The sequence below is a fragment of the Pinus tabuliformis genome, chromosome 7, assembly GCF_031772625.1.
Source record: "Pinus tabuliformis cultivar Carrire ecotype Pingquan chromosome 7, CPIR1, whole genome shotgun sequence".
Taxonomy (NCBI): domain Eukaryota; kingdom Viridiplantae; phylum Streptophyta; class Pinopsida; order Pinales; family Pinaceae; genus Pinus; species Pinus tabuliformis.
Genome location: NC_142293.1, coordinates 898233867 through 898305955, shown reverse-complemented (window position 1 = coordinate 898305955; position 72089 = coordinate 898233867).

Below are 72089 nucleotides of genomic sequence, written 5' to 3'. Positions count from 1 at the left end.
TTATCACTTATTATCCATCAAAGAAATCTAAGCCATGTTTGAATGAATCATTTGGCATATAAACGACATGATGGGCATTTAAAACTTCTTTTATCATGATTGACAGGTTAAACGACTAATCAATGAAGCAGTTAAGGGTAGATATTTTCTTTAGATTTTACCCGCAACAATCCTACTCTAGTCCATTATCACCTGCTCATCGACGTAACTCTTTCATTATCATATTGGTCTGTAGCAGCATGTCTTTGTATCACTTCTTTTCCAATGGCTTATGTAGAATTCCGCGGAAATTAGGAATTTGAAACAAATGGGAAAGAGATCAAAGAAATCCACAGCAGCGGCTCCTACAGCACCAGTGTAGCCAGCCAAGGATCCTGGACCAAGCAAAAAAGGGTTAATCTCAGACACTACGTGCCTCGGTCTTGGAAATACAAGCTGGGAGAGCATCTACAATCTAATAGAAGAAGAGGAGCCTGAGGAGATATCAGAAGAAGCCATAGCTGACTCAAGTAACAAATCAGAAGCGTCCCTCAAAGATTTAGCTTGTTCATATTTGTACAAAATAGCGGCATGAGAAAAAATCCTCCCATACACTAACGTAGTGAGATGGGTAGTAGAGGAAATTCCAGTCTCGAATAGAACATTTTGCACAGTTGATGGGAGGATATTTGGCTTGTTTCAACCTGATGATCTAACAAAAATGTATCACTTGTCTGAACCTGAAAAGCGGTACAAAAAATCCTTCCTTGAGAAATTTTCAAATGAGAACGAGACAGAATCAGCCCTGATTAGGCAGTGGAACATTTTCCCAAGAAGCACAAGCATGAATCATCAGGTAAGTACTTTGTGGACTCATTAACTTCTCCTTACTATTATGCCGGAGCAATGATGTGTAGAATGTGGGAAATACATGACTCTGCCGAGTTTACTATTGAAATGGTCCCTCTGATGGAGGCAACCATCAACAATTATGTGATGGATTGGGCAAACATTTTATCTGATAAATTAGCCACAAAAATTCTCGAATTCAGGTCAAATTCACGATAAACCACCAGGACCATTCCCCTTTTAATTACAGTGCTTATATTATGGATACTCTTTGCTTTAATTCCAAATATCAAATAATCAGATGGAGATGGACTCCTAAAGACCCTACGCCAATCCATATCTATCATCAAATATTATGGAAGGCTCACTACAAAGATCATTTGTACAAAATTTGCAATGGTTTTATGTTGCCTGTCTACTATGCTATTTTTGGTAAGCTTGCCCCCAAGATTTCTGAGGAAGCAGGAATCGACTTGACTACAATAGGTAATTGGTTTAGAGAAGACAAATTCACTTATATAAGGCTTTTTGGTAGACTTAAAAAACCCCATGTCCTTCCCCTGTATGTGCCCGACAAGCTGTTAGCTTGGAAATTGGCCTACCAGATAACAACGGAAGGAACATCCAAAACCCTTACAAATTCCAAGAAATAGGTATGGCCTACATCTCCTTTAAGATGTGGTGTTTACACTCTCCATGATTACAAACATGCAGAAAAGGATACAGAAAAAATAAAAATGCTCAATCTTGCAACAATTCCCAATAGACAATATGATCCAAGAAAAGTTGTCTATAATGTTCTTGAACAAGCCAAACTTGCAAAGTTTGATCATGAGAAGGATGACATTGATGACTGACCTATTTTCCTCAGTAGAATCATTATTTCAAGTAAAAACATTGGCCAAGATCAGGTATCAAGATGAAGGGCTGGAAGTGTTTAATAGGCTTAGAGAGCAAAGGTTGCAAACTTTGCCTCTAGACTTATTAGCCACCACCCTGGCAATTCAGTCAAGCGAGCTTAAACAACAAACCGTTGACAAATCTCCTGTTGTGGAAAATATTCCTGAGAAAGGAAAAGCGCCAGCTCAGGAGAAAGAACAGGGAAGAGACAGTGAACACATGGATATAGATACTCAAATTAATCCCAAGCTCCTTAAAGAATGGCAATAGTTCGATTCCATTATAAGCAATCCTGAGAGATCATAGGGTTTCAACACGCCTAAAGTGACAATGGGTCACAAGACAACAACAAAAATGGTTCCAACTGAAGGAACTAGCGGACTACCTATGAGTAAAGATATAGAGATAATTCCTAAGGATCCATTGGATGAAATTGTTTTGCATATAGAAGAAAAACCACCTTTAGATGTCTTCTATAGCCCTAAGCATAGGGCTGTAGTAAAAAGACAAAGGAAAAAGAGAAGACTTGATCAATCTTCCCTTTTACCTACACAAACAAAGATGGCTAATGTGGTTTGGAAAGAAGAATTCAATCCTTCCGAAGAACTCACAAAACTCTCTCAATATGCCATGGCTTACTCAGCAGCCACTATGGATAAAGCATCAGAAGTGAGCAATTTACTCAAGGAAAAAGATCAGAAAATTGTTTCATTAGAGGCATAGGTATCTGAAAAACAGGAGAGAATAGAGCAATTAGAGAAGCAGTTAGCAGCATAGCAGCAAGTAAATAACTAGCTGAATGAGCAATTACTCAAGGAAAAGCAGAGAATAGATCAGAATGGAGTGCAGAAACTGAAGGAATTATCATTAGCATTGACCAAGCTAAAGACAATAAATGAACAAATGAGTAAAACAAAATATGAGAAAATCGCTCAACTATCACAATAGATAGAAAGGTTCAAAAGTTTTCCTCAACTAGCAGAGTTCAAGTCCAAAGCTCTCTAGATCAATAAGGCGTTGATTAAACAGTTAAATTTAATATGTCATAATATTTCCCTTTCCGAGCCCCTCTATGGAATTGCTTCATCAATGATTGATAAATCAGGTAATACAAGGCAAAATTTGGAACAGGCTGATGAGACATTAACAAACTTTCTTGCCTTGCAAGAAACCAGTGAAGGGCAAGCTGCAAATCTGCCTAAAATTCTAGAATCGCACAAGGAAATTCTTTTCCTAGAATGGTAATCACAATTGATTAAAGTAGAAAGGGAAACTTCAAGATGTAGATCAGCAACCGGTAATTAAATGAGTTAATTAATGATACTCTTTATCTATCTAATTTGATTTCACAGTGCACTCCAGGTAAATTTCCATCAGCCAAGGCATTGGAACAAACATGCAATCAAGAATTGGAAAAGAAGGAGAGATTAATCGCTGGCATCCAAAATTTAATTTGGGACACCTTTTGGTTCTTCCTAGTTAAACCATACAGTCAAAGGGTAGCACTCAAATGTTTAACCGATGCAATCGGTTATATGATTCCTGAAATTCATGATGCTACGTATAAATCCCAATTGCATTCTCGTCTGAGTGACCCTCCAGAATTGCAACCAATGCTTGCTATCTCCGAGCTCAAACCAAAGGATGATCAGCGGAAACAATGAATCATTCTACTCACTGCAAATAGGCCTATTTCAAGGAGATTATCATTATTTGGTTATACCACCTAATAGATTTTTTATTTCATAATCAGTAAAGCTTAAATAGTATTTATAGACCCTTTCATATGCTTAGAAAGGGTCCTCAATTTTTGTATAAAACTTGAATCGAAAGTCACACTATTGTGCTTCTGATATATATATTTTTATGAAGACTGGGCCTATATTCTGAACTTTAATGAAGAATACTTTGATGAGATATGCACTACTATTTTTTTGGTAAAAGTATTTCTAAGTTAGAAGACAGAATCTGAATGCGACTAATATCGGGAGTGATCCAAATAACATATGGTACTATTATCTATGCTTTTGCTCCATTCTATTATATGAATCAACATTTTTTTAATCTTGCTATCATTGGATATATATGTGTGTTTTAACAATAGTCCTTATACTTATCACTATTGAATGTTTAAGGAATGTTATTCTTTCAATCATATTTATGTCAATGATATATGAAGAATATTGTAATAATGTTTTAATAATTACTTTGTTCAACTATTTGAACAAAGCAATTATAATATGAATGAATGCCTTTGTTTATCAATGGAGTCATGTATATGCCTATTTGTAAATAAAGATCATCAAAAGTTACACTAAAGCGGAAGTTTCTCAGGATAGATTAAGTTGTTCTTTAATTTTGCAATTTAGAATAAATCATCCATCATTATCATTAGATAATAGAAATTCAACCACTTATCCATCCTATTTACAAATCATTGGGAAACTGGTCCCATTATATCTAGTCGAAGCCACCACACCAAACAGAAAAGGAGTTTCCTTTAAGGTCCAGACCGGGTGGTTTTCCCCGATGTTGATGCAGTGATTTTCGAGGCATCAACACACCCTTTGGATGATAGATATTTTTTTTGGGTCCACCTGCAATCCTTGCTGAGATATTGAATGACCTAGCACGGTCCCTTCAGTCATTAAGAATTCACATTTTTCAGGACTGAGAGACAGGTTCATTTCAATGCATTTTTGAAGTACTTTGTGTAGGTTAGATAGGGCTTCTTGAAAATCATAGCCATAAGGTGTAAAATCATCCATATAAATCTCCACCGCATCGTGGACTAATTTGGTGAAAATACCCAAAACTGCTCTCTGGAAAGTGGCAGGAGCATTGCATGGGCCAAAAGGAAGGACCCTATAGGAAAAATTACCCCAAGGACAAGTGAATGTGGTCTTATCCTAGTCTTCTAGGCAGATCTCGATTTGGTTGTACCCACTGAATCCATCTAGGAAAGAGAAAAAGCGTTTCCCTCCCATGCCATCTAGCACTTTCTCAATGAAGGGTACAGGAAAATGATCCTTCTTTGTGGCTTTGTTCAACTCCCTGTAATCGACACAAATTCTCCACTTACCATTTTTCTTGGGAACTAACACCAAAGGAGAGACCCACTCATGTCGGAGATAGGGTAAATGAATCCTGCATCTAGCAGTTTTTATAGTTCTTCTTTGACTATATCTTTAAGAACTGGATTCATCATCCTTTGTGGTTGTCGGACTAGCTTGCAACATTCTTTGATGCATATGTTGTGAGTACACACTAAGGGGTGCACTCCCTTGATTTCTTTGTAACTCTAAGCGAAGGCTTCTAGATTTTCCTTTAACATGTTGCATAACTTCTCCTTTTGGAGAGAAAAAAGAGATGGATTGATCTTCAAGGTTCTCTTTGGGCCGAATTCTATGGTTTTGACATAGAGTGGGTTGGAATCAGCCAAGCATAAGTCAATTGGAAGATTTTTTTGGGTTTCCTTTACTGCTTCTTCTAAGGGTAATGAACTAGGAGTTGGACTTTGGAGTAGGTTTTCAATCAAGTCATCCTCATCTTGCTGTCCTCCTCCCATGGTTGCTTCTAAAGCATAATGTTGGGTAGAATAAATTTCATCTCGTTCCTCCTCCTTCAACCATAAAGGTAAGTCATGCTCTAGAGAAGGTTGAGCAGGAGGGTATAGGACTAATTGCTTGGACATATGCTCATTCTTGATGGTCATATTCCCAGCTCTATAGCTAACATAAGCATTGGCAGTGGCCAGCCATGGCTTCCCAAGGATGAGAGCGTAACCAGTAAGCTTAGCCTTAGGTTGGAAAACTAGGAGATTTGTAGGGTACTTCCAAGAGTCAATGGAGACCATCACATCCTCCACAATTCCCTCAGGGGTTATTGTGGAATGGTCTACAAGTTGCATAACTGTTGTGGCCTTCCTTAATGAACCTTGGAGGTTGAGCTTGAGCATGGTGTCCTTGGTCATCACATTAATGGAAACCCCAAGATCGATCAGAGTGTGTGGTACAATGGTGTCATTGATGTGCACATCTACTACAAGGCTTCCAGGGTCCAAATATTTTGGATAGATTACCTGCCCCAACATTAAGTTAGACAACTGCCCAATGACAGTAATGGTAGGGGCATCCCTTTTTCACCTCCCTAGATGCTTGCAACACTTCTCCTTAATCAACTTATTGTAAATGGGAACATCTTTTATTACCTGGAGAAGTGGGATCTTTACACATAGCTTTTTCAATTCTCCCAAAAGTTCAGTCTCTTCTAGGGTAGGCTGGAGTGGTTGGGCTAATCTCTTAGGAAAGGGTGGATTTACTTTAAGGTTTCTTTCCTTTCTTTCTTCCTCAACCTCCCTAGGTGGAGGTGGAGGTTGGTTATCTAGGATAACTCTCCCAGATCTCAGATTAATCTCGTAGATTTCCATAGCATAAGTTGGGTATGATGTCTCTCCATTGTATACTTGTTGAGCCTGCCTATTGTTCAGGTTCAGAATTGGCTGGGCAGGCATCTGGGGTTGCTTGGGTGGCGCAGAATGTAGGAGCTGTGGTTGGGTAGGTGGTGGAGGAAATAGAGCTGGAGGATTGTTGTATTGGGGCCTCCACCCCTGGAGTGGTGTATTCCACTGAGGTTGTAGCAGAGCATAAGGTTGAAATGACTGTTTGGTTGGTTGGGAATGACACTGAGATTCATGGGACCAAGGAGGGGGTGTAGACCAGGAAGGATGAGTAGGGGGTCCCTAAGAAGTTATGGTTGTGGTTTGGTTTGGGTTGTAATATACATGGGATGACCCTTGCATGCCTTGCTAGTATGGTCTAGGCCCATGAGGTCTCCTTTGGTTAATGTAGCAAAGATGCTGAGTGACCCCTTCAGCTCCTTGATATATAACTTTGAGTCTGGGTAAATAAGGGCACTTGTATTTGGAGTAGTTTTCTTCAAAAATTGAGCAAATTTCAATAGATTTCAGTGGACATTCATTCCTGGGATGCCTCCTAGTGCATCTAGAATAAAAAAATGGCCAAGGCTCTCTCTGCTTCCTTCTGCTTCCTCTTAATGTTCATGGTTTCCATTTGCAAGGCAAGGGATTGTAACATCTCTCTTTTGAAATCTTCCAACATGTTCCCAATTTGACCCTTGATGGATGAGTTGGAAGATGATGAACTAGCCATAGGTTGACTACCCCTACCCTTTTTCCTGGCTTCCCTAGCATGGTTTCTAAAGACAGACTTGATATCCTCATAGGGTAATTGGTAGATATCTCCTCCTGCTAACAATTGTAAGGTATCCAGAAGATCTTCTCTTACTCCCCTAAGCAGGAACAACTTTAGTGACTCAAGGTCAAGTGTGCACTTGGCCCTTTTGTAACTAAGCTAAAATCTTTCTTCGTAATCCTCTAAGGATTCATCATTTCCTATGGTCATCCTGAAAATTTCTTCTTTAGTATCATTTGACCAAAAATAGTCTCGATATTTTTCGTTAAAGGCTTGTTGCATCTAAGCCCAGGTTGTGATGCTATCTCCAGGTAAACCCATGAACCAGCACAATGTTGCATCCTTGAGGATAGATGGAAATAGTTTTAACGTTTTCTCATCATCTGTATAGTCATAGGTTCAGCATATAATAGCAAACTCAAACAGGAAAGTGTTGGGGTCCTCTGTCACCAGGCCATGGAAATGAGGTAGGGTAGAGGGGCTTATATTTTTCATCTTAGTGTCCGCATTGGTTTCCCTAATGGAGAAAGCGCCCTCAACTCTCTCTCTATTACCTCTACCATTTCGATTTTCAATCATTGGTTCAGTAGGAATGGGTTCCTCTTCTTCTTCTTCTTCCCCTGTGGGTTCTTCAAATATGTTAGGTTGCTCACCTAAGGGATCCTCCAGTTCAAAACCCCTGAAGAAGAGAGAAGATTGGCTATTGGATGCAATGGCTATATTTGGAAAAAATTTCTCGAAGTTGTCCCTATTCCTACATGGCATGAAAGGAAATATTTTTGGTTTCATTTTGTATTTTTTAAAGCGTGGAAAGTACTTGCAGAATTGAAATTGTTGATTGAATGAAGATTACTAATAGAATGAAAAATCTATTTGTGGATTTGAAATCTTACTTGCAAAAATGGAAATAAAAGTAGAGAATGAAAAATGAAAGAAAGGAAACAACTAGATTACTTTTGCATAAATAAACTAGTAACATAATATTGAAGACAAGAAATATAAGAAAAGAAAGAAGTAATCACATTCTACTCAAATACCTCCCCAGCAACGGTGCGAAAAAGTGATGAGTGCCAGTATTGCAGCAAGGATGTTGCAACTCCTGGACTACCAGCTTTGCTTATCAACCTGGGGTTCATAAAAACTTGGAGGTGACAGTGTTGTATGAACAAGTAAAAGTGATGGTTTTTCCTGATGTCATTGTTCAGCTGGCGAGAGACCACTAGGGTTCCAAGCGAGACTTCTATGGAGTCAAAAGAAGTTGTATTCTTTGATGGAAGAAAGGCAAATCTCTCTAAGAGAGTTACTCTACTGCAGTAATGGAGAGGACCAACATGTAATGCTAAACCACACCATACACTAATTAACCATTTAAGAAGCTATGCTAAGTAGAAATGCTAAATCAACATAAAACAAATGCTACTATCTAAGTTGTAGAAGTAAGAAGCATCAAACAATGCTAATGTGCAAGTAAAGAAACTAAACTAAATTTGTTTTCACTTTTTTGGTCCTTTTATGCAAAATCAAGTATGCAAACTAATTTTTCTTGTGGATGTGACAGGGGGATTAAGGGTGTTTGAGGATGGCTAGAAGGTTTATGAAGTGGTTGGATGTTTCCGAGGGTCCCTAAGAGAATTTGGGTGACTTCTTAGAGGATTTTCATCAATTCGGCCTCAAAAGAGGCCGTTTCAGGAAAACCTACAGGATGTACTAGAAACTTACACGATGATCCTGTAGGAATTACAGGAAACTTATAGGATATAACCAAGAGCTAAATGTGAGGTGTTGGAGGTGATAGGAGGCTTAGGAAAGGTGTGTGATGGGTGGAATGGAGTGTTAGAAGGTCTAGGATAATTCGGGAGTCAATATCCAAGATGATAGATGGCTAGATTCTGTCAATGTGTTTGGGAGAATTTCAATGAAAAATGATGAAAAACTAGTGAGGGCAATGGTGAAAACAAGGGATGGCTAAGGTGGATGAAGTGGAAGGTGGATGTTGGCTATGAAGTCCTAGTCTCCTCTTGAATCATCTACTCTACATAAAACCTGTGCGTCTTCCAAAAAGCTATGCAACAAGATACATTTTCATAAACTAGAAAAGCAGAATCAATGAGTCAACTGCCTATACTATGCATGAAGAAAGTTGCTTGAAACAAATGAAAGCATGAGTGAGATCTACTGCAGAAATGGATATGAAAAAGATGACAATGAAATATACCTTGCAACATTCACCAAATACTAAATTAAAGACAACAAATTCCAAAGCTCATAAAAGAACTATAAATATGTGTTTTTGGGGCTGCTTAAGGGTCCCTTCCTCAAGTCATGGTCGCAGAGGGAGGAAGTGAGGACGAGACACCTGCTAATAACCTTATGGTGATCCTTTTCCTCCTTGCTAACCTGCTACTTGAAATAAGGCACAAATGGAAGCAAACTATCACACAACCAATCTAATCTACACTACTTGTAAAGGAAATTCATCTAATTAGAAAATTAACAATCAAGCTATGAATCTACACTAAACATACATGTACAATAAAAAGGAGCCTTAGATGCTAGGCTTGGGACCTAATGCAAGAGCTTTATCCACTTTGAGTTAACTAAGTGCTGGCTCAAAACAAAACTCATTCTTATTCCCAAAACAACGAATTACATCAAAAGAACTGTCACAAGTTTTGCAACTCGAAAATAGAGTAGAGTTTTTCAATAAAAAATCTGAATCCTACTGAGGTCCTAGGCCTATCTACTTATACATTTGAATTCTTCAATGACTTCCTTAAAATTAGGGAGGCTCGGCTGCCAAATTTGAGATAAACTGGTGCTTTGTCTCTCACTTGCTCGGCTGCCTTCTAGTCCTCATGATTTGGTTGTTTGCACTCAGAGCTAATGTGATGAATGGAGAAATATTCAAATGGAGGAGTAGTAAATGAGGAGGATTTACCTCCTATAATCCCTCTCCCTTGTCCCATTTGAATCTTGACCTTGGTATTTCCCAAAATTCCTTGATTGTCTCCTTTAATCATGCATTCAATGCATATTAGACCACAAAGCATTATATCCAACTCTAACTCACCTCATAAACAAAATATAATAAAAAACATGTAATAAGTTATGAGAAAGGTTGGTTTGACTAAGCTAGGAGGTGAATTAAGGCCCATATAATGACCTAATGATGAGGCTCATCAACGAGACCCATTCCCATCTACTTCCAAGATTAACACGATCTGTTATGTGACATTTGAATCCCTTGGACACCTTGCTTCTTAGGCAGTGTTTCTAAAAGATGAATCTCATGTGGACACAATTCCAGCTTTGTGTACATACTCACCACTTAAGTATTATCCCCACAACCTAAGGAGAATGGCCAGAAACTCCATCCTAATATGGAATATGATTGAGATCCTCTACCCAAATATATTGTTAGTCCATTACTTTCACATGAATCCCTTGATATTGAGATACCTTCTAATAAGGTCATCTTGGAGTTCATGGCTTCACAAGATAATCTAAGGACGAATATGCCTCATCATTCCTCTTGTAGAATTTCGTGTAGATTCACAAGCTCATGCAATTTACTAAATCACAAGACAAGAATCTACTTCCACTTTTAACCAGCAGAAGTCAATCGATGAAAACAATATGAACAAGAAGAGGACAAATCAATGGCACATAACACAGTAAGTTTTCCAAGGGAAAGACACTTCTAAAAACCCCACCTATTTGTATTTCATTAAATCAGAAAATATGAGTGAAGATACAAAGCTTGTTCTCACAAGAAAAATTGCACACAAGTATGCTCAACTCTCTAACTCACATGCCTGTTATTAGCCAACACTTATCCAATTTCCATTGCCTGTCAAGCCCCTATTTCATTGCACAATTCTTAGGATTTTAAAGGGAATTCATGCTTGCAAAACTGCACAATCCAAACATATGTCATTCTCTGATTGCATGCATGATATTTACAATGCAGTAAATCATACATCTAATAAATTATACATCGTGCCTGCACTCTAGTGTTAAATGGGTCTTTCTCTAAACTTACATGCATTAGTTTCTCATGAGGGAATCTTTAGTTAACTGGAGTAATACTTGTGGATGCACCAGTGCACCAACTGACTATTAGTCCTCTATTAGTTCCACAAATATTTAGAACTAGTTTAATTGACCATAACTCAGTAAACTGAGTTAATTTAATTACAACTCAAATCAACTCATCCTGGACCCCTAAAATTTAGGGAGAACATATACATGGCTACAGAAAGACTTCCAACACAAAATTCCTAAGATAATTAAGTTAATTAAAATTAATTAACTATTAATAAGTTTCTATGGGAATATAATTTGATTTTAATTCACAGTTTAATTCAAGGACAAATCAAACTGGAATTTCTTGCTACCATTTCTCAACACTCCCTCTCAACAAGAAAGGGATTTTTTTCTACCAAAATCCTATCTTTGTGAAACTCAAATTTGCATCTTAACAATGCCTTTGTCAAAATGTCTGCATCCTACTCCTCTGTGGGAATGTACTCTAACAACATGATCTGCCTCAGTACACAATCTCTGAGATGATGATATTGGATATCAATGTGCTTGGACCAATCATGAAAAGAAAGGTTTTCAGACAGTTTGATACAACTCTGATTATCATAGTAAATCACTTTTGGATCCATCTACTGACCAAACAGACTAACCAGGATCTTCCTCATCTAGATGGCCTCACATGTTGTCTAACTTCAAACCATGTACTCTACCTCTGCCAAACTAAATGCAACCGATCTCTGTTTCTTGTTGTACCAAGAAATTGCCATTAACCTAATAATAAAGATCCCTCCTGATGTGTTGTTCCTGTAAGATGGAATCCCTGCCCAATCTACATCAGTGAAGCCTTTAAGCTTCACTCCCTCTATCTGTCTGTACCATAATCCATACATAGTAGTGCTCCTGAGGTATCTCAATACATGCTTTGCCACCTTCCAGTACAACTTGGTAGGCCTAACCATTGCTTGCATTAGCTGGTTCACTACATAGCATAAATCTAGTCGTGCGTTCACTAAGTACATGAGTGAACCCATAAACTGCATGTAAACAATAGCTTCTACTACCTCTCCTGAAGTAGCATCCTCCTTCCTCTAGTTACCATCTAGAGGAGTCTCCATAGGTTTTCATCTCTCCATGTGGAACCTCCTGAGTATCTCGTTGCCATACTTGCCTTTAGACACAAACATCTCCCCATCACCTTGCCATACTTCCATGCCTATAAAGTAATGCATGAGCCCCAAGTCCTTCATCTAAAACTCTCCTACAATATCCTCCTTGCAAAATTTGATAAGCTGATCATCACTTGTCAGGATGAGATCATCAACATAAAGTAAAATGATCAAAATTTACCTTCCATCACTATGTCATACAGGTTCACATTCGCTTCACTCTTCATGAAGTCCAACCCGGTGAAGTAGTTGTCTATCCTAGTGTACCAAGCATGAAGTGCATGCTTCAGCCCATAGAACGCTCTCCTGAGCTGGCACACATGCGACTCACAATCGAAGGTTTCAAAACCTTTGGGTTGCTCTATGTACACCTCTTCCTCAATTGTGCCATTAAGGAAGGTTTTCTTTACATCCATCTGATGTATCTTCCACCTGATCTACCCTGATAGTGCTAATATAGATCTAATCGACGAGTACCTTGCAACAGGAGAAAATGTCTCATCATACTCAATCCCATCTACTTATGAAAATCCACGAGCCACAAATCTAGCCTTATTCTTCTCCACACTACCATCTACAACTTTCTTTACCTTGTAAAGCCAACATGAGATCAACATAGACTTATCCTCCAGTCTTGGGACCACACCCCAAATATTGTTATGAACTATGGAGTCATGCTCATCCACCATGGCATCAACCCAAATCAGATGCTACACGGCTTCCTCAAAGGAAGTTGGCTCTATCACAGCACATTCGCTCATAAGAGCCATGTATCCAATGTACCTGTCAGGTGACCTCCTCTGCCTACATTGTGATGTGGGTGTTCCCACATTCTCTCTAGTATCCAACAAAAATCTATCTACCTCTTTGGTATGCTTTCTCCCATCTCTGGAAGACTCTACTTGAGTTGATGTCTCCACTCCCATATCCTCTGCATGTGGCTACTCCAAATCAATCTAAGGCTCCTCAACCTTAGGAGCTAAAAGCTCCTTGACCACATATAGTTGAAGCTCCATCTCAATGGAAACTCGCATGGCCTTCTCATCATCGAATCTGACATCCCTGCAAGCCATTTTCATCCTGCTAGTTGGCAAGTACACCCGATAGTTGTGACGTGCATCAGTGTACCCCACAAATATCCCAAACTCTATTGTCAGATCAATCTTCTTCCGTACATCTTTGATCAGATGGAAATATACCAATGACCCAAAAATCCTAAAGTGACCAACATCTAGCCTCTTACTGGAATAAGCCTCCTCTGGTGCCTTCATCCCAGGTATCCTATGTAGGCTATGGTTTTGAACATAAACTGATGTGTTGCTTGCCTCCACCTACAAGTGTATTGGTAGTCCCTGATCATAAAACATCACCCTCGTTGCCCCTACTGTGATTCTATTCTTCCTCTTGGGCACCCCATTCTGCTTAGGGTTATGGGGTGTTGTCAACTCCCGTTTAATCCCTTCCACTACACAGAAGTTCTTAAAATCATTTGAGACATACTCACCATTATTATCTCTCTGTAGATATTTAAACCTCTTTCCCAAATTTTTCTCAACCAATGCTTTAAATGCACAAAACTTTGTGAAAGTTTGATCCTTCTTCTGCATGAAAAATATCCAGCATTTTTGAAAAATATCATCACCAAATATAACATAATACTTGTGTTTGGTCGTGGATGCTGTTGATAATGGTTAACGCACATGTGAATGGCCTCACTCTAGAATAGCCTCTACTTGACTATCTCTATCTTGAAGGGAAGCCTTGGTGTATTTTCCCAAAGTACACCCCTTGCATGTATCAACTTGCTCTAGCATACCTTTGGTCAAACTGGTGGAGATCTACTGCATGATCTTCAAAGCCCCATGATTCAAGTGGCCCAATCACCTATGCCACAACCTGCCAACTTTGACTCTGTACCGTCTCTACTTTCATGCTTAAAGCAGCACAATCCTCTACCTTTAGCTTATAGAGATTATTCACCCAAATCCCTATCTTCTTTACTTGACCCATGGCTATGTGTCGAAGGAGCGCCTTTCCTTACGAGAAGATCACATCATAGCCACTATCATCAGGCATGGCAACGGATACCAAGTTCTTCTTCATCCCAAGCACATACATAACATTCTTCAAGTTGAGTGGAGCCCCATGCTCCCTCTGAAAAGTAACAATGCCTAATTTAGTAGCACGATACATCCCATCATTACCCATATCGATATGCATCTGGAGATATTTCTCCTCCAGGTCACTGAATAACTCCTTGTCACCAACCATGTTGAATGAAGCTCCACTATCTGAGTACCATACACTTCCCATCATTAATGACACCATGCATGCAATGAGGGAAAAGTCCAATTAAAACTGAGAGGCCAAAGCCTCACCCACTGCTCCTCATAAGGACTTCTTCTTGGAATTCTTGAGTGGACAATTTGTAGCAAAATGACCCATCTCATGACAAAGAAAGCATTTCACTTTTGCCATATATTTCTTCTTACCTCCATGAAAATAATATGATTTAGAATGGGAAGCTTTCCCTTTCCCCTTCTTCACCTTAATCACTAAGGAACATTTCTCTTCGTTATTAGTCTTTGATGAAGAGCCATCCTTGGTGTTCCTCCTGATCTCCTCCTACATAAAATATAACCATAGTCACTCCCAATCTCGAAGCTTCTCCTGACCATAGACAGAGTCCTGATAGCTATGCCAACTCTTTGGGAGTGCCAGAAGAGAAAGAAACATCATATCATACTTAGCAACCATGATTCCAGAACATCCAAGTTCATCATGACATTAAGTGAACTTGGTCAAGTATTTTGGAATAGTAATGCCTTTCTCCATTTTTATTTTTCAAAGTTTGTCCTTCAGTCTCAATTTCATTTGGTCACTTTTGTTCCGATACAAGTTTGTCAATGCTTCCCACATTGCATATAGAGTTTCCTTGCCATGGAGACTCAAGACAATGTGGTCTCAAGCTCCCTCAAGGACTATCTACCTCACCTTCGCCACATACGTCTTCCATCTAGATAGATTATCTTCATCTGATGCTCCTGGATTAGGAATGTCTTGATCAATGAATTCCTTCAAGCCATTATACTCCATCAAAACCTCCATTCATTCACTCTAGGATATATAATTTAAGCTGCCTTACAAGGCATACTCTAGCTGCAAACTGTAGAACACCATCTGAAGTATGTATTGAGAATTCGAATTTCACTTGTAACCCAAAACTCAAAACTTCAAAATCTCCTCTAGTATATTGAATTTAGCTCTGATACCATGTTCAATTTCCCATAGCTTCACAAGCTTATGTAATTTACTAAAGCACATGACAAGAATCTACTTCTACTTTCAACCAGCTGAAGCCAATAAATCAATGAAAACAATATGAACAAGAAGAAGACAAATGAATGGCACATAACACAATAAGTTTTCCTCGGGAAATCCACTGCTCAAAACCCTGCCTATCTATATTACGTTAAATCATAAAATATGATTGAAGATACAGAGGTTGTTCTCACAATAATAATTCCACACAAGTATGCTAAACTCTCTACCTCACAAGCCCACAATTATCCAACACTTAGCCAATTTCCATTACCTGTCAAACCCCTATTTCCTTCCACAATTCCTAAGATGAATAGCTTGCATTTAATGGGAATTCATGCTTCCAAAATTGTGCAATCCAAACACAGGTCCTTCTCTGATTTCATGCATGATATTTACAACTCAGTAAATCATACAAGTGATAGTACATTATCCCCACACTCTAGTCTCAACTGGGTCTTTCTCTGAACTGACATGCATGAGTTTCTCATGAGGTAATCTTCAGTTAACTGGAGTAACACTTGTGGATGCACCAGTTCACCAAATCACTGTTAGCCCTCTAATATTTCCACAAACAGTTAGAGCTAATTTAATTTACCATAACTTAGTAAACTGAGTTAATCTTAGTACAACTCAAATAAACACATCTTGGACCCCTAAAATTTAGGGAGAACATATACATGACTACAGAAAGACTTCCAACTCCAAATTCATAAGCTAATTAAGTTAATTAAACTTAAATAACTATTTACAAGTTGCCATGAGAATTGAATTCAATTTTAACTCATAGTTTAATTCAAGGACAAACTAAACTGGAATTTCTTGTTGCCATATCTCAACACCTCTACTCTTTCACATATGGAAATGATGGAGATTGAAACTCAAAATATTGAATCAATCTAGGGACCATTTATAGATTCATCTAATGAAGTACCACCCTTGGACCATGTCAATTCCACGATTTCTATCATTGAAATTTCCATTGGATTATCCCATCTCAATTCCCTTATTGATGAGTGTCTCATACCCTGTTCATGTCTTGACCATTGCTATCAAGGAGTTGTCTTAGCTCGTGAGATCGTTCACCCTATATGTCCACAGGTTGTTCATGAAAATGCTATGGTTCTAGGCTCTTCTTGGAATCATCAACCTTTGGGAACATGGAAGTTCAATGGGATGTGGCATGGAACCATGATGGTTTGCCTTATGTTTCCAAAAAGTGCAAATGAGTTCATACATTTGAATCCTTGGCCAATGTTTGATAGTTGGCACTACATTGCATAACCTATCAACCTGTGTCATGATCTATATATATGTATATATTTCTTTTTAAAAAATCATTTACCTCTTTTTTCAGCCCGACTCTTAGGTATATCATTGAAACTGGCATATAGTACTAGGATGTACCAATCATATCAATGCATTATTGTCCTTTTCCATATCTATTTCAACTTTCCTTAGGTCCCACCCCATTAGGTTGTGACAATAAACACTCCTTCTGGGATGTATGTTCTTATTTGACATGGCCTACGATCCATGGGCACCCTAGAGCAACACAAGATTTTCATCTTGGTGTTCATGTTGTAGTTATTCATAGGTTTGTAGATCCCCCTTAGTACTCACCATGACATCGAATTTGAGCCTCATAACTCTCTTTTTCAATCATCTCTTTCCATCATAATATAGGGGGACCCCACACTTTTTATCATGTTGCTTTATTATCTCATATGCTCATGGTCCTCAATGGGTTTCTAGATGTTGTCACATTGATGCTTTCCTTTCTATTGCTTGCAAACTTCGAATCCATGCTTGACCTATTGTCATTGCATTAGCATTGCCTCCATCCTATAATATTTCATCACCTTTTAGAGAGACTACTGTGATGAGTTGATTTACCTCGTCTGACACTTTTTCACTGCTTTCCTCTTTTCTTAGGTTGTTTTTTTCATTCGAAACTGATGTATATGATTATACCACTAATCTCTCTAGATTGAGCTTCATTTCAACCTAATTTTCATGCTTGTCAAACAATAGAAATCCCAAGCTCCTTTTGCTATATTTTCATGTTTTTTAAACCTATATGAAAATGTGAAGTCTGTGTTGGTATTCTTTTCATGACTCATTAAACTCATCGAAATCCCAAGCTTATTTTGCTACAACATTTTCATGCTCGTAAAAGGTTTATGAAATGGTTGACTAATTTTTGTCTTTTATTGTGTGTTAGTTGAATTGAAAGTCATTGAGCTATCTCTTTTCTGTTCGAAAGCTTTTTAATCCATGAGAAATTCACGAGCGTATTTTTATAACTTTTTTGGCCTTGGTATAAACATAAAAAAACAGGAACCTATTGACCTTACTTGTTTTCACCTTCATGCTCTAAAAGATATGAAGGAGATACCATATACAAAAGGGGGGGAGTAATCATTTTGATATGGTGTTTATCATGGAATTTGTAACTTTCCCTTGTACATGGCACTTGTTTGAGTAACTTTATTGCATGAGTCAATATCTAACCCAATTATTTACCCTTCCAATCCATGGACTTTGTTGATGCCCCTTGAGTCACCATCGTGTCTATTGGTACTCTTTATTCTATGTTTTTAGTTCAATTTTGTGTCATGCCATTATATGTTGAATCCAAGTCTTATTCATGAGTCAGCCATTTGTATGTCTTGTTAAACCTTTTCTATTGGCCATCAAAGACCTTAACTTGGTGTCCATTTTGTATTGATGATGGGGGATATATTAAGGCTCTCCTTCCACTAAGAAAACTAGAACCCTTGATGATGGATTCATGGAATCTATATCATCTGCAAACATAGGATAACTAACCACTTGCATGGGTCAACTAAACATCTATTCTAGTGCCATGGCTAGTCATCCTGCTACCCAAAAACCATATGTCATTTTTCCCACCTTTGAGGTAAATTATGTTTGATAAATTCAAACAAGGTTCCTCATTGACCCTGAGGGAAAATGAAAAATAATAGATAAAAAAATTCTAATGTGCAACAAGGGCCATCACAAACACAAGACAACAATGGGAAGGGAAACCGTGATAAGAAGAAGTGCAGTCACTTTCCCTGCAATATTTGTCGGGATGATCATCTTGATCATGATCTCCCCTAGATGGATGAGATTCATAGATATTTCTTATAGAAATATGCTTGTCAACCTATTGTCATGATGAATCCCATTCCAATGCTATAAAAAGACATTATTCCGAATCCTGTACCACTTTAGCAAGGGTGGGGGGTGATGTGGGAAACACTTCTAATGCCTCGACTTCAACTCAAGATATATTTATGGTTAAGTGAATCATCAACTGACAAATTATAGCTCATAGTTATGAGAATCCTATGAGTGGTACCTCTACCTTGAATCTCATGAACCAACCACCACCATATGGTCAACTTCATTTTGATAATACATCATTGAACATTCAACACTCCTTCCTAAGGGTTTTCATCAAAAGACTACACACAATCTTGTTGGCATTATGATTCTGGTTTGGCTCTATGATATAGGTGTTGTACTTGATGGCAACTCACTCAAGTGGCAAAACTCTATTCAGGCTCTTAAAATAATGGAAAATAAGAGGTTCGCAGGTGCATCGTTCAAAAGGTGCGGACCCGCAGGTTCGCCGTCCAGGGAGTGCAGACATACCCGCAGGTTCACCGTTCATAAGGTGCGGTCCCCCAATTCACTCACTCCAATGTAGAGAAGCGCACTCACGTGGGGTATCCTATGTTTGGCCCTTGGTTTTTAGCCCGTCTTTTACGATCCTATGGTTTTGGCCCGTGGTATAGGATCTAATTTATTGAACCCCGGTTTGGATCCCTTGTATTGGTTTTTGATGGTTTTGTCCCATGGTGTGGATAAGGGTTTGACTATAAAAAGGGGAAGGATATCACTTGCCTAAATACTTGTGAAATTTGAATATCTTAATATCTGAATGTTTGGGTGATTGGTTTTAAAAGCTAGATCTAAATCAAGGAGAAAATTTAAGGCGAATCTATTGATAAGTCGTGATCTCTCGGGCGCATGATCAGATTTGTGGATCTGACTGACTGTGGCACATTGGAGGAGTGTTAATTTGGCCCTAATCAGAGGTTCGCAGGTGATCCACGGTGTAATTGCGGGGGTACACAGTGCCGGAGAAGACACAGTGCGGGGGTACACAGCACAATAGAAAGCGCAGTGCGAGGTACGCAGCGCAAAAGAAAACAAGGTGCGGAGATACACAAAGGCACAGAAGGAACAGTGCGAAGGTACGCAGTCAGATAGAGAGTACAATGCGTATCTGAGTTGAGGTACGCAATTCAGTAGAAGGAGAAAGTGCGATGGTACGCAGAGCAGCAGAAGGATATGGTGCGGATCTGCGCAGTTCAGGCACAGAAAGGGTGTGGATATCCGCAGGTTTATATTGGTGAAGTTGCGGACCTGTCTTAAAACATTTGTTTACTGTCTTTTGCTGCAGATTTCTCGGTTTAGATTTCTGGTATTACTTTTCTGTTTACAGCATTCTGAGAAGTTGGGTGATTCATTGGTTGATTTTATAAGGAGATTGGGTGATTTTCATGTACTTGATGATTATTTGATCTTCTTGGAACTAGTCTGAAAAATAATGAAACGTGGTCCTTAAAGAAGTAGAAGAGTAAAGGGGGTTGTAGCTCCCTTCCAGGAGAAACTGGAAAATGAGAGAGAGTTGTAGCTCTCTCCAGGTTGCAGCCTGCGTACTGGTAAAGGACTGCACCAGTACAAAATCCTTGTAAAAGAAGTTTCTAATTGAAAGAAGATAGAGACATATTGCAGCAGGTGGTTTTCACCCACATTGGGTTTCCACCTTATATCTGGTGTTCTTTGGTGTGCTTATCTATTTTTCTTGCTCTTGTTCATTATTATATGGCACTGACATACAAATTAATGATCAATATCTAAAGAATAATTAAAGTATAAATTTGGAAGGCATATTGAAAAGAATTTGATAATAGTGATTCACCCCCCCTCTCAGTATTATTTTCAACAATTGGTATCAGAGCAGGTTCTTCAGAAGAAGCTTGATCGCTTGAAGAAAGATCTTGCATCATGAGTAGCTACGAGAGGGAAGCATCAATCAGGCCACCGATTTTTGATGGGACAAACTTCGTTTATTGGAAGGTAAGAGTTACTTCCTATCTTCAATCTCTTGGTACAGAAGTCTGGGATATCATAGATATAGGGTATACTTTTCCATCAGCAACTCCTAGAGATCCGGCTGAGAAGAAGAAATATGAAACAAATGCAAAGGCAGTTAATACTCTATTACGATGTCTATCTCAATCAGAATTTTTCAAGGTAATGCAGTTTAAATCTGCAAAAGAGATATGGGACAAGATTGTTCTGAGCTATGAAGGGGATGATCAGGTAAAACGAGCAAAACTTCAAACCCTTAGGATTCAGTATGAAAATCTCAGGAAGTGTAATGATGAAAGTGTAGCTAACTATTTTCTTCGTGTAGATGAGATCGTTAATTGTATGAAAAATTTGGGTGAAGAAATAAAAGAGGTTGTTTTGGTTGAAAAGGTTCTAAGATCTTTGTCCCCTAGGTTTGAATCTAAAGTTTCTGCTATAGAAGAAAAGGAGAATCTACAAAGCCTTAAAATGTCACAGCTGCACGGAATTCTAACTGCTTATGAAATGAGGAAAGGAGGTCCATCAGATAGGAGAGAAGCTGCCTTCAAGGCTTCAGGCAAAGGTGAGTACTACGAGTCAGGACACGTGTCAAAAGAAGAAGAAGAATCAAATTTTGTCAGAAATCTTCAACAGGGAACTGGACGGTTTCGAGGTAAGTTACCTTTCAAATGTTTTGCTTGTGGAAGAGTCGGTCACTATGCTGCCAAATGTCCTCACAAGGATAAGATTGACAAAGGGAAGGAACCTATTAGATGGAACAAGAAACAGAATGCAACTAAGAAAAGTTACTACACTCATGAAGACAGTGATAGCCTATCAAATAGTGACGAAGATGAACGAGGTAATGATTATAAAATTTTAATGGCTTTTGAAGATGATGATTACATGGATGCTATAGATGTGGATGACTTTTATGAAGAGATTTCTAGACTCAAGACATGTTTAGAAGAAAAGAATGTGATCATTGATACTCTGCAATTTCAACTTGATGAAAAAGAAAAATCTCTTGAGAAGTTAGAATGTGAAATTGTTGGCCTTAGAAAAGAAATTGAGAAAACAAAGGTTCCTAATCTTAAGTTTGTTAAAGGATCTAAAACTTTGGATGAGATTATCAATGTACAGTTCTCCACTAATTAAGACAGGTCTGGGTTATAATGGAGAAACATCTCAAGCATCCACCTCAAAGAGTTACCTTGATGCAGCAAGCAGGAATGTGCAAAAGCCCAATGGAGATCATCAGGTAAAGCAGGGACGAATTACATCAAGAACAAACAGAGACTACCAGGTAAACCAGGGGAAATCCATCTTAAGGGTGAACAAAAGCTACAACCAGCCACAGGTAAAAACTTCTCAATTTTCTTCAAGAATGGATGACAATAGAAATTACAATCATTTGGCTGGTAGATTTGATAATCGCAGAAGTTTCTTCAATGGTCAATGTTTCTCTTGCCATAACTTTGGTCACAAAGCAGCTCAATGTGTTCCCTATAAGACAATCATGACTAGAGAAGCTCAAAAACAAAGAAGTATGACCGGGATTACGAAAAGGACCTATAACAACTTTTCGGCCCTTGAAAATGAAATTGAATGTTCTATTTGTAATAACTTCGGTCATGAAGATTCTGAATGCAGGAGCAGGTTTTGGCAGACAAAGGAACAAGCCTCAAGCATCCGAACATGGAGAATAAAGGAACCGTAATCAGAAAGATGTGGGATAGCCTTTTATGCAGAAGGATAGGAAAATCTATGGTACATCGACAGTGGATGTTCGAAGCATATGACAGGTGATAAAGAAAAACTTGAATCATATACTGCTTTAGAAAAGGGTAAGAAAGTTTCTTTTGGAAATGATACCCCTGCAGCCATAAAAGGAAAAGGCACTGCTCATTTGAAAGAAAAGGTCAAAGCTGGAAATGTTTTGTATGTTGATGGCTTGAAGCATAATCTACTGAGTGTCAGTCAGATGTGCGATCAAGGAACCGAGGTAATATTTCGATCAAATGGATGTAGCATTCATGATCTTGATACAGGAAAAACAGTGATCAAAGGCAGAAGAACTCCAAATAATCTATACATATTTGAAGAAGGAAAACAACAATGCTATTTGAGTAAGGATGATGAACATTGGTTATGGCACTGGAGGTTGGGGCATCTAAGCTTTTCACAAATAAGGAAAGCATGCAAATACCAGGTTGTTCATGGTCTTCCAGATATCAAAATTCCAGACAACACCATATGTAAATCATGTCAATTTGGTAAGCAAACCAGAACTAACTTCCCTGAGAAGGAAGGATCAGCCAGCAGGCCTCTTGAACTAGTCCATACAGATGTATGTGCTCCATTTAGGACAAGGTCACCTCGAGGAGAAGAATACTTTATATTATTCATTGACGACTTCTCCAGGATGGTTTGGTTAGGACTTATGAAGCACAAGGACGAAGCATTCGAAAAATTCAAATCTTTCAAAGCATTGGTTGAAAATGAATCAGATCACAAAATTAAGTGCCTCAGGTCCGATAGAGGTGGGGAGTTTACCTCAAATGAATTTTTTGATTTCTGTGAAGAACATGGAATAAGAAGGGAATTCTCTACAGCTAGGACTCCTCAGCAAAATGGAGTGGTAGAAAGGATGAACAGAACGGTCCAACAAATGGCTCGTGCTATGCTTGATGAGTCTGGGACTCCCGCAACCTTCTAGGGTGAAGCGGCATTTGCTGCGGTTGTTATCCTCAACAAAACAAATGTTCGAGTGAACAACACTCAAACTCCTCATGAGCTCTGGTATGGTGAGACTCCTTCGGTAAAGCATTTCAAAATTTTTGGGAGCAAATGCTATATCAAGAACACTGATGAATAGCTTGGAAAACTTGAACCTAGAGCAGATGAAGGCATTCTCCTTGGTTATTCTCCCCACAGCAAAGCATATAAGTGTTACAATAAAAGACTTGGAAGAATTGTTGACAGCATTGATGTAGTGGTTGATGAAAAAGGATACATCCCTAGGCAAGTAAATCATGAAAATATCGAAGAGGATGAAGACTACTCTCCAAATCAAACAAATGATGAAGAAGAACCTCAAGAGGCACCTGAAGAGTAAATAAGGATAGAAGAGAAGACTCCATCCAGGTACGTTCAAAAGAATCATCTAGAATCTCAGATTTTGGGGCAGAAAGAAGCAGGTGTACAAACAAGAAGAACAATTGCAGAAGCCTCAAGCTATTTGGCATTGCTCTCCTCCACTGAACCACAAAATGTAAGATAGGCATGCAAAGATGAATGCTAGGTCAAGGCGATGGATGAAGAACTTGAGCAGATCGAAAAGAACAACACTTGGGAATTGGTTCCTAGACCAAAAGATAAGAATGTCATAGGGACAAAATGGATCTTCAAAAATAAGTTGAATGAAAATGGAGAAGTAATTAGAAACAAGGCCAGACTTGTGTGTAAAGGGTATGCTCAACAAGAAGGAATAGACTTCGAAGAAACTTTTGCTCCTGTTGCTAGACTTGAGGCCATCTGAATGTTCCTTGCTCTCTCAAGCTTTCAAAAGTTCAAAGTTTTTCAAATGGACATGAAATCAACCTTTCTGAATGGGGACTTAGAAGAAGAAGTGTACATTGAGCAACCAGATGGGTTCATCCTTGGGAATGATCCAAATATTGTATTCAGACTAAAGAAGGCTCTCTATGGTCTTAAACAGGCTCCAAGGGCTTGGTACTACCGTTTGGACAAATATCTTCATCAACAAGGTTTTTCAAAGGGATCAGCAGATAGCAATCTTTACATAAAAATTGAAAATGACAAATTACTAATACTTGTTGTGTATGTAGATGATATTATCTTTGGCAGAAATGAAGAAGCTATGAGTCAAAGCTTTGCCTTGGTGATGCAGAAAGAATTCGAAATGTCTTTGCTTGGAGAACTGACATATTTTCTTGGATTGCAAATCCAACAAAATGAAGACGGGATTTTCTTGTCTCAAACCAAGTATCTCAAGCAGATTTTGAAGAAATATGGCATGGAAGATGCAAAACCAGTATGTACCCCCATGGTCACAGGATGTAGTCTCAGTGCAAATGACGAATCAGCAGCAGTGCACCAACCAACCTATAGATCTATGATTGGAAGTCTACTTTATTTAACAGGTACCCGACCAGACATCATGCATGCAGTGGTATCCTAGAGATACAAATCTCACACTTCATGCTTATACTGATGCAGATTGGGCCGGAAGCGTGGATGGCAGGAAGAGCACAAGTGGTGGTGCATTCTTTATGGGTTCCAGATTAGTATCTTGGTTCAGCAAGAAACAGAGTTCGATTGCTTTATCTACAGCTGAAGCGGAATATGTGGTTGCTGCATCTTGTTGCACTCAAATCATTTGGATGATGTAGACCTTGCAGGATTTTCAAATCACTTGTACTCCACCTATCTCCATCTTATGTGATAATACAAGTGAAATCAGCATTTCAAAGAACCCAATCATGCATTCAAAGACCAAGCACATACCGATCAAGTATCACTTTCTTAGGGAACAAGTGCTTGAACAAAAGGTCAAGTTGGAGTATGTTCCTTCTAAGGAACAAGTTGCTGATATAATCACCAAACCATTGCCCAGAGAGACCTTTGAATACCTCAAGCAAAAGTTGGGGGTTGTTGATGTATCATCTTGTTGTTAATCATTTGTTTCAAAGATTGTTGGTTGTACACGAGGTTCATATGGGGTATATGCGTACATTTGTTGGCTTATGGATTGGTCGAAGATCGAATGGCACAAGTTCAGGGGGAGAACATATAATGCATTGTTGGCATTATGGTAGCACAGAAGGAGATCATGGATGCTGATCTAAATATTGCTGCAATATGTCTCTATCTCTTTCTCTTATGGTGTATGGTGGATTATGGTTTGTAGATCTGGTTTATCGTCAGGGGGAGCATGATTAAAGATTTAAGCATGGTCTCAGGGGGAGCATAACCCTTTTCCCTTGATGTCAAAGGGGGAGAATGACGATGAGGATCTTGAGGTTGCCATCAAGTCCAAAGGGGGAGATTGTTGGCATTATGATTCTAGTTTGGCTCTATGATATAGGTGTTGTACTTGATGGGAACTCACTCAAGTGGCAGAACTCTATTCAGGCTCTTAAAATAATGGAAAATAAGAGGTTCGCAGGTGCATCATTCAAAAGGTGCGGACCCGCAGGTTCGCCATCCAGGGAGTGCGGACATACCCGCAGGTTCACCGTTCATAAGGTGCGGTCCCCCAGTTCACTCACTCCAATGCAGAGAAGCGCACTCACGTGGGGTATCCTATGTTTGGCCCTTGGTTTTTAGCCCATCTTTTATGATCCTATGGTTTTGGCCCGTGGTATAGGATCTAATTTATTGAACCCCGGTTTGGATCCCTTGTATTGGTTTTTGATGGTTTTGTCCCATGGTGTGGATAAGGGTTTGACTATAAAAAGGGGAAGGAGATCACTTGGCTAAACACTTGTGAAATTTGAATATCTTAAGATCTGAATGTTTGGGTGATTGGTTTTAAAAGCTAGATCTAAATCAAGGAGAAAATTTAAGGCGAATCTATTGATAAGTCGTGATCTCTCGGGCGCATGATCAGATCTGTGGATCTGACTGACTGTGGCACATTGGAGGACTGTTAATTTGGCCCTAATCAGAGGTTTGCAGGTGATCCATGGTGTAATTGCGGGGGTACGCAGTGCAGGAGAAGACGCAGTGCGGGGGTACGCAGCGCAATAGAAGGCGCAGTGCGAGGTACGCAGCACAAAAGAAAACAAGGTGCGGAGATACGTAGAGGCACAGAAGGAACAGTGCGGAGGTACGCGGTCAGATAGAGAGTACAGTGCGTATCTGAGTTGAGGTACGCAGTTCAGCAGAAGGAGAAAGTGCGGTGGTACGCAGAGCAGTAGAAGGATATGGTGCAGATCTGTGCATTTCAGGCATAGAAAGGCTGCGGATATCCGCAGGTTTATATCGGTGAAGTTGCGGACCTGTTTTAAAACATTTGTTGGCTGTCTTTTGCTGCAGAGTTCTGGGTTTAGATTTCTGGTATTACTTTTCTGTTTACAACATTCTGAGAAGTTGGGTGATTCATTGGTCGATTGTATAAGGAGATTGGGTGATTTGCATGTACTTGATGATTATTTGATCTTATTGGATCCAGTCTAAAAATTAATGAAACATGGTCGTTAAAGAAGTAGAAGAGCAAAGGGGGTTGTAGCTCCCTTCCAGGAGAAACTAGAAAACGAGAGAGAGTTGTAGCTCTCTGCAGGTTGTAGCCTACGTACTGGTAAAGGACTACACCAATACAAAATCCTTGTAAAAGAAGTTTCTAATTGGAAGAAGATAGAGACATATTGCAGCAGGTGGTTTTCACCCACATTGGGTTTCCACCTTATATCTGGTGTTCTTTGGTGTGCTTATCATTTTTCTTGCTCTTGTTCATTATTATATGGCACTGACATACAAATTAATGATCAATATCTAAAGAATAAATTAAAGTATAAATTTGGAAGGCATATTGAAAAGAATTTGATAATACTGATTCACCCCCCCCCCTTCTCAGTATTATTTTCAACAAATCCCAATGTGAAGACCCCTCATAATTATAGTATCATTGAGGAACTAACCTAAGCTCCATTTGCAATTTTAGAAGTGTTGCAAAGTTTCTTGATGCAATGCAAAGCACTATTGTATGCTATTGGTGGGGCGAATACATTAGACTCAAACATTATGACCTTTGTGTTGGGTCCCTAATTTTTCATTATTATTATCACTTCTTAACATCCATTTCATCCATTTCTACTATTCTTTTATCACATTATTTACCATAATTTATTATATAATTCCATTTCATAATTAATTATGCTCTTGTTGATAAGTAGTATTTTTTCTCCTTTGTTTTTAATAAATTGATGATTATTATGAGTGATATTGCTAATAATGGTTTATAGATAAATGTTTTATAACATGACTCGTGATTTTAGCCTCTAAGTTCTCTTGCACATTGCAAATCTGCTCTTCAACGCATAATCAAATATTCCAACTTAGAATTTCACTGGAATTAAACGTGACAATTTTGCATTGGACATATCGGGAAAATGAAGAAGAGTCCTAAAACTCCAAGACATGGGTTTTGTTTAGAACGGACCAAATTAGTTTCCAAATGAAACATTTTCATAAATTTGTTTTGTATTTAGAGAAAAGCAAGGTTCTTTCAAGGATATATTTGCAGATTTTCTGTTGTGGTCATTTTCCAAATTGCCCCGATTGCAATGACCAAATTTGACTTGTTCTAGCTGAATCATGATGGAAAGATCTCTCAGATCTCATATTTATTTTGTAATAAATATTGTTGTAAATTCCCCTTTTCTTTTTTCATATTTAAAAGACACAAATCAGAGAGAATGGGGGGAGGTAGGGGAGAAGATCAGATATTGAAGGTATTACTTGAGAATGTAACATGAGACTTCTCTATTTTCATTTTTATTAATGCAATATTGATATTCTGATTATCTAGCCTTCGATCCTTTCTACCACTTCCCTAATTAGAGAGCTGGACCCACTCTTCTAATCAGGTGTTGCGTGGTTCCTTCATATATATGTTGTTTTATTTATGGTTTTATTTCCTTATTGTTGTTACATATTTCCATAGATTGCTATGAATGTATTTTTAAGTTCTGCATTTTAATCTCTATTACAGTTACAAATATGCTTTAGTTTCTTAGTCATGAACCATTGATTGACGTAAGATTGTAACCTTGCTCCTGCATATACCTTGCATGTTACCTTGAAAAGTGTACGCACCCAAATTGATGAATTAATGTAGGAAACAGGATTGGATAATGTGTTCATACTTGGACCCCAACACTTTGATCCATCATTATGCAAACCCCGTCTTCCACATCATCTTTCCTTATAGATAACGTCGAAATTTTAGACAACACATTCATAGGAGAGTCTTGTATGAGGGGGCATTGACTTCTATAATGTTGTCGAAGTGTTGGAAATCTCTCATTTCTCCCACTTTGTCCACACTGAGATCAAAGCTAAAGGCTTGTGTTGGGAATACCATTCGGCTCAAAGGATGTTTTCAACTTCGCCTATCGAATTAGGAGGTAAGACAATTTTTGTTAATACCGAGGTGATTGATGCACCCTTATATTATAATCTCCTCGTTGGGTTAAATTGGTTCTCCACAATGATCTCTATTGTGTAATCATCCTTGCATGTTGTGATGTTTCCCCACAAGCGTTAAATAGTCACTATCAACCATCTAATATTTTGTAAGCTTGATTTTTGATTTAATGATAGTTATTTGGTGTCCTTTGTAGGTGATTATTTCACTCTTGTAGAGGGTATTTGGGTAGGAATGTTCAAGGACTCCTCCTTGATTGGAACATTTCTTGTTGCTCCATGGGACCCATGTCCATTTTCTTCCACAATTAACATGATCTCTTTTTTCACTTTTGATTCACTTGGATGCCATTCTCCTCGGGAAGTACCTATGGAAGATGAATTTCATGGGGGCATAATGCCACTTTGTGTGGCTGTATTCACCTCTTCATTAATATGCCCAACACCTCATGACGCTGGTTAGAAACTCCGTCCTAGTATGGAATATGTTTAGGAACCTCTACCCACATGGGTCATCACTCCATCACTTTCACATGAGTTCATCAATATTGAGCTACCTTTTGATAAGGTTATATTGCAAGAGATAGCTTTAGAAGATAAGCTAAGGGGGCTATACCTGATACTACCTCTACTCTGCCACTTATGGAAACATTGGATATTGGTACTCAAGATATTGAATAATCTCCTGAGTCATATACTGATTTACCACCCTTGGACCAAGTCAATTCAAGGATTTCCATCATTGAACTTTCCATTACATTATCCAATCTTAAATCCCCCGTTGATGAGTGTCACATACCATGTTCATATCTTGATCATCACTATGAAGTAATTATGTTATATCGTGAGACTTTTCCACTTTATGTCCTCAGGTTGTTCCTAAAACTACTATGGTTCTAGGCTCTACTTTGAATCAACAACCTTTAGGCACATGGAAGCTCAATAGGATGTGGCATGGCCCCATGATGATGCACCATATATTGCCAACAATCACACATGATTTCATACATTCAAATCCTTGGCCTGTGACTCCCAGTTGGCATTACATTACGTAACATATCAACGTGTGTCATGCTTTATATATATGTATATATTTCACAAAATAAAAAACATTTACATGCTTTTTCCTCTAGCCTCTGAAGTATATATATCAATAAAACTAGCATATATGAAATGGATTCACCAATCATGTCACTGCATTATTGGCCTTTTATGTCTCTATTTTAGCTTACCTTGGGGCCCACTCCATCAAGTTTTGATATTAATGACCCCTTTTTTCATTTCATAACTTTTGTGATAGATCCTACCCTCCATGGGACCCTGTAGTAACAATCGATTGGAGTCTTAGTTTCCATGCTATAGTTATTCATAGATTTAGGGATCCTCCTTAGTACTTTCCATGACCTCAAATTTGAACCTCGTGTCTCTCTTTATCTATTATTTCTGGCCATCATCCTATAAGGAGTCCGAATATTTTTTATCATGTTTCTTTATGGTCGTCTACAGTCATGGTACTCAATATCTTGCTAGATGTTGTCACATTGATGCTTTCCTTCCTTTCACTCAACAACTCTCTAGCCATGCTCAACCTATTTCATTTGAATTAGCCTTGCCACTATCTCGCAACCTTCGATTGTCCTTCACAAAGACCATTGAGTGGATTTCCATTGTTCGACACTTTGTCACTGCTTTCTACCTTACTTAGGTTAGTTTTGTCACTATCCCTTTGAATAATTGCATACCGTTATACCACTCGTCTCTTTGGATCGAGCTTCCTTTTGGGTTTCTTTTGATTGTTGCTAAGCAATGAAAATTATGAGCTCCTTTTCCTATATTTTCATGCTTATTAAATATATATCGAAATGTCAAGTTTGTTTTGCTATTCTTTTCACGACTCATTAAACTCATGAAGATCCTGATATTCTTTTGCTACCACATTTTCATGCTCATAAAACCTATAGAAAATACCAAGTTATTTCTGTCTTTTCTTGCTCATTATTTAAATTAAAATTCGTCGTGGCATCTCTTGTTTGTTCTCAATCGTGTTAATCCATGAGAAAGTCATGAGTGTAATTTTATCACTTTTCTCACCTCGGTATAAACTTCACAAAAAATGAGCCTATTAAGCTTACTTTTCTTTTCAATCGTACTCATTAAATTATGAATGGGATACCATATACAAAAAGGGGGCGGGGGGTATTTTTGCTATCATGTTTATCATGGTGGTCCTATGTCACCCTTAAACATGGAACTTGTTTGAGTGATAATTTCGCTGAAATTTTGAACCACACCTTGAGCTTGCATCGATACACTTTGTTGCATGAGTCAGTATCTCAACCGATTGGTTACCCTTCTAATCCATGGGCATTGGTGATGCCTCCTTTGTTACCATCGTGTCTATTAGTATTCTTTAGTCTATGTTGCTAAGTTCACTTTTATGTCATGCCATTATATGTTCAATGGATGTCTCAGTCATGAGTTATCCATCTACATGTCTCATTATACCTTTTGTGTTAGTCATTCATGCGTCTATTATACATCACTTCTTCATTTTCTATAATCAAAGACGTCATCTTGGTGTTTGTTTCATATCGATGGTGGGGGACATATTAATTCCCTCATTTAGTGGATCTCTTCTCATTGACTTTAGCACACTACTTGGAATGTATATCTAGAAACAGTTTAGTACCTTGGAACTTGTAGCCACCAGTGGAAATTTTCCTCGCAGTTTGCATTGAGGTTTCATCATTGGTCCATGGAAATTGATTCTGTGGAGTGCTCGAATTCGGCTCATTCATTCACACTCTGTGGACTATGCTACGTACCTTGGGAAATGTTTTCATTATTGATAGTCTCCCTCACATACATTAATGAGATACATCAATTCTCAATAAGAATTTGGTCTCCCTACATGCTAGACATCAAGTCATTCATTTGCATGTAGTTGAGTCATACCATTGAGGTGTGTGTCGAAGACCTTGGATCTTTGAGGCCACTTCAATCCTCATCATTTTCTCCCCCAAGCTATGATTGAAGAATTTATTGTGGGTTTTTCACTTACATTTGCATCCATCATTTCCCTCTTGAACTAGCCTTTAAGAGCCATCACTATCTGATGAGTCTCATCATTGGGAAATTATATGGGCATTAACTCACCTCCTAGATTAGTGAAATCAACTCTTCTCACAACTTATTACATGTTTTGATTATATTTTCTTTAATGAGATGAGTTAAAGTGAGATATTATGCTTAGTGGACTAATATGCATTAAATGCAGGTTTGGAAGAGAAAATCAAGGAATTTTGGCAAGACTAAGGTTTGAAACTCGAATGGGACAAGGGAGAGAGATTGTAGGAGGTAAAGAGTCCTCATTTACTCCTCCCACACTCGAATATTCCTCCATTAATCACACCAGACCAAAGTGCAAGCAGCCATGTCATGAAGATCAAAAGGCAGTCGAGCAAGTGATAGCCAAAGAGTTATTTCATATCAAGTTTCAGAGCCGAACCTCCCTATATCTTAGGAAGTCATGGGAGACCTCAGTTGTATAATTAGAGAGGCCTATAGCCTCATTAGGATTTCAATTTTGTTGCAAAAACACTAGTTATTTTTGAGCTCCAGACTTGTGGAAGATATTGATGTAATTTTCTGTTTTGATAATGAAAATGAGCTTTTTCTTGATCGAGCACTGAGCTAACTCAGAGGGCTGGATCTCTTGGGTTAGGGCCCAACCCGAGTAGAAAAGGCTCATCTTCTTGTATCTGTATGCTTAGCTTAGTTTCATAGATTCATGGTTAAATTGTCTCTAGAAGTATTTCATTACAAGTATTGTGGATTTGATTAGTTGTTTATTAGTTTGCTTCCACTTGTTCATTACTTCAATAGCAGGGTATAAGAGATAAAAGGAGTGCCACAAAGCTGTTAGTGGGTGTCTTGGCCTCACCACTTCCCTCATGGATCATGATTTGAGGAAAAGACCCTTAAGCAGCCCTAAAAAAACAGATTTCCATTTCTTCATAAGATTTAGAGTTTATTGTATTAAACTAGAATTTTAACATTTTTGCAAGGGTAGGATTTAGTTTCCATCTCTTCCAAATTCAGCCTCTCAGTAGATCTCATCCATGATTCCATTTTGTTCAACAATTTTCTTCATGCATGAAGTAGACAACTAGTTCATTAAATTCTACTTTTCTAGCTTGTTAGAATTCTTCTTGTTTACATGACTTTGTGGCATTTATAAATGTTTAATGCAGAATAGGTGCTTCAAAAATCTAAAGAGATCTCATATCAGGTAACCACCTCCCAACTTCATCCTTTCATAATCATCCCTTGCTTTCACCAAGATTGATGAACCCCAAAAATGGATAATTATATGGGCTCATTCAGCCTCCTAATTCGACTTAATCCACCATTCTCATTAGTTTATTGCATGTTTTTTATTATACTTATGCTAATAGAGTGAATTGGGTTAGTCATTATGCCAACAAGTCTAATGGGTGCTTTGTGCAGTTTTTTGGTCAATTTTGAGACAAAATCAAAGGTTTTAATGAGCACTTGGCAGCCAAATTCGTGGAAGAACAAGGGAGAGGATTTGTAGGAAGGTGTTCCCTTCATTTATGGGCCCTTACCTTGAATTATCCACCAGCATCTCAGAGTTCAAGGGCCACCACATCAACTATCACAAGGGCAGCCGAGCAAGGGCTAGTAAAGTTGCTGTTAATTACAAGTTTTGGCAACCGAGTTCCTAAAGTTTAGGAGGGTTGTTGGGGTCCTCAATTTGTATAAATAAGAGGGCTTAGGGCCTCATTTGGGTTATCCATTTAGTTAGCTAGTTGGCAGTTCGATTTTAGTCATTTTTTAGTCATTTTTTTGGCAGTAGGTTAGCTCTGCATTTCAGCACATTTTCAAGCTTTTTCTTGTAGACAGTTTTTTATGTAACTATTATTTCTTGAGCAATAAAGATGAATCCAGATTTGCACAAGCTCTAATATTTCTCAGGAGGATGTAGCTCTTGGTGTTGGGCCCAACCCAAGTGCCTAGTACTTCCTTTGTTTACTTTTATGTGTTTTCGCTGCATTCTTAGAATAAAATCTGCTATTTAGATTTAAATCTTGTTTTGTTATTTAGGTTGCTTTTGATGATTAAAAAGGCTTTTCATGTTCATATTTATTTGATAGGTTAATAACAGATAATATATTCATAAAAAGGCTATCAAGCACCTCTAATCTCACCTCTCCCTCAGTGGGACCATGAGCTGGGACCAAGGTGTCCTTGTTGCCACCAAAAACAATGTTTTTGCTTCATCATGCAATTATTAGTGTTAGATTCTCATTTGCAGAAGTTGATACTAGTTGTGATTACATGCTCAGATTCATGATTTCTTAGTTTCCATAGCTACTTCACATGATTTCGTTGCAAATAAACTGTTGTTCATTTTCTTTGTTGTTATTTAGGTCAGATTAGGTTAAAGTAGCTAGGTCCTTGATTTTCCAAGTCTTTGTTTGTTCAGTTTGAGAAATAACTTGCAAAGCACCTGTGATACCTCCTCATATATCCTTACTCCATCAATCCCACCTGCTCCATCCTCTAACTCGGATTCTTGCCTTCATTTGCCTCATTTTCCCACTTTGCCCTAATTTCTACATTCTTATGCATCATTGCTTCCTCCATCCTCGAACAAATCCAATCGCTCCTTAGCCTCATTCACTAGGTCCTAGACCCCTTAACATCCTTATCTAACCTCGATGTCCACTTTCCCACCATTTTTCCTCCATCAACCCTCCAAAATCCTCTTTTCAGAACATCTTGTAGAAATTACAGAACATCCTGTAGAACCCCTGCAGACTTCCTATAGAAGCTCACAAAAGCGGTTTCTTGAGATCCGATCAATTTGAAACTCTCTAGAAGGGTGCTAGGGACCCTTTAAGACATTTTCTAACCTTCCAAACCTCCTACAAGCATATCCTTCCGCCAATCCACCTCTGCACAGTCAAAAGCAGTTAAAGCACATGCACAATAATTCTGCCAACTTACTCAAAAATAAAAAAAGATGTTTCTTTTCAGATTTCACTTTAGAAGTAGCTTAGTCAGATGCATTTTACCTTTCTAAGAGTCAATGGCATTCCTTTCTGTAGCTTTCATCATTTTTCTTGCACCAGTAGGGTTAGTCGGTAAAACTAGGGTTTGCTAGGGTTTGCATTTCCTTTCCGATTTTCGCTTGTTTGTGCAAGTAGATTAGCCTCTGTTGAGTTAGCTTCCATCCATCACAATTAAAAGCTTCTTCTAAGAGCTCATAGAAGTTGGCTTAAGCTCCTAGCGGACTTGTGTCGGCTGATCAAGTGACAACTGTGACAAGAGCTAGTACTTGTGCATATAGCACCGTCGCTTCCAAGTTTGTTACGAACTACCAGGTTGATAAAATTAAAGAAGGGAGTCCCAGGAGTTGTAACATTATTGATGCAATACTCGGGTCCACCATCTTTTTGGCGTCATTGCAGGGGAAGCATCAGAGTATTGGTGATTGTTGCTTTTCTTCTATTTTCTACTTCAACCTTCTGCTAAGTAGTTTATTTCATTTCCATTCTGCAATTTCATTTCCACAAAAATAGATTAGACATTTCCTACTTTCATTTCATTTCAGCAAGCGTAGATTAGATATTTCCCGCTTTCATAGATTAGCATTTCAATTCCGCAATTTCAATTCTGCAAGCGTATATTAGCATTTCAATTCCGCAATTTCAATTTTGCAAGCGTAGATTAGCATTTCAATTGCACAATTTCCATTCTGCAAGCGTAGCTTATCATTTCATTCCTGCAATTTCATTTGACCAAAATAGATTAGTCCTTTCCTGCTTTCATTTCAATTCCGCATTTTCATTTTAGCAAGATAGTTAGTTGTAGTTCAATCTATTTTAGTTTTGAAGGTACAAGCAGAAAAAAAAAAAAAAAAAATCAACCAAAAGGATTTCCTTTCATGCCTTGTGGGAGTAGAGATAAGTCAGAAAAATATTTGCACAACACCCCCACTGCTTCACACAGCCAAGATTCTCTCTTCTTCGATGGTTGTGGTTAAGAAGAACCCTGGGTGGACAGTAAGACATATTTGAAGAACCTCTAGGGGAGAAGAAGAAGAAAACATTCCTCTGGAGCAAATGGCTGCAAACAGAAATGTTGGGAGCAGTACCTTATCGAAAAATGAATTTTCAAATCAGATGGAAGATTTCAAGAGCGAGATGAGGCAGTTTCTTGCCATGCAACTAGATACATTGCGGATCCAAAGGAAGCAAGAGAAATTAGAGAGGGATTTGGCCATCTTTTGTCCCAGGTGCACTAGAAAGCATCCTAGGAACGAATGTCCATTGCACTCCATAGAAGTGTGTTTTGTCTGTGAAAAGGACCATCCTATGAATCAGTGCCCTTCCTTGCCCAGGCTTAAAGCTGCATATCAGAGGGCCAAAGGAGTCCCTAAACCACTCTATTATATGAATCAAAGGAGGCCACATGGACCCATAACTTACCAGCAGGGAGCGTAAGGGATATCCCATACCTATTATAACCCCTATCAAGCCACTTCCATGCCTTCTTGGGGTCTCCCTGCCCATCCTTCCTAGTCCACACCCCTCCTTGGTCGTATCCTCCTCAATATCATGCTCAACTAGCTACTCATCCATTTCACCCCTACGCTCAACCACAGCCTCAGTGGAATGCACCTTATCAGGAGTGGAGGCCCCAGTGCAACACTCCTCCTGCTCCTTTTCCTCCACCACCTGCTCAACCACAACCATCGCCTCCTGCTCCACCAAGGCAACCCCAGATGCCTACCCAACCACAGCCCCATCCACATCCATCTCAAATATACACCCCCACTCAACTACCCGTACCACCATTTCCAAACCCGCACATTGGAGTAGCTCAACCCAATTACAATGTTGAGGCACAACATGTCTAAACAACTCCTTTTGAGCTCAATGATAGTCATCATAGCTCAGGAAGAGTATTGCAAGAAAGAGACTATATCGACAGCATTGAAGGACCACATCCAACAAAAGGAGATTCAAAAGAGGATATCAAAGAACCATGGGCTGCACTTGATGAAGAGAAGACATCAGAATCAGAGATCGAGAGAGCTCCCTCATGGTTACCATAAAATCCTCCATGTATTCAAGAGAAAACTCAACAAAAAGAGGAAGATGTGAAGGTCATGATAGAAGAAGATATGGAGAATGATCCAGATCAGCAAAAGGACCAAGGATATCAAAGCTATATTCAGATATGGTTCGAGATGATCACTAAGTTACAACAGTACTCTCTTCCTCAACTATGTTTGATCCCTTCAAAGTCAAATCATTTGGTCTCTAAAGTCCGGATAGCTGTCAAAGCATGCATTTCCAGCCTCCACATCATTTTGTCTCTAATCTCGATGTGAACATGGCTCCATTGGAAGTATTCTTATACTTGAAAATGAATTTGTTTTTCAAGTAGGGTAGGGTAGAAAAAAGAAAAAAAATAAAGAAAAAATAAAAATAAGAAGAAAATAAAAATATAAGGTGAAAACCTCCTCGGAGGCACCTTAGATTGGCTCATTGATTGAAAACCTCCATGAGGCGGTCAATGGGTTGGAAAGAAGAGAAAATAAAAAGAGAATTAGATAATTGGGTGAAAACCTCCCTTGGAGGTGCCCAGGGCAGACAATTAGGGTGAAAAAATCCATGTGGCGCCCTAGTTGTTTTCAAAAAAAAAAAGAGAGAGAAAAAGAAAAAAAGAAAAATAAACCTAATTTCCATTGAATAATTGCAGGTTGCAGCAGGGAATACATTGCAGGTAAGAAGGGTCACACAGAACGATGATAGGGGTCTGTGCCAGGCTACAAGACATCTCTACAGACACTCCATTCATAACCACTCGCCTTTCCTAGGATTTGATCACATTCAGGTCAAGATTCCACCTTCTACAGGAAGTTCTGGGCTTTCTATAGGAAGTTCTGGGCTTTCTACAGGAAGTTCTGTATTTCTACAGGAAACATCCTGTAGAACCTTCAGGCGAGCCAAATTCGATTTGGGAAGATAATCTGAAGATTGGAATTTGTTTGTTAGGCCTGCAGCCATCCCTGTTTCCACCCATCACCATGTGGCACCCTGTTCCATCTCTTTACACCTCCGTCACCCACCTGGTTATGTGTTCCTGCACATTCATACAAGAAACCCTGTTTGCCTCAGATTGATGGCAAGAATTTTTTAGTGGCAAGTCAAATAACAAAGTCTCGAATACCCTACCTACCCAAGATCATTTTTCTTACCATGCAGAAAAACTGTAGAATGCTTGGAAGCAAAAATACATAGTGCTGAAATTTGTTTCTTCCCTAGCTTGAAAACTGTGCATCCATTTGCAAAATTGTTACATGGGGAGTTGTATAGAGATGATGGCAACATGCCCAAGAAAGTTCAGCCAATTCCGGTGCACGACTTCCAAGAAATCAACCTCCATCGCCTTCAACCATTTTTGCATTTTCTCCATATCTGTGCATCCGTTTCAAAATTTGTTTCATGGGGAGATGCATATGGGTGATAGTAACCTACCCAAGAAGTTTCAGCCAATTCCGATGCACGGTTTTCAAGAAATTGGCCCTTGTAATATTTAGCCATTTTCAGTTTTTCTCGATATTCGTGCATCCTTTGACCGCAATTTTGCTATGAGAGGTGCATAACAATGACAAAAGCATGCTAGGAAAGTTTCAGGTCAATCATATCTATCGTTCGGGAGTAATGGAGAAAACAAGTTGTTGTCCTACAAAAATCCAACATTAGCAGCATGAAGGTGCAAATCTGAAGGATGAAACTGGCTCCTGCAGCTTAGATCCAGCCAGAGGATACCTGCACAAGAAAAGTAGCCATGAATCAACAACCACAGAAACAAATGCATGCAGCAGAAGGAAAGGCCACAGTACCTCACAGCAACCACATTCGACTTCCAGGTACGTGACTAACCTCGTTCCTCTATTGCATGAATGTGATTTGAGAAATGAGTGAAAAATGAGATGGTTGTGATTAAAAGAATCGGTGGCTAGCTAACTGGCCACCCTCATCTAGTTCAAACAGTGATCTGTGGGTGAATACGACATGTGTGCTCAGCCATCTCAGGAAGAAAACTGAAAACAGGTAGTGGTGACTGTTTAAACTCCAGTGTGATTGATGGATGTGATTACAGGCAGAGAACAAGCAGTCTGACGAATGTGATGGATGTGATTAGTGGTGGCTATTTGAACGGTCTGCATGGGGCCAATGTGCAGTTGGCCAGCTCACCCTCCATCAATGGAAATCTCCATAACCAGCCAATCAAACTCTTACCACTATTGTTTCCATTCTATCATCGTCCCTGCAGTTGCAACAAGCTCCATACAACCTCCATAGCAGCGAACCAATCTTTCTCGGCCATTTTTTAAAACCCTGCTGCTTATCAGGCTCTACAAGAAGTGCAGTTTCGTTCTACAGGAAGGCTTCTACAAGAAACGCAGAAAACAACCATGCAAAAAGAAAACCTGGGATTTTCAGCGAATTTCATGCTCAAAACAAGGTAGCATCACGGAAACTTCTTTGTGCATGATTTTTTGGTGCAAAATAGTGAATTGAACACAGCATTAAATTGAAAATTGAGAGTAAAAAGTGTGCCTGTGCATTGAGAACAATGGAAGTTTGCCTGCATGATTTACTTAGTTTACCCATTTTTTTCTTCTACATCCGAAATCTCCTCATTAGTTTTGAAAAAAGAAAATAAAAAAATTCCCTTGCAAGGAAGACATGCAGCAGTAGAGACCAACCTGTGTGTGTCGAAAAACCCGAATTTACATATCTATCAATGTGTTGAAAAAACCAGTGTCCTTGTGCTCTGATTTGTAAAAATTTTCTTTCATAAACAGACAGACCAATTCGAGGTCACAGCAGTTTTAACACAAGGGAATTACTGCCATTTGATGTTGTAAAGAGCACATGAAAATTCCTTTTTGGGTTCAAAAAAGAGACCGAATTCAGCTATCCTCTATTTCGGTGATTGACTGTGTTTTCTTCCCACTTGAGTATTTTCTTTTTTTTGGTTAAAACACAAACTCAAGACCATGCCAACTGAAGAAATTGAGAAGAACATCGATGAGGGAGCACAAGACATTCAAGTAGAGGGCAAAACAGAGGAAGAACAAAAGGAAAAACATGAATTTGACATGACTGCTGAGCATGAGATAGAAAAGGAGACAACAACAAAAATAGAGAGGGTGAAAAAGGAAAAAGGTTGGGAAGAAAAAGGCCAAGAAATCCCAAATGAAATTTGTCACAACCAAGGAAACCACATAGAAATTAAAAGGAAAGACACATCTAGCCAAGCAGACTGAAACAGTTGACACCGGACTTTCTACAGGAAGCATGGAAACAGTTTCTACAGGAAGCATGAAAACAGAACAACAAGAGGAGAAATCACCTGAGATTTTGTCCAAGGAGGTAGCGGCCATGCTTGCCACCATTAGCACACCTCCAAGACCAAAAAGGAAGAGAAAGAGGCAAACCTCCATGTACTTTAAAGCAAGGAGGAGCACACAGATCAAAGTAGACAGACCCCAGCCACAGTCAAAGGAGCAAATTGTCATTAAGGACACAACAGCTAAACAAAAGGAGGAGTCTCTATCAAAGATATCCATCACCTATGAATGAGGAAGCCAAAAACCTTCACTTGGAGAGAGAGAATTCAGATGATGGACTCAAAGATAGCTCTACAGGAAGCTGAGACAGTTCTACAAGAAACTCGGGCTAAGGTAAGAGAGACCGAGAAATTGGAGGAAAAAGCAGCCAAACAATCACAGGAAGAAGGAATGACAAGGAAACATCTGATGAATAGAAAAAAGAGGAAAAGCTGCCGGCTGAGGTTGAGGCACTAACGAAACTGCTACAAGAAAAGGAGCACAGGCAGTGGGAAGAAGTAGAGAGAAGAACATGGTTTCATGACCAAGAAGAGGACATCACTTCAGAAGCTTGGGATGACAGGGAGGCCACCAGGGCCATCAAAGATGAAGAGATAGATTAGTTGCTCAAAGGATGAGCAACACTTTTAGTATGGGGGTGATGATGAGCCCCAAAAATGGATAATTATATTGGCTCATTCAGCCTCCTAATTCGACTTAATCCACCATTCTCATTAGTTTATTGCATGTTTTTGATTATATTTATGCTAATAGAGTGAATTGGGTTAGTCATTATGCCAACAAGTCTAATGGGTGCTTTGTGCAGTTTTTTGGTCAATTTTGAGACAAAATCAAAGGTTTTAATGAGCACTTGGCAGCCAAATTCGTGGAAGAACAAGGGAGAGGATTTGTAGGAAGGTTCCCCCTTCATTTATGGGCACTTACCTCGAATTATCCACCATCAGCTTGGAGTTCAAGGGCCACCACATCAACTACCACAAGGGCAGCCGAGCAAGGGCTAGTAAAGTTGTTGTTAACTACAAGTTTTGGAAGTCTAGTTACTAAAGTTTAGGAGGGTTGTTGGGGTCCTCAATTTGTATAAATACGAGGGCTTAGGGCCTCATTTGGGTTATCCATTTAGTTAGCTAGTTGGCAGTTCAATTTTAGTCATTTTTTTGGCAGTAGGTTAGCTCTGCATTTCAGCACATTTTCAATCTTTTTCTTGTAGACAGTTTTTGATGTAACTATTATTTCTTGAGCAATAAATATGAATCCAGCATTGCACCAGCTCTAATCTTTCTCAAGAGGCTGTAGGTCTTCGGGTTGGGACCATCCCAAGTGCCCAGTACTTCCTTTGTTTACTTTTATGTGTTTTTGATGTATTCTTAAAATAAAATCTGCTATTTAGATTTAAATCTTGTTTTGTTATTTAGGTTTATTTTGATGATTAAAAAGGCTTTTCATGTTCCGATTGATTTGATAGGTTAATAACAGAGAAGATATTCAAAAAAAGGCTATCAAGCACCTCTGATCTCACCTCTCCCTCAGTGGGACCATGAGTTGGGACCAAGGTGTCCTTGCTGCCAGCAAAAACACTATTTTTGCTTCATCATGCAATTATTAGTGTTAGATTCTCATTTACAGAAGTTGACACTAGTTGTGATTACATGCTCAGGTTCATGATTGCTTAGTTTGCATAGCTACTTCACATGATTCCGTTGCAAATAAACTGTTGTTCATTTTCTTTGTTGTTATTTAGGTCAGATTAGGTTAAAGTAGCTAGGTCCTCGATTTTCCGAGTCTTTGTTTGTTCAGTTTGAGAAATAACTTGCAGAGCACCTGTGATACCTCCTCATCTATCCTTACTCCATCAATCCCACCTGCTCCATCTTCTAACTCAGATTCTTGCCTTCATTTGCCTCATTTTCCCACTTTGCCCTAATTTCTACATTCTTGTGCATCATTGCTCCCTCCATCCTCGAGTAATCCAATCGCTCCTTAGCCTCATTCACCAGGTCCTAGACCCCTTAACATCCTTATCCAACCTCCATGTCCACTTTCCCACTGTTTTTCCTCCATCAACCCTCCAAAATCCTCTTTTCGGAACATCCTGTAGAAATTACAAAACATCCTATAGAACCCCTGTAGACTTCCTGTAGAAGCTCATGAAAGCGGTTTCTTGAGATCTGATCACTGTGAAACTCTCTCAAAGGGTGCTAGGGACCCCTTAGGACCTCTTCTAACCTTCCCAACCTCCTGCAAGCATTTAATTTCACCAATCCACCTCTGCACAGTCAAAAACAATTAAAGCACGTGCATAATAATTCTACCAACTTACTCAAAAATACAAAAAGATGTTTATTTTCAGATTTCACTTCAGAAGTAGCTTAGTCACATGCATTTTACCTTTCTAAGAGTCAATGTCATTCCTTTCTGTAGCTTTCATCAATTTTCTTGCACCAGTAGGGTTAGTTGGTAAAACTAGGGTTTGCTAGGGTTTGCATTTCCTTTCCGCTTCTCGCTTCTTTCGACAAGTAGATTAGCCTCTGTTGAGTTAGCTTCCATCCATCACAGTTAAAAGCTTCTTCTAAGATCTCATAGAAGTTGGCTTAAGCTCCTAGCAGACTTGTGCCAGCTGATCAAGTGACAGCTGCAGTAAGAGCTAGTACTTGTGCATATAGCATCGTCACTTCCAAGTTTGTTACGAAGTACCGAGTTGATAAATTAAAGAAGGGAGTCCTAGGAGTTGCAGCATTATTGCTGCATTACTGGGGCCCACCAAAGATCTTCACCAATTTCATAATTTTACATAGAAATTCCTCTAAGCATGTTGAGAGGATTCAACCATCTCCTAACCTTGGTATTGAGTTCTGAGTGATCCTAGGCATTTTCTCACTCCATTCCACCCAATCACCACCTTCCCTAAGCCTACCATCACCTTCAGTAACCATAATTTTTTTTGCAGATGTATCTTATAAAGATATATGGAATCTTGTAGGTTTCTAGTACATCTTGTAGGTTTTCTTGTAGTGGACTATTTTGAGGTTGAATTAAGGTAAAACCTCTAGGAAGCTACACCAGGTCACCCAAGGGTCTCCCAAACCTTCCAGTCATCTCCTAAACCTCCCAACCATGCACCATCATTGCTAAACCACATTCCACATCTCCAAAAGAGATTAGGGTTTACACTTGACTTTCTAGAAAAATAATTAAAAGAAGAAAAAAGATTTATTTCAGTATTTTACATGCACAGTAGTGATGTTTGATGTCTTGAACTTCCATGCTTTAGATAGTAGCATTTCATACATGTTGGTTTGGCATTTTTGTAAAGCATAGTTTCTCAACAGTTAGTTAGATAAGGGTGTACATTTAGCATAGGATTTCAGTCATTTTCCTTATTTGCACTAGATAAGCTTTCTCGTAGAGTAGATCTCTGTTTCTTTCGTCACCAATCAAGTTTCCTCTAAATCCATAGAAGTTTGGCTTAAAAACCATAGTGGTCTCTTGCCAGCTAAATATTGAGAAAAGGTAGAACCATCACTTGTGCTTGTGTATACAACACTATCACCTCCAAGTTTGTACAAATCCCGAGTTGATAATGTAAAGCTGGTAGCTCCAGGAGTTGTAGCATTCTTGCTGCAATACTGGTGCTCATCACTTTTTGGCGTCGTTGTCAGGGAGGTGCTTGAGTACTATGTGATTACTGCTTTCTTTCTTCTATTTCTTGTTTCTAATATTCTACTCTTAGTTTCATTTCTCCAAAGTAATTTAGTTTGCTTCCTTTTCATTTTGTATTCTTTGCTTTCCTTTCCATTTTGCAAGTTAGATTTCAATGAAGTAGTTAATATTTTCATTCAGTCAGTAGTTTTCATTCAGTCTTAAATTTCAATTCTATAATCACTTTCAAAGTTTGAAAAAATCACAAAACCAAACAAGAACATTTCTTTTCATGCCTCGTAGGAATAGGGATAACTTAGAGAAATTTTTGCCAAATACCCCCACTGCTTCAAACAGCTAACCTTCCCTCTTCTTCGGTGGCTGTGAACTGGAGGAACCCTTAGGTGAGAAACCAAACATATTTGAAGAACCTACAGGGGAAGAAGAAGAAGGAGAACCCATTCCTACTGAACCTATGGCTGAAAACAGAAATGACAGGGGAAATAGAGAAAGAGTTGAGGGTGCCTTCCCATTAGGAAACCAATGGGGATACTAAGATGAAAAACATAAGCCCTTCTTCCCTTCCTCATTTCCATGGCCTGACCAAAGAAGACCCAGACACTTTCTTATTTGAGTTTGTTGTTATATGTCAAACCTATGACTATAAAAATGATGAGCAGAAGTTGAAACTATTTCCATCCACTCTTAAGTATGCAGCTTTGCGCTGGTTCATGGGTTTACCTGGAGATAGCATTACAACTTGGGCTCAGATGCAGCAAGCCTTCAACAACAAGTATCAGGACTATTTTAGTTCTAAAGACACTAAAGAGGAAATTTTTAGGATGAACTTAGGCAATGATGAATCCCTAGAGGATTTTGAAAAAAATTCTAGCTTAGCTACAAAAGGGCTAGGTACAAACTTGACCCTGAGTCACTAAAGCTAGTCCTGCTTAGAGTAGTAAGGGAAGAACTTCTAGATACCCTACACTTGTTAGCAGGAGGGGATATCTACTAGTTACCCTATGAGGATATCAATATTGTCTTTAGAAACCATTCTATGGAAGTCAGAATAAAGGGTAGGGGTAGTCAACCTATGGTCAGTCCATCCTCTTCCAACTCATCCATCAAGGGTGAGATTGGAAATATGCTAGAGGATTTCAAAAGTGAGATGTTGAAAACCCTTGCCCTGTAGATGGACACAATGCACATTAAGAGAAAGCAGGAGGAATCAAAAAGAGCCTTGACCATCTTTTGTCCTAGATGCACCAAGAGGCATCCTAAGAACGAATGTCCATTGAATTCTATTGAAATTTGCTTAGTCTGTGAAGAAAACCACTCCACAGACAAGTTTCCCTCTTTACCTGGACTCAAAGTTTTATATCAAGGAGCTGAAGGGGTCACTGAGTAGCTCTGCTACATAAACCAAAGGAGACCTCATGGGCTTAGGCCATACCAACAGGGCATGCAAGGGTCAACCCATGCATATTACAACTCCAACCAGATCACATCCATACCTTCTTAGGGACCCTCTACTCATCCTTCCTGGTCTACACCTCCTCCTTGGTCGTTTGCACCTTAATATCATTCCCAGCCAGCCAGCCAGTCATTTCCACCATATTCTTTGCCACAACCTTAGTGAAATGCACCGCCCCAGGGGTGGGGGCCCAAATACAACAATGTCCCAACTTTATTACCTTCACCACTTGCCCAACCACAACTTTTACACTCTGCTCCACTTAAACAACCACAGATTCCTACCCAGCCAAATCCGAACCCGAACAATAGACAGGCACAACAAGTATATAGTGGAGATAAATCATATCTAGCTTATGTTGTGGAGATTCAAGAAATCAACCTGAGATCTGGGAGAGTACTCCCGGACAACCATCCTCTACATCCACCTAGGGAGGTTGAGGAAGAAAGAGAGGAAAATGTTCTTAAAGTAAATCCACCACCCTTTCCTAAGAGATTAACCCAACCACCCTAGCCTACCCAAGAAGGGACTGAACTTCTAGGGAAATTGAAAAACCTATGTGTCAAAATTCCACTTCTCCAAGCTATCAAGGATGTACCTATTTACAACAGGTTGAAGAAGTGATGCAAGCATCCAAGGAGGTGAAAAAGAGATGCCCCTACCATTAATTTCATCGGACAACTGTCTAACTTAATGATAGGGAATGTAATCTGTCCAAAGTATTTGGACCCTTGAAGCCCTATAGTAGATGTGCACATAAATAACACTATTTTCCCACACACTTTGATCAATATTAGGGCTTTCATTAATGTGATGACCAAGGACACCATGCTCAAACTCAACCTCCAAGGTTCATTAAGGAAGACCACAACAGTTTTGCAACTTGCAGACCGCTCCACAATGACTCTTGAGGGGATTGTGGAGGATGTGATGGTCTCCATTGATTCTTGGGAATACCCTGTAGATTTCCTAGTTCTCCAGCCTAAGGCTAAGCTTACTGGTTACCCTCTCATCCTTGGTAGGCCCTGGTTAGCCACTGTTGACACTTACATTAGCTGCAGAACTAGAAATATGACCATCAAGAATGGGCATATGTCCAAGTAGTTAATCATATACCCTCCTGGTCAGCCATCTCTAGAACATGACTTACCTTTGTGTCTGGAAGAGGAGGAGGAAGTTGAGGTTTATTCTGCCCAACTCTATACCTTAGAAACAACCATGGGAGGGGGACAACAGGATGAAGATGATTTGATCGAACACATACTCCAAAGTCCAACCCCTATTACATTGTCCTTAGAGGAAGTAGTAAATGAAACCCAAAACAGCCATCATGTGGATCTATGCTTAGCAGATTCCAACCCTATCTGTGTCAAAACCATAGAATTTGGTCCCGAGAGAAATTTGAAAACCAATCCATCTCTTTTTGTTCTCCAAGAAGAAAACTTGTGCAACATGCTAAAGGAAAACCTGGATGCCTTCACTTGGAGTTACCAAGAAATGAAGGGAGTGCACCCCTCGGTGTGTAATCACCATAGTTATATCAAGGAAGGTTGCAAGCCAGTCTAGCAACCCCAAAGGAGGACAAATCCAGCTCTTAAAGATATAGTCAAAGAAGAACTCCAAAAAATGCTATATGCAAGATTTATTTACCATATCTCAGATAGTTAGTGGGTCTCTCCTTTGGTATTGGTTCCAAAGAAAAATGGTAAGTGGAGGATTTGTGTCGATTACAGGGAGTTAAACAAAGCCACAAAGAATGACCATTTCCCTCTACCTTTCATCGACCAAGTGCTAGATGTCTTGGCAGGGAAAATGTTTTTCTCCTTCCTAGATGGATTCAGCTGGTACAATCAAATCTATATCAGCCCGGAAGACTAGGATAAAACCACCTTCACTTGTCCTTGGGGTACTTTAGTGTACAGGGTCCTTCCTTTTGGCCAATGAAATGCTCATGCCACTTTTGAGGGAGCAGTCCTGAGTATCTTTGCTGAGTTAGTCCATGATGTGGTAGAAATCTATATGGATGATTTCACACCTTATGGGGGTGATTTCTCTGAGGCTTTGTCCAAATTAGGCAAGGTTCTACACAAATGAATTGAGATGAACCTGATTCTCAGTCCTGAGAAATGTGAATTCTTGATGACTGCAAGGACCGTGCTAGGTCATTCAATATCTCAGCGAGGACTACAGGGACCGTGCTAGGTCATTCAATATCTCAACAAGGACTTCAGGTGGACCCAAATAAAATAGCTATCATCCAAATGGTCCCACCTCCACAAAAGTAGAGAGATGTCAAAAGTTTCCTAAGGTTAACTGGATATTACCGAAGGTTTACAAAAAACTTCAGCAAGTTGGCTTCTCCTTTATTTGGGTTATTGGCCAAGGAATCTGAGTTTGTATGGTCAAAAAGTTGTCAAGAGGACTAGGACACCTTGAAGGACAAGTTAACCATTGCACCGATTATCTGAGGCCCAAATTGGTTCCTTCCTTTTCACATTCATGATGATGCCTCACACAAAGCCATAGGAGAAGCCCTAGGCCAGATAGATGAGAAATTTCCTTATGCCATTTACTTTATCAATAAGAATTTGTCAAAGGCCGAACTAAACTACACAATGACTGAAAATGAGCTCCTGGTTGTTATGAATTCATTGAAAAAATTTAGGCATTATATTATAGGCTATCAAACATTTGGACATACTAACAATGCTGCAATCAAATATTTAATGAATAAACCTGATGTGAATGCACAGATTATTAGATGGTAACTTTTATTACAGTGGTTTGATCTAACTATTGTTGATAAGCTTGGCAAGGAAAATGTTGTTGTAGAATTTTTGTCCAGATTAACTTTGCCTACAGATGAAGAGGGAATGGTTGATGATCAGTTACCAGATGAGCATTTATTTTCCATTTCAGTTCTCTCTCCATGGTTTGGTGACATAAAAAACTATTTGGTATCTACACAGTTCCCACCAAATCTGTCCTCCAAAGAGAAAAGAAATATTGTGAGGAAGATTGCCCCCTTCACCCGTATTGGGGGAAACCTCTTCAATCTTCACCTAGATCAAATTCTAAGATGTGTCAGGGAGGATGAAGTCTTTGACATCCTTCCGACCTGTCATCATGGGCCTTATGGAGGTCACTTTGCAGCAAAGAGGACAACATTTAAAGTGTTACAAGCTGGGTATTATTGGCCCACTCTTCATGAGGATGTGAAAAGATATACTAGTCAGTGTGATCGATGCCAAAGGATGGGAAATCCCACTATAAGAGATGAAATGCCTTTGCAACCTCAAGTTAATTTTGAGTCATTTGACAAGTGGGGCATGAAATTGATTGGACCTATTGACCCTCCTTCCAAGAAAAAGCAGTATATCATTGTGTGCACTGACTATCTGACTAAGTGGGCTGAAACCAAGGTAATTAAAGCAACAACAGAGGAGAAGGTGTCTAAGTTCTTGAGGGAGAATGTATTTTACAAATTTGGTTACCCTAGAGAATTGGTCACTGATCAAGGCAACTAGTTCACCTCCAACATGATTGAATACTTGCTCAGCCAACATAATATCAAGCATAGGACCTCCACTCCCTATCACCCACAAGCTAATGGGCAAGTGGAGGTGACCAACAGAGCACTGGAGAGCTTCTTGACCAAAGTTGTTAGCAGTAGGAGGAAAGATTGTGCAGATAGACTAGTTGAGGCCACTTGGGCCTATTATACCACTTGGAAGACCACCACTGGATTCACACCTTATGAAGTGGTCTATGGGAAAAAGGCCCTGTTGTCCAGTGAGTTTGAGTATAACACACTGAGGATGGCAGCCCAACTAGATCTAGATCTCAACAGTGCACAACAAGAGATATTGCTTTAGTTGAATGGTTTAGATGAATTTAGAGTGTAGGCCCTCCTACACACAGAGGTAACACAACTTCATAGGAAGATTTGGCGTGATAAGAACATCAAGGATAAGCAATTTCAAGAAGGTGATTGGGCCTTATTATATGATTCTAGATATAAAGACTTGAAGGGCAAGTTAAGGACAAGATGGTTGTGGCCTTATGTTATAGAGATATGTCACAATAATGGTTCATTGCATATCAGAATCATAGATGCAGAGGCCATTCCTTTACTTGTTAATGGGCACATACTGAAAGTTTACAACAAGCCATTGTCAAAGCAAGAGTTCATTGATGGTATCAATAAAACAGTGATGGTGGTGGAGCAATTTCCAGCTCCTGCCTCATCAAATCACTCAGAGAAAAAGAAAAAAGAAAAATAAGGACTCAAGTGAAAACCTCCATGAGGTGCTTGAGTCCCACTAGTGGGCTGAAAACCCCTTGGGGTAGCCTAATGGTGTCAAAAATAAAAATAAAAAAGAAAAAAAGGAAATAAAAAGATCACTGAGTGAAAACCTCTCTTGAGGCGCCCAAGGAAAATAGCTAGAATGAAAACCTCTTAGAGGTAGACTAGTTGTCTTCAAAAAAAAAAGGGAGGAAAAAAAGGAAAACAGAGAAAAATCATAAAAACAATTTGTTTGCAGGTTAGCAGGAGGATGATCAGAGAACAAAAGAGAGTAAAAAAGGGACCTATTTCACTCACACTTTTATTTTTCCACCCATCATCATTCATCACTCCACCATTTATTTCATTTTTTTTACTCCTTTGCTTCAGTTTACAAGGGGAATGTGTGTTTTCTATAGGATCCCCTGTAAACCTATAGGATCCCCCAAAAACCTATAGGATGATCCTGTGGGAATTACAGTGGCTCAAGAATCCTACAGGAAGTGACCCTAGGGTGAGAAAATGACCTACCATGTGAAAAACATAACATCCCTACATTAGAACTTCATTGCCATACATCTCTCCACCTTGATCGCCCCTGCATTCATCATAAAAGGATCAGTTTTCAAAAAGTAAATAGAAAATTCATAGTCCTCAAGAGAAAACATAGAAAAAAATGAAACAAGAAGGCAAAAGGAAACAACAGCTGAGTGTATTCCTCATTATGCACACTCCTAGACCTCCTCTCTATCCATGTCATCATCTTCAAAATCCCAATAGAGTGTATGATTAAAAGTTCTAAGGGAGAAGAAACCATAGGACATCCTGTAGAAGCCTATCCCACAGAATAAAAATCATGAGTAGCAACAATCTTCTAGCATGAAGATCCAAGGGCAGAAGGAGCTCTAAAGCAACACAACACCATCATCTTCAACACCAAGTACCTGGACATGAATGGAATCATCAGAGAGAAATAAAAAAGGAAGGAAAAATAACATGTAGCTAACACACAGCAAGCACCTCATGTCTTCAACAAACCGCAACAAGGTATTAGCACCATAGGTAAGTATCTTGCTTCACTATCTCATTTGCATTATGTAGTAAAAAAAATGTGAAGGTTGTGAGGGAGTTTGTTTATAAACAAAAGGTGGCCAGTTAACTTGGCCACCTCGGTTCAATTGACGAAGAAAAAACAGTTGGTCCTCCCACAAGTGGAAACAGTTAAGTCAAAAAAGAGAGGAGAAGGACAAAAGTAGTTAAGTCTATGGAGGAATGAACTCGGAGTTGATTATGAGTAGAGGGGAATGATGAGGTGGTAGTGGGGACCAACAGTCCAAAAATAGAAAGTGTACCTCCATTGCCAGTACACCACCTCACTCAACTCGACCACAAGAGGAAATAATCGTTGATCCCCATGCACTCATGCATTCATCTCCTCAAGACTCACTCTAGAAAACTCGCTCTCATACCCAGGTAACCTACAGAAGAGAAAATTCCACCTTTCTCCTACACAGGACTTCCTACAGGATTACACAAGAAATCCTACAAGATCACATAGGCATCCTACAAGATACAAAGACAATCTACAGGATTGGCTGAGAGAAATTTCAGAAGTGGATACACAGGGGTTGGCCATAAAAAACATCACAAGGAGGTAGGCTCTATATTTACTTCCCTTATTCGAAGTGAATTGCTCAGAAAAATCTCCTAGTTTGAGTGAATTTAGCAGCTGGGTAGGGAATTGACTCAAAAATTATTTCAATCACATTTACTTCTGCATTAAAATCTCTGTCAACCATCTTTGTTCCTCATAATTCACTAGCCAAAATGACAGGGGGGTTTAATAGAAGGGATCCCATTAACACTGTGAGAATCCACTGCACCCTCCTATGTTAGAAATCTTCACGAGGCATAATTGGATGTGATATTTTGAGAAATTAAGGGGGTATGATGATGGAGTGGCCCGAGAGTTTGCTCTCTCCCTCATTCCACTGACGAGAGCCCATGCCATTGTTGTGGTGAGAGGGCTCTCCATAGAGCTAACCCTTGAACTCATAAGCAAGAGCCCATTGAGGACAAAAATGGAGTAAGGAGAAAAAGCATACCATGCCCATAGAATGAGGTAAGTTACCACCTTATTAAATACATATCATGTGAAAGTAGGTATAGTGTGCTTTATGGGTATCACTTTAGGCTTCTTGAAGAGTTGAGGTTTGGAGCAGAAACACCTCCTCACCACATGCTCAACATACCATACTTCCTTCTGCAATCACTGATAGATACAAGCATAAAGGTGTAGGAGGGAAACCACCAATAGTTATCCCACCATGGGTTAATTAGAATCTTCATAGAAGATGCTCTCCACAACCTCAGAATTCCTATCTAATGGGAAATTTTCAGAGACATGTAGACAAAGGAGGATGTCAAAGTCCTCTCATATGACATTAGTCCTATTGTCAGTGAAAAAGATGAGGAAGAAATTCAAACAGATGGAGAAGAAGTAGAGAGGGATGAAGATGAAATAGAAGAGGAGGAATAAGATGAGAAAGAGAAGTAAGGTGATGAGGAAACAAAGGAAGATGTCAGGGAGGAGACTGATAAATACGATGAGGATCTAGAAGGAGAAAAAGAGGGGAAAATCATAGAGGAAAAGTGCAATGGAAAAGAGGAGGCAGAAGACAAGAAGGATTCACCTAGGGTGTCTCCAGAACCAACTGAGAGAAAGGAAACAACTTCCCTTGCTACCCTTAGCACCCCTATCAAACAAAAAGGCAAAAGACATAGGCACACCCCCTTATACTTCAGAACAAGGAAAAGCACAAGGATAAGGCATGGAAAACCCCAAGCTCCAACAAAGGTTCCCATTTTTATTGAGGACTCACCTAAATAGTTGGCAAAGATGACTCCTCCTATGAAAACTCAAGAAGAAGGATCCTTAACCCAAACCTCCACTAAGTATCCTATCACCTATGTGAAAAGGCTTGTAACCAGGTCTACCTCATCCAAAGGAAAAGGCATCCTACAGGATACAAAGAAGGACCTATAGGAAGCAGAGGTAGTTCTACAGGAAACTCTGCTAAACCTACAAGAAACTGAAAAATTGGATAAGGAAAGAAGTAAGAAGCCAAAACAAAGAGAGAGGACCCAGAGCTAGAGGAGCCTAGTCCTCAACCTAACCTTGAATCCTACTAAATATTTATTGAGGGGGGCAGGTTCATTCCACAAAAATTCACCATTTCATTATTCTTTGAGCTTGAGAAATAGAGAGCCAGAACTCATAGATGGATGCAGATTTCCAAGTCCAAGGGAGTGGAGGACATTGGTCACACGGAAGAGAAGCTCAAAGAGATGGGTAGAGAGCTAAGTAGCTTGATGGATAGAAAGGCCATTATGAAAAATTAGTTAGAGGCAGAAAATACATGGTTGAAAGGACAACTGCAAGAAAGAGAGAATCAATTGGCATCCATGGCCAGTCTCTCTTTGGAAGAAATCTAGTGCAGGGTGCCAGCTAAGTCCTATGCACTATATCTTAAGGAATAGTCACTGTAGTTCCAAATCAAGACCCTAACACAACGAGGCACTATGCCATTCTAGTATTATATACAATTCATTGATCTTTGTGATCAAAGCACATTGGAAGATAGGGCCAAGATGTCTAAGTTTTATTTGCATAACATGGACTTGACATAGATGAATGTATGAAACCTTAATGAAAATTTAGGGGATTTACAGTTCATGGCTTTGGCATCATGGATGAACCATGAGGAAGAAAGGGTTATAGAAATGAGGAAGGTATTGGCAAGAGAACAAACATAGCCTCTTATGATAAGAGCTGAGCAGTCCAATCCAATCCCACTCATCGATACACAAAATTTGATTGAAAATGATCCTCAACATTCACCTAGGTATCTTTCTACCCAAGAGAAAGCAATTACACATTTTGAGGACATGCTCAAATTATTAGGGGATGACAGCATGCAATCTTGCCTAAGGATATGGAATACATTGCCATAAAGTTTGAAAATCAAAGAGTACCACTCTCTTCAAATGATGAGAGAAGCATTGAACAAGAAATCCATCCAAAGGCTTAAAGTCAATTGGATTGGCCTAAAACTCAGTGCCCCACTGCTCTTGGGGATGTTAGAAGGAAGGAAGGAATAGGAAGAAAGAAGGCAATGGGAGGAGGTAGAAAAGAAGGCAGGATTCTATGCACAAGAAGAAGAAACAACAATAGAGGCATGAGATGTTAGGGAATCTACTAGAGCTAAGAAAGACATGGATATTGGTTGAGTTGCTCAGAGGATGAACAACACTTTCAGGAGGGGGTTGATGATGAGACTCATCATTGGGTAATTGTATGGAACTTAACTCACCTCCTAGCTTAGTCAAATCAACTCTTCGCACAACTTATTACATGTTTTTATTATATTTTGTTTAAGGAGATGAGTTAAAGTGAGATATTATGCCTAGTGGAATAATATGCATTGAATGCAGGTTTGGAAGAAAAAATCAAGTAATTTTGGCAAGAATAAGGTTTGAAACTTGAATGGAACAAGGGAGAGAGATTGTAGGAGGTAAATCCTCCTCATTTACTCCTCGTACACTTGAATATTCCTCCATTAATCACACCATATCAAAGTGCAAGCAACCAAGTCATGAAGATTAAAAGGCAGTCGAGCAAGTAATAGACAAAGTGTTAGTTCATATCAAGTTTGGGAGTTGAGGCCCCCTAGATTTAAGTAATTCGTTGGACACTTTAGTTGTATAAGTAGAGAGGCCTAGAGCCTCATTAGGATTCAAATTTTTGTTGCAAAAACACTATTTATTTTCAAGCTCCAGACTTGTGGAAGTCATTGATGTAATTTTCTGTTTTGATAATGAAAATTAGCTTTTACTTAATCCAGCACTGAGTTGACTCAAAGGGTTGGAGCTCTTGGGTTCGGGCCCAACCCTAGCAGCAAAGGATCCTCTTCTTATATATGTATGCTTAGCTTAGTTTCATAGATTCATGGTTAAATTTTCTCTAGAAGTATTTCATTGCAAGTATTGTGGATTTGATTAGTTGTTTATTAGTTTTCTTCCATTTGTGCTTTAATTCAGTAGTAGGGTAGAAGAGATAAAAGGAGAACCACAAATATGTTAGTGGGTATCTTGGCCTCACCTCTTCCCTCAGGGATCATGATTTGAGGAAAAGACCCTTAAGCAACCCCAAAGACATATTTCCATTTATTCATAAGATTTAGAGTTTACTGTACTTAAACTAGCAATTGATCATTTTTCCAGGAGTAGGATTTAGTTTCCATCTCTTCCATATTCAGTCTTTCAGTAGATCTCATCCATGATTCCATTTTGTTTAGCAATTTTCTTCATGCATGAAGTAGACATCTAGTTCATTAAATTCTGATTTTCTAGCTTGTTAGAATTCTTCTTGTTTACATGACTTTGTGGCAATTATAAATGTTAGATGAAAAATAGGTGCTTCAGTAATATAAAGGGGTCTCATATCAGGAAACCACCTCCCAACTTCATCCATTCATAATCATCCCTTGCTTTCACTTAGATCTTCACCAATCTCATCATTTTACATAGAAATTTCTCCAAGCATGTTGAGCAAATCCAACCATATTCTAACCTTAGTACTGAGTTCTGAGTGATCCTAGGAATTTTCTCACTCCATTCCACCCATCCACCACCTTCCCTAAGCCTTCCGTCACTTCCAGCAATCATTGTTTTTCTCTCAGTTGTATCTTGTAGAAATATAGGGAATCTTCTAGGTTTCTAGTACATCTTGTGTGTTTTCCTGTAGTGGCTTGTTTTGAGTCTGAATTGAGAGAAAACCTCTATGAAGCAATGCCGGGTCACCCAAGGGTCTCCCAAACCTTCCAATCATCTCCTAAACCTCCCAACCATCCAACATCATCACTAAACCACCTGCCACATCACCAAAAGTGATTAGGGTTTACACTCGAAATTCTAGAAAAAGAATGAAAATAACAAAACAAATTTATTTCATTCCTTTACAAGCATAGTAGTGATGTTTGATGTCTTGAACTTCCATGCTTTAGATAGCAGAATTTCATACATGTTGGTTTGGAATTTTTGTAAAGCATAGTTTCTCAGCAGTTAGTTAGAGAAGAGTGTGTTTTTAGCAGAGGATTTCAGTCATTTTCCTTATTTGTAGTAGATAAGGTTTCACCTAGAGAAGATATCTCTTTCTTTCATCAACAATCAAGCTTCTTCTGAATCCATAGAAGTCTGGCTCGAAAACCCTACTGGTATCTCACCAGTTGAATAGTGAGAAAAGGTTGAACTATCACTTGTACTTGTGTATACAACACTGTCATCTCCAAATTTTTACGAACCCTAGGTTGATAAAGTAAAGCTGGTAGCTCCAGGAGTTGCAACATTCTTGCTGCAATACTAGTGCTCATCACTATCCATTATCTACCTGATGCCATCACTAGTTAAATCAACTTTATCAACAAATAGGCCTGGTAGAGACTATCCCATCTAGGGCTTCATCGATTATGTCACAAGTGCTTGAGCATATTCACATTGATCATTCTAGGTTTCATATCTCATATATTTTCTATAAACTAGGGTTTCCCTGAAACCCTGGCCTCATAATATCCATGAAACCCTAATATAATAATTGTTTAAGTTTTTCTTCAAACCATATAACTCTTTTAGGTCTCCATTGTCATCTTCTTTCTTCCATCAATGTTGTCATCATAAGGGTGATCTTCAAGACTTTTCTTGAACTGGCTTTGAGACCATGTTAATTTTTCTTAGGGCTATATTGTTCTTTTCTTTGATAATTGTGTTTCCTCATTAACACATTACATTCAACTCATAACATCATAACATTATTCAAATTTACATCATTATTCAACAACATATGCAACTATATAAAAAGAACACTGTCATCATAATAAATTCAGCGGAACATAAAGGACCAATAGAAGAAAATCATTCACACATAGAGACACCAGGATTGGTTGAAGACCAAGAAAAAACCTTTCAAATTGTTCTTCTTATCAGATTCTCATAAAATGATTCAATGAAATATATTACAATGATCCATATCTTCATCTATGCAACTAACTAGCAAAAACAACTACACCATCCATGAAATGAACCCAACAATGTGTATACGCAAAACTATGATTCTTAAGATTGTAATGCACTATCACTATCTATGGTAAACTACTAAACTTTGCGGTCAATGAGTAAAAACTTTGGGATACTAAGGTTTCATATTTTAGTTCCTGATCGCATGGAGGAGGAGTTATGCAAGCGACTATAGTTGTCTAGTCACTCCCTTAACTCGGGCATGCGAGTAACTCGGGTCAGATATGGATTATAGAAACCCTAACTCCTAGTCACGTGGATGAATAGTTTTCCATTCAACTCGAAGGCTCCAGTCACATGGATGACCTTCTCTATGAGTGACTGCGGTTGAATTCTTCCTTTGTTTTGCATACGACTAAGACCCAAAAACCTAAATCAGAGATGAGAGCTTCAAACCTTGCAATTTCATATCAAAGAACTTGTTAGTTCATGAATGAGCCTCAGAACTCTGCGAGCCAAAATCCAATATAGAAGAGTGTATCATAGTAGTGTCTAAATGAGGTAGAGGTCACTTGTAATTACGGCCTTCCAAGGTGGTCCACTTTGCTTTAAGGTTGACCTTATCAAATATGAACTTGTGGGATTTGCTTCATAAGTACACTTTCCTTTATCCATTTTGAGTGATCTTTAGGTTGATTTGGGACCTCTATAAAAGAAGAATTCAATGAAATTATTATCCCCATCAAGTGAGCTATACAAAGTGGAATTTTACTACAATTTCATATCTTAAACACATTTGTTTCTAGTGCGTAAACTAATCCTTTGGAGAGTCAACAGATTGGACTATGCACTTTCCAGAGTCATACATTTGATCCTTGGAATAAATTTACGAGGAAAAACAATTTTTAAGTATATAATCCATGGGGTCCTCATCATTTTAATCACCCCTTTGGATCCCCCTATGGTTTAGGAACTCACAACTTTTGGGAAATCCTTTTTCCATTGGGGGCCCTTACCTTGAGGGAATTAACCAATCTCAAGCCTATCTAGGCACTGGAGATAACAAATTTTGTCAATGTTGTCCTCAAAATACCCCTAATATAAAAAATTATATGGGAAGAGCACCTCCTCCACTTGGGTCACAAGGGGCTTCCAACCCCTCACAAATTTTTTTCACATCTCCTTTCTTAGAAACTTTGCCTTTTCCTGATCTTTCTAAGTTGATGAATGACCCAATATGAGATAATATTGCATGGCCACCAGTTCCATATAAGCTACCAATATATATCCCCAAATTGAATGGTAAGCCTAGAGAAGACATTGTAGCTCATAACACCACTTATCACTTATGATGTTCATCCATCTCTTTCATGGATGATAGTATTATGTTGTTACTTTTTAAGTGGTATCTAGCTGGTGGCACTGCCAAATGGTATATCAATCTTAAATACACCACTTACAATACTTTCCTCTGGCTTAGAAATTTGTTAATCATGTTGAAAATAGAAACAACAAATGTTAAAAATAGAATCTAGAAATTCCAATTTAATTTGTCCTTGAATTAAATTGTGAATTAAAATTGTAATTATTTTCTCATAGTAACTTGAAATAGTTAATTAAGTTTAATTAACTTAATTAGCTTAGGAAGTTTAGGTTGGAATCCTTTTGGAAGTCACGTAAGAGTTCTCCCTAAATTTTATGGGTCTATAATGAGTTTAGATTGAGTTGTAATTAGATAACTCAGTTTACTGAGTTATAGACAGTTAAAATAGTTCTAACTATTCATCGAACTAGTAGAGCATTAGCAGTCATTTAGTGCACTAGTGCATCCACAGGTGCTACTCCATTTAACTGAATATTCTCTCATCAAAAAATCATGCATGCCAGCTCTGAGAAAGACCCAGTTGAGACTAAAGTACAGGGATAATGTACTATTAGTCGTATGATTTACTGAGTTGTAAATATCATGCATGTAATCGAGAAGAGGACCTAATTAGGATTGCAGAATTTTGAATGATGAATTCCCTTTAAATACAGTCTATTCACCCTAGGAATTGTGGAAGGAAATAAGGGCTTGGAGAGCTACAAATAGGCTAAGGATTTGACTTTAGATAGCTTGTGAGCTGAGAGTTGATTATACATGTGTAGGGATTGTTCTTGTGAGAACAAGCATTGTATTCTCGTCTTGGATTTCTGATTAATGCAATTGAGATAGTAGGGGTTTTGAGCTATGGATTTCCTTGGATACATATTGCGTTATGTGCCATTTATTATCTTCCTCTTGTCGATTAATGTTTTCATTGATATTTATGGGCTTCCACTGTAAAGAGTAGAGTAGATTCTAGTCTTGTGGTTTAGGAAATTACATGAGTTGTTAATCTATAGGAAAATATACATGGTATCAAAACTAGATTTATAGAAATTTCTACGTGGTATCAGAGAAGATTATAGTACTAAAGGAGATTTCGAAGCTTTTAAGTTCAGGGTTACATGTGAAATTTGAATTTTCATTATATATTTCAGGATCGGCAGAACGCATTCTAAGCTTTGCGGCTCAAGTACGCCTTGGATTTCAACTCGAATTACATAGCCTAGAAGGATAGGATGGAAACAGTGTTGGAGGATAATAGCTTGAAGGAATCCATTGATAAAGAAATTCCTAATACACCAACATTGGATGAAAAATATCTGGCCAAATGGAAGAAGTGTGTGGCAAGGGCGAGGAAGATAATCCTTGAGGGAGTTCGATACCACATTTTCTCAAGTCTTCATGGGAAGAAGACTTCGTATGCTATGTGGAAAGAATTGATAATACTTTTCCCAAAACAATAGTGACCATAGGAAGTTGGAACTGAAAGATAAACTTTGAAAAATCAAGATGGAGTTGAGAAACTCAATTCCAAATTACTTGACCAATTCACCCATTCTCGGGATGAGCTTTGGAGCGTTGGAATTATTTTTGATGAGGATGATAAGGTGAGCCTATCTCTTCTAGGACTTCCCAACAGTTGGCATAGTTATCAAGACTATGTAATCAGAGTGAGAACTTGCTATATTAGGAATGACTGTGGTTGGATTTGGTACAAGAGGAGTTTTGACGGAACACTTGAGATGGGACCTCTTCTAAGGAAGTGGAAGAGGAAGTTTCCTTAGCGAGTATCGAAAAGAATGCCAAGGGAAATAATTCCAAGGGTGAGGTGGGTAGGAAGAAGATGGACTTGTCAAAAGTCAAGTGTTTTCACTATCATGAGCATGGGCACTATGCCACAAATTACCCACAGAAGAAGGTAAGCAAGAAGGAGCCTACAGTAGCTGCAACAGGTGAAGCTTTGACTTCACAATTAGAACTTTATTTCACTCTAATTGTATGCATGGTTATCACTGTCATGGGAGGCGTGTGGTATCTTGATAATGGTGCATCGTTCCATATGACTGGGAACATAGATCTCTTTAGTGATTTTGAGGAGAAAGACCTCAAGAAGAGTACAGAGTTTGGAGATGATTGGAGGTATAGAGCTACTGGATCGGTACAGTTACCTTTCATAGGGAGTCTAGCTCCTCTCTTAGGATCACAGATGTGATGTATGTTCTAGGAATAAAGAATAATCTTGTTTCAGTCATGGTATTGTAAGACCATGGATATTATGTGATTTTTAATAAGGGAAAGGTTTTCCTTAGACACATCACCACGGGACAGGTGAAACAGATCGGCGCATGGGTCAAGAACTTGTATTCTATTAGCATACAATATGTATGCAAAGCATTGAGGAGAAAAAAAAGGTTAGAAACTTCGTGGTTTAGAGGGAGAGTAAATTACCTCTCAACATGCAACCCTAGAAGAAGCCTCTGAAGCATCTTCAAGAAATTGAGTAGCCACAATTAGAGAAGATAAGAGGAGACTGAGTCGAGAGATCCACTCAAGCATAGAAGAAGCAGCCTCAAACAATTATGGAGCAGCCACAATTGGAGAAGCAGAGAGGAGACTGATGGAAGCATCCACTCAAGCAGGGACCTCCAGTGGGGGAAAATTTCAAGACAATTGGGCAGAAGGAGCACATGAAACCATACCTCTAGGTGTGAGGTGGGGTGATGTGAACAGATAGTCCTAAGAGGGTTGAAATTGGGCAGGGTACATTGAGAGGTTTTATCTCATGGATCACACCTTGCTATAGGAGCCCAAAAGTACATAGTAGTGGGAGGAATCCCTGGTGATTGATGCAATTAGGGATCAGAGTGACAGAGGCTAGAGCAGTGAGATATTGAAGAGCACCAATATGGGTTGAAAACAGTGTAGAAAGGCAGAGTTAGTAGAAGCATAGAGTTTTTAGTAGATAGATGCAATATAAGTTAGAGACTTTGATGACAAATGCCACGCAGAATTCAATGGGGAAATAATACATACCACGTGGGTTCATATTGGGGGATATATATTGGGGAAAAAATGACGTAATATATTGGGACATATATAGGGGGTAAAAGGTTTTTATAATGGTAGGTATAAAAAATGGAGTTTAAAGTTAATGAAAAAGTATAAAGGGGTATAAAAAAATGTTAATGAAAAATGGATACCTAAAATATCTAGTGAAAGTAGGGTTTTTTTAAATTGGGGAGGTGTATTGGGTTTGTATTGGTAGGGGATTAAATAATGTGATTTTTAGAGGTATTTTTCATTATGTAGTCAAATTAAGGGTATTTTTTAGTGTGCCATGAATGCACGTGATATGGCATAGATTCATTTCATGAAGCCCTCATGAGAGATGCATCATACTGATTTAGGTTGAATGTATTTTTTGTTTTTGGAGTTGTTGTAGCAACAACACTAGAGAGAAGTGTCGCATGTAGAAAATTCCAAAGGTTCAGGATCGAGATCGAGTCGAACTCCTTTCTTGTTGAGAGGGAGTGTTGAAAATAACAACAAGAAATGTTAAAAATAGAATCCAGAAATTCCAATTTAATTTGTCCTTGAATTAAATTGTGAATTAAATTTGTAATTCTTTTCTCATAGCAACTTGAAATAGTTAATTAAGTTTAATTAACTTTATTAGCTTAGGAATTTCAATTTGGAATTATTTTGGAAGTCATGTAATAGTTCTGCCTAAATTTTATGGGTCCAATATGAGTTTAGATGGAGTTGTAGTTAGATAACTCAATTTACTGAGTTATAGATAGTTAAAATTGTTTGAATTGTTTGTTGAACTATTAGAGTATTAGAATTCATTTAGTGCACCTCTGCATCCACAGGAACTACTCCAGTTGACTAAATATTCTGTCATCAGAAACTCATGCATGTATGTTATGAGAAAAACCCAGTTGAGACTAGAGTGCAGGGACAATGTACTATCAGTTGTATGATTGAATAAGTTGTAAATATCATGCATGGAATCAGAAGATGACCTAATTAGGATTGTGCAGTTTTGGAAGCATGAATTCCCTTTAAATACAGGCTATTCATCCTAGGAACTGTGCAAGGAAATAGGGGCTTAGGGAGCTATAGAATAGGCTAAGGATTTGGCTTGAGCTAGCTTGTGAGTTGAGAGTTGAATATACTTGTGCATGGATTGTTCTTGTGAGAACAAGTATTGTATTCTCATCTTGTATTTCTGATTAATGCAATATAGATAGTAGGGTTTTTTAGTTGTGTCTTTCCCATGATACATATTGTGTTATGTGCCATTGATTATATTCCTCTTGTCAATTACTCTTTTCATTGATCTTTATGGTATTTCACTGTAAAGGGTAGGGTAGATTCTTGTCTTTTGTTTTAGGAAATTACATGAGTTGTGAATCTACAGGAAAATTTACAAATCATTATCAATTGCATGTTCACTATGAGGCTAGTACAAATATCCTCATGACCTTCCATTAGGTTGACCCAATCCATATTTCTGATCATATTCATGAGAGGAGGCAACGTTGAGCTTTTCTCTAAAATAGTATTCTCGATGAAGTGCTTCGTGAGTGGTTTATTAAGTCTTTACAAACCAACATCACCAAATATGTGGCAAAATGTGGAGCCCAAACAAAAAATCAAGTGATCCTGTGTCCCCACTAACATAACTTGATTCATTCTAAGTCAAACACCTTGTATCAACACATTAAAAATGTTCCTCAACCATCAACTAATCATTCCTCTCAAAACACTGGAACCCATGCTAATGGAGTCATGGGTTCCATATACTATCGAAACATAAGAAAAAAAACCTATTAGATGGGCCAACTAAACATTTATTTGAGTTCCCCAAGTGGTCATTCTGCTACCCAAACTCCACATGTCCTTTTTCCCACTTCCAAAGTGAGTTGCATTCAATCAACTTCAAATAAGAATCCTCAACAACCAGGAAGGAAAAATAAAATGATTAAATAAAAAAATTATAATGCAGAACAAGGGTCATCAAAATCCCAAGACAATGTTGGGAGTCGTAACCATGAGAAAAATAAGCACAATATCTTTCCTTCCAAGATTTGTGGGGATGATAATCTTACTAATGAGTTCCCACTAATGTATGATATTCATATATATTTCTTGCAACAGTCTACTCGTCAACCTACTTTCTTCAAAAATACGTTTCTATCATAGTAATAAAACATGGTCGTGAATCATCCACCAGCTCAGCAAGGTGGAGATGGGGAAACCATTATAATGCCTCACCTTCAACTTAGATTATATTTATGGTTAATTCAGGAATCAATTTACAAACTAGAGCTCATAATTATGGGAATCTTAGGAGTGGAGGCTTCTATCTTGGAGTGTGTGAACCAACCACCATAGGGTGGTCAACTTTATTTTGATAAAGAATCATTGAAAATCATGTCGCACCCGCCTAAGGGTTCCCTTCCAAAGACTACACAAAACCCTAATGTGAAGGCCACTCATAGTTATAGTATTGTGAAGGATAAGGCTAAAGATCTGACTGCAATGTCTACATTAGAAGTGTTGAAAAGTTTCCAAGTGCGATGCAAGGAACTTTTTTTAGGTACTCATGGGGCGGATTGCTCAAACTAAAACATTATTACCTTTGATCCATCATTATGGAAATCCTATATTCCACATCATCTTGCCTTCTAGATAATGGTCCAAATTTTTGAAAAACACATACGTAGGAAAATCTTAGATGAGAGGGAATTGACTTGTATAATTTCATTAAAGTTTTTGAAAGCTCTCAGTTCTCCCACTTTTTCCATACCTAGATCAAAATTGAAGGCCTTTGACGGTAAAACCTTGCAGCCTCAATGGGTGTTTTTATATTTTCCTATTGAATTAGGAGGTAAGAAAATATTTGTTGAGGCCAAGTTCATCTATGCACCATTATATTATAACCTCCTTTGTGGGTGAATTTGGTTCTACACAATGAATGTTGCCATGTCATCATTTTTCCTTGTCATGATGTTTCCCCATAAGGGAAAAATAGTCACTATTGACTAGCTAGACTTTTGCATGCCTGATATTTGATTTCATGATAGTTAGTCGGTCCCATTTGTAGGTGGTTCTTTACTTCTTCTAGAGAATATTGGGTAGGAATGTTCAAAGAATTCTCCTTGATGGGAACATTTCCCCTTGCTCCACTATACCCATGTTCATCTGCTTCCATGATAAACATGACCTCTTTTTTCACGTCTGAGTCTTGGACACCTTGCTCCTTAGGAAGCTCCAATGGGTGATGAATCTCATGGTGTCATAATGTCACCTATTGCGGACGTACTCACTACTTTAGTGGTATCCCCACCACCTTATGACACTATTCAAAAACTCCATCATAATTTGGAATATGATCAGGATCCTTTACTCATGTGATCCACCAATCCATCACTTTCACATGACTCCCTTGATATTGAGCTACCTTCTGATAACAACATCTTGGAGGTAATGGATTCATAAGATACATAAGGGTGACAGGCCTCATCATACCTCTACTCTCCCACATATGAAAATGATGGACATTGGCACTCAAAATATTGAATCTATCTAGGGGTGATTTATTGATTCATCTAATGAAGCACCACCCTTGGGCCACATCAAGTCAAGGATTTCTATCATCGAACTTTCCACCAGATTATCCCATCTCAATTCCATGTCAACCAGTGTCTCATACCATATTCATTTCTTTATCATCACTATCAAGGAGTTGTCTTAGCTTGTGAGAGCATTCACCCTTTATGTCTTTGGTTCATTCCTGAAAATGCTATGGTTCTAGTCCCTCCTTCAAATCATGAACCTTTAGGAACTTGATAGTTTAATGGGATGTGGTATGGCCCCATGATGGTGTGAAATATGTTGCAAACAACTACACATGAGTTCATAGATTGAAATCCTTAGCCTATGCTCAAATGTTGACACTACATTCATTAACCTATAAACCTGTCTCATTCTTTGCACATATGTATATATTTCTTGAAAAAAAAATTTACATCTTTTTTGTCCCTAACACGAACTAAGACTAGCATATAGGACTAGGATTCATTAATGATATCATTGAATTATTGGAATTTTCTATATTTGTTTCAGCTTTCCTTAGGGTCCACCCCATAAGGTTATGACATAACATGTGTAAAAAATCCTACCCTCCATGGGAACCCTAGAGTAGCACCCGATTATCACCTTGGTGTCCATGTTACAGTTATCATATGTTGGTGTATCCTCCTTAGAACCATGAAATTTCAGCTTCATGCTTCTCTTTGTCTATCATTTTTTCCCATCACCCTATAGGGGATCCCCACACGTTTTATCATATTCCTTTATGATCGCCTATGCTCATAGTCCTCAATGTGTTGCTAAATGTTTTCACATTGATGCTTTCCTTCCTATCACTCAGTTGTTTTGCAGCAATGCTCGACCTCTTACCTTTACATTATCCTTACCTCCATCTCACAACCTTCCATCACCTTTTCAGGAATCTGTTATGACCAATGGATTTCCCTTTCCTGATATTTTTTCGTTTCCTTCTGTTTTTCTTTGGTTGGTTTTGTCATTACCCCTTAGAAAAAATGCATACTATTATACCACTCATCTCTCTAGAACGGGCTTCCTTTTGACATTATTTTCATGCTTGTTACACAATGAAAATATCAAGCCCCTTTTGCTATATTTTCATGCTCGTTAAATATATATGAGAATTTTGATTCTATTTTCGTCTTCTTTTCATGACTCAATAAACTCATGAAAATCCCAGGCTTATTTTTCTACCATGTTTTAATGCTCGTAAAATCTATATGAAAACACTGAGCTTTTTTCCATCTTTTCTTGCTCATTAATTAAATTGAAATTCGGCGAGTGATCTCTTGTCTATTCTCAAGATCATTAATCCTAGAGAAAGTCACGAGTGTACTTTTATCACTTTTCAACCTCCATATAAAATTGACAAAAGGTAACCTATTGAGCTTACTTATCTTCTCTTTCATTCTCATTAAAATATGAAGGGGATACCATATACAAAAATTGTGGTTGGGGGGGGGGATATTTTTTCTATCGTGTTTATCATGGAATTTGTATGTTTCCCTTGAACATGGAACTTGTTTGATTCAAACTCACAATTGGATTTTCACCTAACTTTTGGACCACACATTTAGCGGGCATTGAGTATCTTTATTTCATGAGTCAGTATCTAACCTAATTGGTTACCCTTCCAATACATGGGCTTTGATAATGCCTCCTATGTAACCATTGTGTCTATTGGTATTCTTCATTTTATGATTCGAAGTTCAATTTTGTTTCATGTCATTATATGTGCAAAGGAAGTCTCATTTAGCAATTGGCCATCTTCATGTCTCACTATAGCTTTTTTGTCATCCATCCCTATGTCAGTTATACATCACTTATCCACTTCCTATTATGATATACTTTATTATGGTTTCTATTCCATGTCAATGATGGGAGATAGATTAAGGCATTCCTCCAGTGGATCTCTTCTCGTTGACTTCAACACCTTTTCGAAGATGTAGATCTAGAAACAATATAGTACCTTAGAACTTGTAGTCATGAGTGGTAGGTTTCGTCATGGTTTGCATTGGGTTTTCATATTTGGCCTACATCAACTGATTTTATGGAGTGCTTAACTTTAGCTCATTCATTTTCACTCTATGAATTATGCTAGGTATGTTGGGAACCATTTTTATTATCGGTGGTCTCCCTCACAACTGTTAACATGATACATGAATGTCGAGTAATTAGACAATGGCCATGCATGCTTGACATCATCTCATTCATTTACATGTAGTCGATTCATACCATTCGGGTGTGCCTTGAAGAACTTGGGCCATCGAGACCACTGATAATTGCCTCCTCCAAGCTATGACTAGAGAATCTATTATGTACGTTGAGGGCCACAATAGAGGCACTTACGTTCATGTTCAGACCTATTGATAGCTACTACACCACTGATTTGCATTGTATCATGACTAGTCCTTTATGAAATCAATCTAGAGTATGTTGTGTCAACATTTATGCTCTATTATATTAGTAACAAGTATGGATATTCGTACCTTAGGGATGTACTTATTTATGTATCTGACTACACTTTTGAGGCTCCTCAGGTCTCTTTCTCATGGTCACTTCCTACCTATCTCTCACTTGGTACTTTTTATAATGTATTTCATCCATCAGATTCCCTTGTGACCCAATAAATTAGGGGTCAATTGTTATAGATCAAAGTGCCTCCCCAAAGGGCCAGAAAGAAAGTTGTATCCTTTTCTAAGTCAAAGGATAAATTTTTGATTAGTGAAGCATCAAATTACATATTTTTTTAGGGAACAACATTCCTTAGTTATAGGAACCGAACCAAAAAGCCTGTCAATATTCCCCCATAGTGTTTTGGGCCAAACTAGAAGGATACCAATGCCCTCTCTACACTAGAGCTCCGAAACGGTGCAGTATTTCAACTGGATTTGGTCGAAGTTCACAACTTGGATTAAAATAATCATGGTTTATTAAAATAATGATTCACGTGGTATATCCTAAATATCATCTTCATACAGTAAAGAAATTTTTAAGTGAAATGAAGGCCAATCATGATGAAAATATCTATAAATGGATCTCTTCACTAGTTAAAGGATGAAAAAAAGAGACTATGCCATAATGATAGTGAATTCCTTAAGGGATAAACTGACAGGAAGGTGATACGAGCAAGGACCAAAGAAGTCTCAGTTATGTATTGTTGATCAGTGCTTGTCATTGATGTCGACCCAACTAGCAGAAGGTGCTACCTTGATCTTGCATGGGAATTTTGACTTTACAACTTACTCTATTCTAAGTCAAGGATATTCTAGATAGATTCTACTCGTCGACATGTTTTTGTTGATATATGGCACGCTATGTAATTCTTCACGATTTCAGAGATATTCAACTTTGAAGTTAGTAACCCCAGTTAGTGGGCTAAAATCTTATGGGGTTGTGGCATGGAACTCATAATTGGTTGTGGTCATTGAATAGTCAATAATTAATAATGTTTTTCTTTCTCCTAAAATCCCTCCAATTTTCACTTGTTGAGGTCCCTCTCAACTCAAGACATTCAAATAAATAGTGACCCTCATATCCTCCTCTAGTATGGATTTTGTGGCTTCAAACAGGTCATCATGGAATTTTCACTATAACGTTTTTTTATGAAAAGATTAAAAAGCTGAAATTAAAACCCATTTTAACCAAGATCTTCATGAACCTCGTGACTGAATTTCATATCTTGCTTCACTATATTTCCAGAGATATGGTCTAAGGATGTTAGGGTTTTTGCATTCTCCCAAATTCCATGTCAAATAGGTGACATTGGGAAAATCCTCATAAATTTTTCTGTGAGCATTGGATTCAATTTTCCTAAATATTGAAAGACATGTGAAGGGTTGTAGTTTATTGGATATCATTTTTATGGCCGAAGGTCGCATAAGTGACACAAGGCGCTTTGTACAAGTTCTCTCTATTGAACCAGTCTATATTCCGGTCATCGTGGGAGATTGGGCATAACTCCATCTTGAAGAATCCAATCTTGATCTGCCCCATGGGGTTGGTAATAGGACTCATAGGGCTACCACAAGATAAAATTTTAGACCCTAGATATCCAAAATTACATAGATACAATAGATTCAATATCGAGCTCTTAGAAGGAAAGAAAAAGCATGCATTCAAGGATCACTACATTAAGGACCACACATCAACAGTCAAGGGTAAGTCTCCTACAACAAGGTGTGTATTATTAGTGTTTACATTTGAATTTTGAGTATCATATCTGACATATGTTTTTGTAGGACAACGTAAGTATATACAGGGTCTCGATTATATCTCTGTCTCTATATGTCACAGTTAGTTTTTCGGATGCCCTATTCTTGATACTACACATTTGATGCTACACCTAGTCTGCTAAATCTATATGATGTTGTAAGTTCATGTTACATGTCTTGTCATATTTGATATAATGGTATTTGTTTTTGTACTTAGAACTTGGTCCATCACAAGTATAGGGTCTGTCATCAAATTTTATTGTATATATCTTTAGGTAAGTTTTGGATATAGTCTTGCATAGAGTCCATGGCTATATCAAGAGTGGGGGTCTTTGTCTACTACTGCAACAAGTCAACAAAAAAAGTGACAAGAATACTAGGTACACATTTTAATTAGTATTTTTATTTATTCATTATTATGCACTTACGTGTGTTGCAGGTCATAGAGTGATTGGTTATTTGGTTAAGTAAATAGAAATCGTTATACATCTTATTATATCGTGGATTTTTGTCCCTAGTTTGGGAATCCACAACCCTGTCTTATTTTAGTCATTATAGGGTGGCAAGGAGGTTCTAGGAAGGTGTATGAAGTCACCCACAAGTTGGGGCCTATAAACACTTCATGGTGGTAGGGTGGTGCTATGGCAAGTTGTGGCTCGCTAGGGTGTTGGGGCATCCATTTAGTTGATTACTAAATAAACTAGGGTGTTGGGGCATCCTTCTAGTGGGAGCTGGATAAGAATTATTTTCTATAATTCTAGGAAGTTGTTGCTTTCACTTCAGTTGGGGATGCAGACTAAAGAATTTATTAGAAAAGCGTTCGGTGGTTTTTGACCTCAATGGGGTTTTCCACGTAAATTTTTGTGCCTATTGTGTTATTTTATTTACTGTTGTTATTGCATAAACATTAATAATAATTCAATATTAAATAATTCTCTGAAAAGATTTAAAAGTGCTAATTGCTAAGGAGTATTGATTCACCCCCCTCTTAGTATTTCCAACAATTGGTTTCAAATCTTGGTTCCTTCAGTAGAAGTATAACAACTAGAAGGAGATCATGGAGTATACTAAGAATATAGTTCCTTTGTTCAATGGAAATGACTATGCACTTTGGTGTGGAAGAATGTAGGTTCATTTGCTGGCATAAGGATAAGAAGTATGGGAAATTGTTGACAAAGGCTTCACACTGACCCAGTATGAACAATGTAAGAAAAATATGATATATGATGTGAAGAATAAAGATCTTATTATTAGTGGGCTTATTGAATCTATTTATATTAATGTATTGAGTTGCAGAACTGCTAAAGAGGTATGGGGCAAGCCTAAAAATATATATGCAGGTGACCCAAAGGTGAAAGAAGAAAAGATTCAAATTTTCAAGGAAAATTTTGAGAAACTCAAAATGAGGGAAGATGAAGTTATTGTTGCATACGTTCAGCGTCTTGAGGAAACAAAAAAATACATTGGAAGGTTTGGGAGAACCTGTTGAAATAAAAATTGTTGTCCGAAAGATCCTCAGAACCTTGCCAGCAAGATTTAACCCTAAGTTATTTGTATTTTAAGATAGATCAAATCTGACCAATCTCATCATAGATGAATTTCATGGAATTATTATGACATATTAGATGAGTATTGAAGAAGAGGATGGCACATCTCACTTAGAAAGAACATTTTCTCCATCCAAGAAGACAAGTAAGGATAAGCAGACCCCAAAAGTAAAAACTTGCAATTGTAAGGATAAGGAAAAGGAAGAACATGAAAAAGAATTCTCCGATAAAGAATTTTCCTACTTCATGCGGAAAATGAGAACAGGTACGGGAAAATTCAAAGGCAAACTTCCATTAATATGTTTTGATTTTGGTGAGGTTAGGCATTTTTCCACCAAATGTCCTCACAAAAATGAGGGTGTTACGAAAGGAACGAAAAGTCCTAAGAAGTTCAACAAGCAAGGAAAGAAGAAATGGTTTCAGAAAAGTTTCTTCTCCAAAGAAGATAGTTCTTCATCCAAAGAAGACAGTGATAATGAAAAAGAATTCAATGGAAGAGTGTTAATTATGGCCAAGAAAATAAACAGGAGGCACTTAATGAAGAAGTAGACGAAGAAGAAGAAATGACTAAAGTCAAATTTCAAAATGAAGTAATCAGGGTTATCAAAGAGCTCAAAGTCGAAAATAATCATGTTAAAACTCTTGAAGATGAATTGAGGACAGAAAGGGAACAGGTCCTCAATCTTAAAATCAATGTTGAAGAATAAAAATCAATTGAAGAATCACTCAGGAAAGAAGTACAGGGAAAAAACAAGGAGAGAGAAGCATTGGAGGTTGAAATAATTGCTCTATGAAAAGAAGTAAAAAATGGAAAAGCTTTTCAAAACTACACAAACAATTCAAAGACTTTGGATGAACTCATTAGTAACCAACGATCATACAATGACAAGACTGGTCTTGGTTACAAAGAAAAATTCAAAAAGAAGTCGAGTTGTTCTATGAAAATTAAAGATGGATATGAAAAATCTACCAAGCAGATATATCTCTCAGCTAAATAAATATATAAAGACTCACAAGAAGAACCTTGGAATACAATTCCATGAATTATATTTCCTTGTAGGTACCAACCTATCTTTTATGGTCATTATTATTCATGTGGAAGGTTTGGACATAGAGCTGCAGAATGTCACATGTATGTTTGGAATGAATATAATTTCAGGAGATCCTTCAGAAATGGATATTCTATAACTCAACATAATAACAACAAATTTGATCATTTGAGAGATGATGTCAAATGTTACAAATGTAACAATTTTGGACATATGGCTAGGGATTGTGAAGTACCTGACAGGTACAACTATTATCAGCAAAACCCTGGAAGAAAATTTGCAGGATCACAAGATAGACACCAAATAGAATATTCTATGAATAACATCGAATGTTACAAATGTCATAACTATGGACACATAGCTCGTAACTACAGGTATGAGAAGGAATGAACCATGAACGAAAATCTTGATGATGAGAATAAGAATGTTTGGAAAGGAAAAAATGTACAAGATGAGCAAGAATAATAAGAAGGCAATAAGGACCCAACAATTAATCTTTCATGATTCGTAACGGATTTTGAGGAACCAAAAACTACTTAGGTTAATGACTTGGGTCAAGGTGGTCCA